This window comes from Felis catus, chromosome F2 (assembly GCF_018350175.1).
Source record: "Felis catus isolate Fca126 chromosome F2, F.catus_Fca126_mat1.0, whole genome shotgun sequence".
Lineage (NCBI taxonomy): Eukaryota > Metazoa > Chordata > Mammalia > Carnivora > Felidae > Felis > Felis catus.
Window position 1 is genome coordinate 59117182 of NC_058385.1, and position 72089 is coordinate 59189270.

General features: G+C 35.5%; 1 long non-coding RNA gene and 1 pseudogene across 1 annotated transcript; one reads left to right on the top strand and one right to left on the bottom strand.

The window, feature by feature from the left end:
* The first annotated feature begins 1809 nt into the window (after window positions 1-1809).
* LOC123383185 lies at window positions 1810-3127 on the top strand (annotated as a pseudogene).
* Window positions 3128-22006: 18879 nt separating this feature from the next.
* On the bottom strand, window positions 22007-49943 carry LOC123383234. Its single transcript, XR_006592778.1, has 2 exons — window positions 43083-49943; window positions 22007-26709 (listed from the first exon to the last, which is right to left on the bottom strand). It is a non-coding gene; the product is annotated as an uncharacterized LOC123383234 (long non-coding RNA).
* Window positions 49944-72089: the final 22146 nt, after the last annotated feature.

Here is a 72089-nt window from a genome sequence, read left to right on the forward strand (position 1 = left end):
CCGATTGCTTTAGAAGGTCGGTCCCTGTTCACACTCATTTCCCTTGAGTTTATTCATCTAAAAGAACTGCTTACTTATTTTGTGATGTTGTTAGTCCTCCTCTGCCCTCCATTCACCCTGGGGGCAGAGTAGTCAACAGTTAGAGCTGTGACTCCCAAACCTATTTTTTGTTATTTGAACAAGCCTAATATCACACACAGTTGATTTAGCTTCTTTTCTCCTTTTCCAATGCACAATTACTCATTTTCTGAAAGGCAGGTAGAAGGTTCCTTCTAGGCTTGGCTTTTCTTTTCTTTTTTGCTTTTTTTTCTTGCAGGTGATACTATTTATGCACCTCAAACTATAGAGTGTCTAGGATTAACTTTATTCTTCAGGTACTGACTCAAGTCTTGGAGTCGTCCGAGTGCATAAGTAAAAGGAGGGCCAGGGAGAGATTAACGGGACAAAACAAGTAATTTACCATTGGTATTTTGTTTAAATATAAAAGTATATTATGTATCCACATTTAGATTTGTTGGTGAATCCATGTTAGTTTATGTAACATTTAATAAAGGTAACAGAATTACAGTTTTTCAAAGGTCTCCATTTTTTATGAGAATCTTGGATTGTAATCTCAGTTTTGATGCCAACTGTTGTATGACAGTAGGTGAGTAGCTTAATCTTCTTAAGAAGCATTTCTTTATCTATCACATAGGGTTTTAGGTTTCCTATTCTGCGGTTTAAAATTTCTATGACACTATGGTTCCCTGGGAACTACAAGGAATGAAGTGGCATGCATAAGCAAGGAGAAACACCCTGCCAATCGTTTCAGTTTGTGTAGGCAAAGAAGAAATTCTCCCATCCCACATTAGTATACAGATGGGGTTGTAAAATCTGCTTTAATACATATTTTGACATGATGCTTGGGATGATATGAAGATTTAAAATAAGGTTCCTGCCATGATGTTGTCTGAAGATGTTGCTCTATGTTGTGTTTTTATCTAACATCTAAGGAAGGGGGGAAATTTAATTGAGTTCCCAAAGTACTCAGTGCAACTCAGTTATATTTATATGCAATCATAAATTCTAGCATTCAATAAAATGGTGCATATTACACAGTTCTAACGGTTCTTAGAGGCTTACATACATCTCTTGTTCTAATAAAATTTTGGTTGCTATTTCTGGGAGTAATTCCATGCTCCTAGAATTCCAATCAAATTTTGGTTTCCTCTTATTGATACTCAGTTTATTTCTAAGATATAGAGTTTTAACATTACCCTGTATGATACAATTTATACAATAATTTGTTGTAATATCATAGCCAAGACCACATTCATTAATTTGTGATTACTTAAAATACATTAACACTGGTGCAAAGATGCTTTTCACCTGCATAATTTCTAAGGAATACTATTTTTTAATTTGCACAAATTGTTTCGGACATTATGAGTTCCCAAAATAAGTAAGTTTATTACAATGTTTTGCTTACAGAAGCTATGTTTCAGAAAGTTGTGAGGAGTTTGATGACGTTTGGCTTGCTTGTTGCTCCATTTTTGGCTATTGTGTATATATATTTTTTAATTTTTTAATGCGTATTTATTTTTGAGAGAGAGACAGAGCATGAGTGAGGGAAGTGCAGGGAAAGAGGCAGACACAGAATCCGAAGCAGGCTCCAGGCTCTGAGCTGTCAGCACAGAGCCGGTCGCGGGGCTCAAACCTACCAACCGTGGGATCATGACCTGAGCCGAAGTCGGACGCCCAAGCGACTGAGCCACCCAGGCACCCCTATTGTGTATATTTTTAATAGGAAAGTAAAATCCACAGGTTAACAAGAAGCTGATGACTCTGAGGGCGACCCCACATTTTGCTACCACATCTATTTTGTGGACAACCAGCTGCAGCAATCATAGACCACACTCATTCTTTGCAATGCACTACTGTTTCACATTTTCCTACCTCCCCTGTGGTTGTTCCTTCTATCTTCCATGCCTTTTACATCAAGGTCAACTAGAAAACTGCTACCTTGAAGGTTAATCTTAAATCTAATTTTCTAAGTCAAATATTGAAACCATCTAAGTAGTTTGGAATATTACAATAAAATATGGGATTCTAAAGAATTAGAGGCAGAAATATCTGTAGGTGATATGGGAGATTAGCAGATTTTGCTGTAAAAAGCAAATTATGTTTTGGAGACGCTGCTGCCCAGCCATGGTCAACCCCATGGTGTTTTTCCACAACGCGGTGGATGGCGAGCCCTTTCTCCTACAAGCTGTTTGCAGACAAAGTTCCAAAGACAACAGAAAACTTTCGTGCTGTGAGTACTGGGGAGAAAGGATTTGGCTATCAAGGTTCCTGCTTTCACAGGATTATTCTGGGGTTTATGCACTAGAGTGACGACTTCACTTGCCATAATGGCACTGGCACCAAATCCATCTATGAGAAGAATTTTTGATGAGAATTTCATCCTGAAGCATATGGCTCCTGGCATCTTGTCCATGGCAAATGGTGGACCCACCACAAACAGCTCCCAGTTTTTCATCTGCACTGCCAAGACTAAGTGGCTGGATGGCAAGCATGTGGTCTTTGGCAAGGTGAAAGAGGGCAGGAATATTGTGGAAGCCAAGGAACGCTTTGGATCCAAGAGTGGCAAGAAGATAACCATTGCTGACTGTGGATAAGTCTGAAAAAATTGACTTGTCAATCTCAACTACCAGACCATTCCTTCTGTAGCTCAGGAAAACACCCCTCCACCCATTCTTCTGGAAATATCCTATAATCTTTGTGCTCTCCCTGCAGTTCTATGGGTTCCATATTTTCCTTATTTCCCTCCAAATCTAGCTGGATTGCAGAGCTAAGTTTCTGACGATGCAATAAAAATTGAAGAGAAAAAAGCAAATTATGCTAACCTTTATGAAAAAAAAAAGTACATGTCTACATTTCTATATATAGGCTACTAAAGAAAGCATTAGCAGTACTTGGATATAGGTAAAATGGAAACATTTCTTTTCATATACTTTTTTACTTGAATATTTTACTATATTCGTATATTCCTTTTCAATTAATAATGATTTAAAAATATCTTTCACACAGTTGTTTTTATTCCACTCCAGTAAAATTAATCATGACTTGCTTTTATCCTAAATTATTAGTCTCCAAATCCTTTGTGTCTAGTACTCTAATAAGAATTTTAAGGAACTTTATACCACTTGACATATTTTAAGAGGAACATCTAAAATTTCTCATTGAAAATGGAAATAGCTGCAAGGACTTCGTGAACTGCTTCTCTCCTTTTGATTACAAGATTCTCTTTCCATCTTTGGCTTTACATAGTGTGACTATAATGTATCTAGATGTGAATTCCTTTGAATTTTCCTTCTTGGAGTTTTTTTTTTAAGCTGCATGCATATGCAGATTAATATTTTTAATCAAATCCGGCAAGTTTGGGCTATTATATCTTCAAATATTCCTCCTGTTACTCTCTCCCCTCCCCTCTTTCTTATTCTTCTCCTTCTTTTTTCTTCTTCCAGAAGTCACTTTAGACATACATTTTTATGCTTGGTAGTGCCCTGCAGGTCTATAAACCTCCATTTTTATATATATTTTTTTCTGGTTTTAGATCCTCAAATAAGACCGTCTCAATTGACCTGTGTTTAAGTTTTAATGTGTATTTATTTATTTTTGAGAGAGAGAGAGAGAGTGTGCACAGGCAGGGAAGAACAGAGAGAAAGAGAGAGAGAGAGAGAGAGAGAGAGAGAGAATCTAAAGCAGGCTCCAGGCTCTGAGCTGTCAGCGCAGAGCCACAAACTGTGAGATCATGACCTGAGCCAAAGTTAGATGCTTAACCTACTGAGCCACCCAGGAGACCTCAAGTTTTAAATAATGTATCTTGGCAACAGCTCTGGAAATCAGAGACCTTCCCACCTGCCAGGATTTGTTGTTACTGCTCTTTGTTGTTGTTACTGCCACTATTTGTTTGCTCATTAGTGACTTTCTGTAATGAAACTAAGAAACTTTTTTTTTTTTTAGCCATTAGCTTCTTCATTGAGCACCAGATTTTCATCATGAGTCCCCACAGGAAGGTTTCAGATTCAACCAGACTCTGGTCCACAGTCTGAGGAGAGATACAGCGTGCTGAAGTATTCACGTGTACAGAAACAGGCACACAGGCTTCAAGAGCAGCAGTAGCTGACTATGGGAACCCTGGTCTTCCTTGAAGGAGTAAAGGTAGGAGTGTCGTTCCAGCCCCCCCGAGTCAGGGAGGCTCCATCCACAGGGTGAGGGCTTGGAGAGGTGGCCGTGACGTCTTCAGGGATGCTGCCCTGCTGCAGCAGCCAAAGATAGCATCCCATAGGCTTTGTAGAGCAAATCAAGAAGCTTCCTCTTCTCATCTTCCGGGAGGAAGCTGGACTTTGCCGCATTGATGTTCAGTCTCTTGAACTCCTCTTCAGTAAAGCCCATGTTCTGTTTGCTCATTAGTGACTTTTTTAGTGAACTAATTCTGTAAAGTCTAAATTCCCTGTCATACGTGGCCACTGAATTGCCTGCTTGATTATCTTGGTAATCTAATAATTTTACTGAAATATTCTTTTATTCTTTGAACTCTTTGAATCTCCCAACCTTTGCTGAAGGGCACTGAGCCTGTGTTTGTTTCAACTTTTAACATTCTGGTAGGGAGTCTACAGTTGCCCTAGGCAACTTATACAGAACCTCAAGATCAGCGAGAGGTAAGAGCATTAGGCCTTTTCAGATCTTTCCTGAAGATGTCTGCATGTCCTTCTAGGTTTCCAGATTTATATAAGAGCTTTCAAAGCCCTTCAAGACCATTCAATTCCTCCATTTTTTCTCTTAGGGTTTCTTTTTCAGGCTTTTGTTAACTCCCATTGATGATGCCACCTCAGGAAGCTGTGAACTTAAAACAATCGTTGCTGATTATTTTTTATAAATGCTCTGTAGGTAGAGCTGTTCATAAAGAGTAAGCTCTCAGATTGAATAGAAACAAACCCTAAAAACTGAACTTTTCTGGGAAATTTTCAGATAAGCCAAATAATGCCAATTTTCTAGGATGATGCTTTAGGTGAACCTCAGATTTGTCTGTCCTGCCTCCCCCAGTGGCTACCAGGCTCCTGGTTTTCCTAGTTTCTGTAGTTGCAAGAATGTTGGCTTCCAAAACTACCACAGAGATGTGGTGGGAGAGGAAATGATCAGGGCAAGGTAAAAGACAAGACTGGCTCTTACAGAGATTCCACTTTTTCTTTTTTAAAATAAATAATCATTGGATTTCTTAAGGCTTTCAGTTCATTTTAAGATTTCAGAAACAGTTGAACTTGCCCTTATGTGCAAGTGTTATATTTTTATAGGGGGCAGATATTGAGAGATCCTTATTCCACCATTCTAGAAGCTGCATCTCTAAATACTTTATAATTCAATTGAATGTGTGCTTCATTGGAAATGGTATATAATGATTTCTAGTAATGTGGCTGAGGTAGTACTTGTCCCTTAGACTGACTTTCTTGCTCATATTTATGCTGTTTGTGCCTCTTCCTCAACTATGTTCATGATTTCTTTGAAGGAATGGGCCATGCCTTATTTATTTTTTAATGCCACAAAACAGAGCATAGTAACTGTCCTGCAGGTGTTGAGTGAATGACTAAACAAATAGATGAAAATTTCACATTCCCTTTATTTTTGTCATACTGTATTTATAAACCCCCCTAAAAGTCCTCTCCAACATCATGTTGCATAATCTCTATTCAAGTTACACTGGTTTTCTTTTGTCTTCTTAAATGTATCTCTCCTCTCAAGACCTCCACAGATATTCTTCTTTTTTCCTTCCTTAAATATTTTGCCTTGATTAAACTCTATTCATAATTCAAAGTATAATTCAATTGCACTTCTTTGGAAACACTTATATCTCTATACCTATATAGATATATCTCTATATCTATCTATATTTCTCTATATATCTACCATCTAATGTGCTAATTTAAAAGTTTAATATTCACTTCATATCCTATATCCTTCAGTTATATGGATAATAGCTATATACTATTGATTCTTGTTTAGCATTTAATGTACATTAACATTTTATAAATAGTAATGTCTCATTACAATTTCTAGTAGGTTGTCGTTTATCCATTAATTTGTACCACTGAGAAAAGAGAATTTATGTGTCAAGGTTATAAGACGCTAAAAGACGGCATTTAATTATCCTATATTTGAATATGGAAGTTGAGAAAGAGCATGATATGGGACTAATGGACCAGCAAAAATGCAAAGTACCATTCAGCACTGAAGTAATTGGGCAGAACAGTGGAAAAGACTACGATAAAAAATTATTTCATTATTTTTAAAATTAAAGGGCAAGATAAGGTGGTCACTATCATAGGGTTATTAAGGTAAAACAAGCTGATCAGCACATTTCAAATGTAAAGTTGTCAGCTAATCATCCAATGATTACCAATTTCTGAAGAGTACAAAAGAAAGCAATTTATTCTCACTTTATCAATCAAATCACGCAATCAAATGTTTTACTGAAGGAAAAACCTTCTTAATTTATTTTTATCTTTCCTTCATATAATTTAACCATCATGCATTGGTAGGCAGACTATAAGAAGATGGTAATTTTTATTTCATCTGCATAAGCATCAGGAAAAAAATGACTTATCAAAATAATGTTAAATGTCAGAGTCTTTCAAGCTTGACTACTAACATAGTGGTTGTTAATGTGAACCACAGACCCAATTATATCCTCAAATCTCTCTTACAAAAAAATTTTACTAGTAGAACTGTTGCAAGCATGTTAGATCATAAACACCTAACTAACAAAAAGTCAGCCTGAAGAGTGCTTGGTCTAGAAATGAAAGGGAAAACATAATAGAGAGAAAATAGTTTTAAAAAATCACAAAAACAAAGCTAAAAACATGCTTAAAAAGAAATATCTGAAGTAGCGAGTAAAGAAAAAAAAGCTCACATAAGGGAAAGGTCAGATGATTTTACTTGGGGACCCATATTTCTTCAGTTTGCCTAAGACAAGGAAAGAAAAAAAGAGAATATTTAATGAACACTGATGAGTATGTAAGTGAAATACTTGTGCATAAAATTGATAAATACCAGATAGATGAACAGACAATGGATGGATAATAGATGCACAGATAGATAATTGGAATTTTGCTTCTGGACATGATTAGGTATCAGGGAGTAGTGATCCCCTGTAGCAAAAAGAAAAAAAAAGCAACTAAAGGGGCACATCTAGGTGGCTCAGCCTGTTAAACTTCTGACTCTTGATTTTGGCTCTGGTCATGATCTCACAGTTAATGAGATCAAGCCCTGCATCAGGCTCTGTGCTGACAGTAAGAGGATGCTTGGGATTCTCTCTCTCCTGCTCTCTGCCATTCTCTCTCTCTCTCTCTCTCTCTCTCTCTCTCAAAATAAAAATAAATAAATAAAAACTTAAAAAAATAATAAAATAAAAGATTTTTAAAAAGGAAGCAAAGAGGAACCGTTCACTTGCTCTAGCTTTCTCTCTGGATTCAATTTCTAGGAAGTGTAAGCAGGAAGGGGAAAACCAAACAAGGCATAATAGTTTTAATGAATCAAATAACTGAGGCAGATGGGAATTGCATGGTGGGGTATTGAGAAGAAGGAGTATGCAATAAAAGAAGTCTCAGGAATCCTTTCAAGTCTTTGCTGAAGACACGTAAGTATATGCATAGGGTGAACTCCACCAGTCTTAGCAGGAATGATCAGAGAACTAGGAACTAAATGATTTCCAGAGCAATCATAGTTCTGGAAACTGAATTTCAGTCAATCAGAGACCACGGTTTTCAAAGATCATGTGGGGCACTCATAGAGACCATAAAAAGGTCTTATGTTAGTGTACACATAACATCATATGGCTTAAAAACCAGCCTCCAAAGGATAAAATTAAACCAAAGTAACTTAACTACCTGCCAAAACCAGCTCCAGTTCTCTTTCAAGAAAGATAACAAAATCTAGACACACACAAAAACAAAATTCAAAATATCCAAGATCAAAGAAGCAAGAATGTGTAATGAACACCCAGGAGAAAAATTAGTCAATACACACACACAAACCCCAGAAATAACAGCTAGAGATTAAAATAGCTCTTATAACAATGTGCCACTACTTAAGGAAAAATATGGACATAACATGCAGAAAAATGGAAATATAAAATGAACCCTAAAATAACTTCTGGAGATGAAAAATACAGTATCTAAAAGGTAAAACTGACTACATGAGATTATAGGAGTTCAGTCACTGTAGGATAATAATCAATGAGCACCTTGGTAGAAACTAACTGAAAAGAAAGAAACGCACTGAACACAAATTGAATCACAAAGACTGATAAACAGTATCTAGTGGTCCAACATACATGTATCTAGGCCAGAAAGTAGTAAGTGATGAGGGAATGAGGACAAAAACATTTCTGAAAGAAAAAAAAAAGGTAGCTAATCCACTATGGGAAATAATATGCAGTTTCCTTAAAAAAATTAAAAACAGAACTGCATTATGATTACGTTTTCCACTTATGAGTATATATCCAAAGGAAATGGAAGTAGGATCTGGAAGAGATATCTGCACTCCATGTTAATTTCAGCATTACTGACAAGAGCCAAGATATGGAAACAACCTAAATGTCCATCAACAGATGAATGAGGTAAAGAAAACATTGTATATACATACAATATTTGTATGCCATGTGTGACAATGTGGATGAATGTGGAGCACATTATGCAAAGTGAAATAAGCTGGATACAAAAAGACAAATACTGCATGATCTCGGAGTATGATGATGGTAACTGTGGGCTGGGAGGAGGGGGAAATGAAGATATGTGGGTCAGTGGAAACATAATTTCAGTTATGCAAGATGAATAAGTTCCAGAGACCTAATATGCAACACTGTGACCATAGTTAACACTACTTAATGGTATATCTAAAATCTGCTAAGAGGGTGGATCTTAAGTGTTCCCATCACATACAGAAAAAGTAAAGCAAAGAGAAGGGAAGGGAGAGGAAGGGGAGGGAAAGGAAGATGGTAACTATCTGAGGTGAGAGATATGTTAATTAGCTTGATTGTGGTAACTATTTCGCAAAGTAAATCTACATCAGATCACCAAATTTCCAACTTAAATATATACAATTTTTAAGACTTTATTTTTTTAGCAGTTTTAAGTTCACAGCAAAATTGAGGGGAAGTTACCAAGAGTTCTCATATACTCCCTACACCCACACATGCATAGTCTCCATTATCAAGATTTCTCACTGGAGTGGTGGGTACATTTTTTAAAATTGAGGAACCTACACTGACATATAATCATCTAAAGACCATACTTTGCAATACAGTTCACTCTTGCTATTGTATACTCATGGGCTTGGACATGCCTTGTAACTATCAATAGAGTATCATACACAGTGTTTTCAGTGCCCCTAAGATCCTCTGTGTTCTGCCTATTCATCCCTTCTCCCTGTCCCAATCCCTAGCAACCAATGGTCTTTTTTTTTAGTATATTTGACGCACAATGTTACATCATTTTTATGTGTAAAACATAGTGATTAGACAAGTTATTATACATTATGCTCTATTCACCACAAGTGTAGGTATGTTCTATCTTGACACATCATTATTACAATATCATTGACTATATTTAATGGGCTGTGACTTTTATTCCCATGACTTATTCATTCCATAACTGGAAGCCTGTATCTCCACTCCCTTTTACCCATGTTGCCCAACCACTAATCTTTTTACTTTCTCCATAGTTTTACCTCTTCCAGAAGGGCATATGGTTGGAATTATACAACATACAGTATTTTAGTCTTTTCACAGTGGCTTCTTTCACTTAGTAATATGTATTTAAGGTTCCTCTAAGTCTTTTCATGGATGGATAGCCTATTTCTTTTTATTGTAGACCAACATTCCATTATCTGAATGTAGCAGTTGATTTATCCATTCACCTACTGAAAAAATTCTCGGGTGTTTCCAAGTTCCGGCAATTACAAATGAAGCTGCTATAGATATCCGTGTGCCGGCTTCTGTGTGGTCATAATTTCAGCTCTTTTGAGTAAATGCTAAGGAGTTTGATTGATATGGTAAGGAAATGTTGAATTTTGTAAGAAATCACCAACCTGTCTTTCAAAATGGCTATACATTTTGCATTTCCATCAGCAATGAATGCAAGTTCCCCTTACTCCACACTTTCATCAACATTTGATATTATTAGGGCTCCAGATGTGGGCCATTCCAATAGGCGGGTAGTGATATATCATTGTTATTTTTTTTAACGTTTATTTATTTTTGAGAGAGAGAGAGACAGAGTGTGAGCAAGGGAGGGGCAGAGAAAGAGAGGGAGACACAGAATCTGAAGCAGGCTCCAGGCTCTGAGCTGTCAGCACAGAGCCTGACGCAGGGCTTGAACCCACAAACAGAGATCATGACCTGAGGTGAAGTCAGACGCTTAACCCACTGAGCCACGGGGGGGGGGGGGGGCTCCTCTCATTGTTATTTTACTTTGCATTTCCCTGATGACCTATGATGTGAAACAAATGTGTATTTACCATTTGTTTTTCTTCTTTGGTAAAGTTTCAGTTAAGGTCTCTGGCCCGTTTTTAAATTGTGTCGTATGTTTCCTTACTGTTGAGTTTTAAGTGTTATTTGTATATTTTGGTTAACAGTCTTTTATCAGAGTTGCTCTTTGCAAACCTTATCTCCCATCAGGGGCTTGTCTTCTCATTCTCTTGACATTGTCTTTCACAGAGCAGAAGTTCCTAATTTTAATGATTTCCATCAATTCTTTCCTTCATGGACACTGCCTTTGGTGTTATATCTAAAAAGTTATCACCATACCCAAGGTCATCTAGATTTCCTTCTCTGAAATCTACAAGTTTTATGGTTTTGTGTTTTATGTTTAGGTCTGTGATCCATTCTGTGTTAACTTTTGTTAAAGATGTAAGGTCTGTGTCTAGATTTTCTTTTTGCAAGTAGATGTCTAGTTGTTCCAGCACTATTTGTTAAAAAGATAATCTTTGCTCCATTTTGTATTCCCTTTGCTCCTTTGTCAAATATCAATTTACTACATATATTTGGGTGCATTTCTAAACTCTCTGTTCTTCCAACAATACCATATTCTTTGATTACTGTGCCTTTCCACTTTTTAATTGCATCTAATTGTAATTCTTCCTGATTATTTTTTGTCCATTTCCATTATAATCCTAAATTGCTGATTCCGTTTGCATAATTTCTTCAAATGCCTGTTTAAAGATGTTTAATTCACTGTTAAGCATTGTGTGACACTCAGTTTTCTTTTGATCCTTAACTGTTTCTTTGTGGGGTGGTTTCATCAGCTGAAATGTTTTGATTTGAAATTTTTTATAGAATTGTGTGATTTAAGTTGATTGGTTTTTTCTCTTTGTAGAAGGTTGTTGACACTGGTTCTAGTTCAAGGACCCATTTCTTCTGTCAGTCCAGTGAAGTATGATAATTTTGTTGATTGGTGGAAAGGTGAGGGGTATTTGTTTCTTTCATTCCTGTAAGAATTTTAACTTTCCCCTCTTCTTTCTCCTTTACTTCACTGTCACTTAAATATACTTGCACCTCCCTATGTGTCTGATCTTCCCCAAGGCAGTGCTTCTCTGGGGTTCCCACCTGTATCTTGTACACCTGCAACCTCCTACTTTCTAGTGAGCGTTGTGAAGTATTGATTCCCAGACTTGCAGTCTGTTGGACCAAATGTTGGGTTGGGCTTTCTAGTGGTGATTTTGCCTATGTTTCATCTATGTTCTCCACCTTCTTCTTCTCTTTTCTCATATTCTGTTAAGTCCCCTCTCCCCTGACACATGGGCATCTTGGAAAGAGTTCCATTGGAATTTGGTGGTTGTAATAATCTCTGCCTCCACGGATTTTTACAAAAGGTAGGCCATGTGTGTTTATCTCCTGGGATGTGCTCATTCTTTCTCCTTCTCCTCTCTCCATCTCTGCCTCTATCTCTTTATATCTTTCTCTCAGAAGATGTAATGGCTGCCTCCATTATCCTCCAGACTCAGAAACTGTAGAAATGCGTTTTTTATTAAAAAATCCAACTTTAGTATAAAGCTTATGATTTTATTTCTAACATTTATTATTAACTTAAAAATAATTGAATAAGGCAGTATATACTTTAAACATTTATAATTACATATTTTTCAAATTTCCCCATAATTTACTTTATTAAATTGTCACAGGATTATATTTTACTAATAAGAGAACTGTAACTAGTCAGGGACTTGACTAAAGCCCAAGAATAGCAAAGATAGACTTAAACTGAGCCTTTTGAGAGTGAATTTATTTCTAATCCTGCTAGACAATAGCTCCCTGGGTCCAGACATCTAATTGAACAAAGTATTATTTTTTTTAGTGAATACTAATCTTTAAGATAACAAATTATTATTTTTTTAGTGAGTACTAATCTTTAAGATAACAAATTCTGACCTCATTAACAGGGGCATTCACCCTAGTTCACCTTGGTTATGAAACTGTTTTTATTTCACCAGATGTCTGAGCATTGCTCTTAAATTCTTTATGTGTGTAAACATAAATAACAGAAAATTCTTTTTATTAAGGTTTATTGAAAAAAACGCAAGTGGCCTCAAGGTCCTCTACAAATAAAATTTTATTGGATTTCAGTCAGTAACTATGATATTATGAAACATAAAATACCTACCATAACTTTGCAAACCAAGAGCTATAATGATTTGTTTACTTGAAACAAAAAAAAAAAACATTTAATTTGTCTCAAGTTCAAACTCACACGCCTGCCTGACTGTAATTTTTATTCCAAATATAACATTGAAAAGTAGCATCTCTTGTCACTTACTAGCCTTTGGGTCTCTGTTTTTATGTTTAATTTAATATCGACTTGTGACTTCTTTTCCTTTTATAGGTGATAAGAAATTAAAATAAAATAATGATTTGCTTTTACTGCCAGACAAGATGCTAGATGTCCTATTTGCCGTTCATAGTTTATAAGTAACAGCATGCCTTTAATAAAAAGTTTAATAAAAACACAAATAAAAACTAAAATGTCAAAATGCTTACCTTTTGCCATAAAACCATTAGTTCTTACCACATCAAATCAAAGAACACATCACTGATGTCTACATAATTCAAACAAATATTTTGACAAGTAGTAAACTCATGAAGGAAGCATTGTATGTTATAAAAATGAAGCATTTAGTGCTGCAGAGAGAAAGTTTCTTGTCAAAACAATGTTCATCATGCAGTTGTCCAAAGGAGTCCCATAGCTGGTGCTCACACTTTTATCTGCATTGCATGTGATTAGAAAACAAACAACAATGACAACAACAACAACAACAACAACAAACAGGGAAACCCAGGGGTGCCTGGGTGGCTCTGTTTTGGCTCAGGTCATTATCTAATGGTTGGTGAGTTCAAGCCCCGTGTTCAGCTCTGCACTGACAGGGCAGAGCCTGCTTGGGATTCTCTCTCTGTCTCTCTTTCTCTGTCTCTCTCTTTCTGCCCCTCCCACACTCTCGCTCACTGTCTCTTAAATAAATAAAAAATTAAAAATCTAAAAACGCTAATTTGATGCTAAAATTGTTTTCAATTAGATATGAAATCCACATATATGTGGTTTGGCATAACTCTGATGGAAAAAAAAAGAAAAATTACCTTTTTGTCATTTCTAGGACTCTGAGTAAATACCAAAAAAAAAAATCCATGGTCCAGCCATTATTTGAATATGAACAACTATTTGAACAATTGGTAAATTGAATATGTAAGTAGAATATTATTTCACAGAGTGACTAAATATAGCATGCTTAACTATTTTAATTGGTGGACCCAAGACCCTAGGGTTTCTTAGCTCATATTAAAAATCCATGTTTATTGTTCTGTCTCCCTGTTATGTCCCCCCAGTCAGCACCTCGGCTTCATGTTTTCTACCTTCAGCTCAGGAAAAGCTTTTAATATCATAATCAGCAAAAACAGCTATTTTTCCTCCTTACTTTTATTCTAATTTGAAAATGTCCTTCCCTATAAACTCATGTCTGTTAAACCTTAATAGTGAAATATTAAAGACAAATGAAAACACATTTTTCAATTCCTTGTAAATATTGCCTAATATTAGGACTTTGTTTATGAAAAGTATTTAAATGTGTTGCATTTCAGAAGTATGCTAGTAAGTGCTATATTAGAAAAATCTAGGGGCGTTTGGGTGACTCAGCCCATTAAGACCTGACTTTGGCTCAGGTCATAAACTCATGGTTCCAGAGTTCCAGCCCCACATCGGGCTCTGTGCTGACAGCTCAGAGCCTGGAGCCTGCTTCGAATTCTGTTGTCTCCCTCTCCCTGCCCTTCCCCCACTTGCACTGCATCCCTCTCTCAAAAATAAACATTAAAATTTTTTTTAAAAAAAGAAAAATCTAGGTATCCGCTTCATTTGATTGCTTGTAAGGTTACTGTGTGTATGTGTCTATTAATATCAGTGAACCAATTTTCCTATAATTCCACTGAAAGAATATCTTACACTATATACTAGCATTGCTAGAAAATATCTCCAAAAGGAATAAACCAGAAAATCATATGTGGCTTTACTAGATTATAATAATCATTTTGCCCTTCATTATATTCACCACTGTAGAAAGAGCCTAAATTCTCATTGTCACTTTGGGCTCCCAGGTTCACTCACTCATGCTTTTTCTTCTGTCTCAAAGATCTAACCCGAAACCAACAGCGTAGTATTTAAGAGTTCAGAATTTGAAAGCAGATGGCCAAGATTCAAATGTCTAGGTTACTTATCATTTCTGTATCTCACTTTCTTACATGTTAATTGGGAGGATAATAATAGTACCATGTCATAGAGTTGTGAGATGTAAATTACTTAACACATGTCATGTGGGTAGAATAGTGTCTGATGTACACGAAGTATGAAATTATTAGCTATAATTATGATCATGTTTTTAATTATGAAGATCAACCTCTTCTACATGATTTTGCCTTTTTTATTTCTAAGGGATTTCTATTTGGTTCTATTATCTACTGCTGCATAACAGAGTAGTAGATACTATTCATTTCTATATCCTCTCCAGCTATTACCCTATCTCGGGTCCCTATCTCTCTCTTCTTTTCACACCCAAATTTCTTTAAAAGATAGCTGAGGAACTCATCTGCCAACAATATCCTGTATACTTCAAAGCTACAGAGAACTATGATGCCCCTAACAGAGGAACAGGGGCAGGACCTGGGGCACACTGTTTAACTCTGAGCTGATACCCATTATATCCTTTTTATTACTTGACTCCTTTTCCTCTGCCTCTCTCATTAAGGTCACTTTATCTCACCATATAATCTTAGGTACTTTCTTCCTCTTACTCATCTACAATCCAAACTCTCAAGGAATCTTATCTACTCCCTTGCTTCACCACAAATTGATATTTCTATAATTTCCAAATCAAGAATCCATCTAAATTTTCCCAGGCTTCAAATCTCCACATGCTATTCAATACTTCCTCTATGTAACAGATGATTCAACATAAGACATCTAAAAATTCCAACTATTCAAGCACCCCATCACCAAATCTGATTCTTTTCCTACCTGATCTAACTCATTGCTTGCAACACCATGAATATATCTTTTCTTCCTTTCTAATTATTATAAAATAGCAGATATATAAAGAGCTATAAATAATAGCATAAAATATATAGTATACCACACCCAATTCAAGGAATAAACATGAAATTACTGAAGTCATCTGTACTATATTACCTTTGCTAAACCCAGAAATAACCATTAGCCTGGAATTAAAGATTTTTCTTTCTTGATGATAAACGTGTTAATGAACTCACTGATTCTTGATGTGTGGTTCAAAATAAATGGAGCTGAGTAGTGATTACATCATTTTAGTGGGTTTAAAATGGAGTTGAAGATACACCTCACATACTACATTGTATTTTATGCAGACTATTCATCTCTAGAACCCAGAGGGGGAAACTGCAGAATAACATAATCCTCATAAAGACTGTAGCAAGATAAATAAATAAATAAATAAATAAATAAATGAATAAAATGTCAGAGTTGAGCAATAGGCTGTTACAACATAGAAGAGAAGCAAGATCTAAAAAGATGAGGTGCTGGGCTTTTCTTGTTAACACAAGTTCTTTTCGTAGGTCTGCGTGTATTTTCTATGTCCTTGGTCACGTTACTCACTCATAAAAGCTGCATAATATGGAGAATAATACTTCATGTAAACTGGATAAAGCACTTTACAAAATACTGGCCACCCACCAACTTCACAGGAAGATCCTGAGGAATAATGAGATCATGTTTGCCAGGTTTTATGAGATCCATGGATGAAAACAGATATAAAAGTAAAAACTCCTGGAAGAAATTCTGCTGTGTTCTGAGTGACAGGTATAGTGTCTATGCAAGAAGAATATGTAGTTTTATGTGCTAGCTGAACTGAAAGACATTGTGTGAAGTCAGGTGTATAAAGTAGTGAAATAATACCAAGGAAATGAAGCCAACTGGAGGGCAGGGGGATCTTTCCCAGAAAGCTAAAGTAGGTATTATTAAATACTACTTTTTCTTCTTTTGCATCAATTCCTTATTGAGGAACTGAGGTGCATTATATTTGCTTTAAATTAGTATGCGTTAACAAGGAAGGATAGTGTCCTACTTTTCTGAATCATTCTTTGCGAGGGTTCTGACCAAATACCTATTTCTGGTGAAGAAAGGCTATTTTTCTCACAGTGTGATGGAGGACTAAAAATGGAATTTCAAAACTTCTATTGTTCATTCCAGTTTCCTGTTCATTGAGCCCATCTTTCCAAGTACATATGACAGGAAAAAGTTTCATAAAGTAAATCAAAATTTCTCAAGCTTTGTTCCATGAAGCATTAGATTGAGATGCTCCATGAAAAATAGTAAGACTCTAAGACCTAAATAAATGAGTTTAATGTTATTATTCCCATTGTTCACCACATGTTTTTTGTAACAAAATACGTAGTTAATATTTTACATATTAAAGTCTAAGAACTTGTTCTAGAACACACATTCAAAATTAATCAAAACTCCTTATAGGTGTGACAGTAATTCTGAGCATTTAAGGAGCAAGCTTCAACTGCTTTGAAAATTTAGAAAACTAGGCACAGCAACTTAAGAATGGAAAAACGTGATGGGTAAAATTAGATAGAACAAAATTATATGGAGAAAAAATTACAAATGCTTATATTTGGTGTATTGGAGTAGAGTGAAAGTGTACATTTTTTTGTAAATAATTGGTTTAATCTATACTATCGTGTGGGAGATTTTGATAATTTTCTTCTTTAACGTGTGCATTTGACAATGGGAAGAATAACCTGATGTTAGGTCTGAAAATAATGTAGAAATAATAACTTCATCCTGAATAACTTAAAATTTAACAAAAAGAGTAATACATCTTATTCTATGGGCACACAGACACATCCACACATACAAATATAAACACCTAGACTTGATATATAGCAATTCATTTTCTTTCCTAACTACAAAATTAACAAGTTTTTCTTTTTTTTTAACGTTTATTTAATTTTGAGACAGAGAGAGACAGAGCATGAACGGGGGAGGGGCAGAGAGAGAGGGAGACACAGAATCCGAAGCAGGCTCCAGGCTCTGAGCCATCAGCCCAGAGCCCGACGCAGGGCTCGAACTCAGGGACCGCGAGATCGTGACCTGAGCTGAAGTCGGACGCTTAACCGACTGCGCCACCTAGGCGCCTGAACAAGTTTTTCTTTAATAAGCACATAAGTCAACCATAACGTAAAATGTTAATAGTGTTTTGATTATGTTTGAGTAATTTTTTTCTTTCAAAAATATAACTGATGAAAAGATCAGCACTCAACATACAGCAAACTGGAAAATAAATTTGAAAATGTTTCATAAGTCACTTCTCAAATTTTAAAAGCCAGAAAAAAATAAAATTCAATAGTACTAGAGGAAAATGTATTTATTTGAAAATCAAAAGCATGACAAATAAAACTCTAGATAAATAAAATGTTGATGCTCAGTTCATAATATTGCAGGCAAAGTGTCTAAATTAGGAAGTTCATTATCCTTTTAGCATATACACCACATTATTAATATAGTATAGTATTCATTATTTTGGCTCCCAGAATGCTGAAAAAAGAGAAAGAATTGGTTCAGTAGTAAAAATTCAGTATCTGAACCCTCAACTCACTCAGTTTGCACCACATCCGTAAGTCTGAAGTTTCCTGTTAGATACTGGTGCTACGTTTTCTGTCTTATAACGCCATTGTGAGATTTAAAGCATCAAAAGCTCTAGTCTTAGTGTTAGAAGATCCAGGTGTTAGTTATACCCCTGGAAACTCAAAGCTTCATTTTATTTTTCTATAATGCAGAGATAAAGACACCCCTTCAAACACTTATGGAGAACTAAAAAGGAAACATGGGGATTTAGCACTCTTAACTGTGAAGATCAAATCCAAATGTATATTGCACTTCTATTACTAACCTCAATTTTAAACCAAGTTTTACATGAAATCTTGATATTAAAAACAGGTCAAAATGGAACTAGTTATGGCAGAGCTACATTTCTGCTTCAAATTCTTCCAATCCTCAGATTCCTCCACCAGGAAGTTTCGTAAGACACTGAGATTCCCCCATCCCCAAAACAGCGTGAAAACAAGCTTTCCGTAACAAGTATTATTTATTTTTTATTCAAGTATAATTATAATCCAGTGTTTTATTAGTTTCAGGTGTACAATATAATGATTCAGCAATTCTATACATTGCTTAGAGCTCATCTGAATAAGTATACTTTTGGGGCACCTGGGTGGCTCAGTCTGTTAAGCGTTTGACTTTGGTTCAAGTCATGATCTCATGGGTTGTGAGTTCAAGCCCCTTATCAGGCTCTCTGCTATCAGCACAGAGCCCACTTCAGATCCTCTGTCCTCCTCTATCTGTCCCTTCCCAGCTTATGCTCTTCCTCTCTCTCTCTCTCAAAAATAAATATTAAAAATAAATCAGAGAATAAGTATAGTCTTACCCCCCTTTATTTCACTCCTCTTCCCACCTACCTCCTCTCTGCTAACCACCATTTGGTTCTCTATATTTAAGAGTACATTTTGTTGGTTTGTCTCTTTTTTTCTTTGTGCATTTGTTTCTCCAGATCTGGGCACACGCCACCATATCATCCTGCCTTTCCACTCTCACCAAGTTACGGTTGAGTTGTGAAGAGGTGTTACTTTAGGAATAAACAAGAACTAGAAGATTTCATAAAAACTAAAATAGATCATTTGATCAATAATGATTTGGAAAGGCACAAAAGCTTGATATACACATTTCTATTATGTTCATTTAAATAGTTATCTTTCTTTTCACTTAAGAGTTGAGTTAAATATCACTCCTGCATGTGAACATTACCTTCCATTTGTTTTTTTGTTCATCAACTCTCCCTCTGATTCATGGAAAGAAACATGACATCTTCAGTTGGGCAGAAATTCTTTCATTCAAAGACCATTATTCTGCATTGAAACAATGGAGCAAACCTGATTATTCTGATCTTTAATCCTCAATTTAAGGCCAGTACCTCTGGAGGCATGTGTGGGACTGCAGACTCCATTCTACCAGTGATCTTTGACACCTACACTTTTGCAAATCAACACTCCAATTTGCAGTTTTGAGGCTGATGAAGTATATAAACTCCTTAATTAATGAGAACCGTACACTTCACATCCCTGTTTTTCTTTTGATATTATAACTTTGCAGACGATTGCCAATCTCTTATATCATTTATTCCTTGTAGTAACAAATAAAATCTTCAATATTAGTCACTATCAAAGACCTTAGAAGACAGGGTTAACCAGTGGGTTTGTGGGACTCAATGTTGCTTGCAATAAAAAAATAAGTCCATCTTTTTTTTCTACCCTAATTTATATACCATATTTTTATTTCCATTTATGATATGATGTCTTGATGCATCCAGATCTTCTTCCAAGAGCCATCACACTAATACTTAGATGGATCTCAGGAAGCATTTAACTCACATGTTTTATAGGGGCACCATGATCTTGGAGCAAAGGTGTGCATCTCTGGTGAATTTGTGTTCTTTTTGGCCTACACTTCCAGTACCAAATTGTCTATCCATTAGAATTATCTTTGGCTCCATATATTAGATAACCAAATTATACTGCCTTAACCATATATGGCTTTATTTTCTTTCATAAACAATACAGACTGGTGCAACTACCAGAGGATATGATCAAGGAATCTTTCTCTTAATTCCACTTTCATTAATGTCTGTGTTTTGTCCAGCTCCTCACAGGAAGGATTTTTTATTTGGAGATAGCAGCTAATTCTTATGGGAAAAATGGTACAGCAGTATTATCTCCCATTAAAGCTTTAGTTTGGGATTAACATACCAAGATGATTGTTTTCTCAATTGGTTTCCAGAATTTTTTTTTTTAAATATGATTCCAATGTTTAGAATTGACCGAAAGTGAAGTTGCACAATATTTGGAAGGTGAAAGTGAAACAGTATCCATTAAGTTCTGAAGGTTGCTATTGGTTAAATGTTGAGAGACAGACAAAGGTGGTGCCATTTTGTTCTTGCTGTCCCCAAGCCTGGTATTTTTATCTCCTCAGCTGCTAGCCAGGACAACCAACAGCAAATGCAAACCACCATCAGATGTTTCACTGCAAATTTACAGAGTAAGGCAAAAAAAGCAAACAATTTTCCATGGCCTTTGCCCTAGCCCTATATCTCAGCTGTACTGCAGCACCTGCATGTGCATAGCTTTCAGATTTCCATGTAAGATCTGATTTATTCATCATAACATGGTTAATGAATAACCTATCTTAGATAATTCTTCTTTTCAAACATTTACTTTCCTAATCTAATACTGACCTAGAGAAATAAAATATATTATAAAAGAATTCCATAAAAATTGTACCTCAACAAATTAGATAACCTACATAGAATTCACAAATTCCTTAAAATCATCAAATTACCAAAACTGACTCAAGAAGAAATAAAAAATCTAAACGGACCTATAACAAATAAAGACATTGAATCAGTAATTAAAAAAAATACCATGGGGCACCTGGGTGACTCAGTCGGTTAAGCCTCTGACTTTGGCTTAGGTCATGATCTCACGGTTTGTGGGTTCGAGCCCCGTTGGGCTCTGTGCTGACACCTCAGAACCTGGAGACTGCTTCAGAACCTGGGTCTCCCTCTCTCTGACCCTCCCCTGCTTGCACTCTCTCTCTCTCAAAAATAAATAAACATTTTAAAAAATCTTTTTTAAATCATGACAAAGAAAAGTCCAAGACCAATAAGTTCATTGGTGAATTCTTTCAAACATTTAAAGGATTAGTAGAAATCTTCATAGATTTCTTAGTAGAAAACTCTTCCCAAAAAGTAGAAGAGGAGGTAGCACACCTTAACTCATTCTGAGGTCCCATTTACCCTGACACTAAAGTCAGACAAAGACAGTGCAAAAAAACTACACACCGTATTCCTTATGAATATAAATCCAACAATAGTCAACAATATGCCATCAAACTGAACCCAACAGCATATTAAAAGAAAAAGAAGATCTAAAATAAATAACACATATAAAGTGATTAACTTATTTAACAGAGTATAAGCATTTAATAATTGCCAGTAGTCATTATTATCATTATTCAATGTTTCTATTGAAGTCATTGTTATAATTTTTATATTCTATAGCACTGAGCCCACAGCCCAGCACATATGGTTTTCTGTTGAGTTGGTATTGCTTATTTAAAGGCAAATGTATCTATCTTTGTGTGTGCCCAATACTGAAACAAAATCTATGGAATGATGGCATTGTTTACTAGACTATCCACTCCTGTAATAGAAGAATCTTTTTTATGTTTTTTAATTCCTTCAAACTAAAAATTGTTTGTGCATAATTATTGCTAATGCACGGTTGATGATATACAATACATGGTTATTTGAACAAATTAATGAACACACAGGTAAAAAATTTGGCTAAATTAGACTCCTTTATTCTTTAAAGTCAAAATAAGGCCTAGGTGTTAATAAATACTGATTTTTTCTTCAAACTGTCAATAGTTTAATTAATAACATGTTATGATACCAGGAAGCCTCTTGAATGTGAGTTTACGAAGATCATTGGCCATGTTTTTTTCCTTGCATTTTCACACATTGCCAGTGACAGCCTGACAAGCACAGATGCTAAATAAATGGGAATACAAGAATGACAGTAATTCAGCAAGTCAGTGACACACGATGAGCCGATCTTTTGATAATGTTTTTCTGAGTTATCTTTTTAAGCTCAAAGAAAATGCTACTAAATTGCATTTAAAAAAAATCCAAGCAAACCATTGGATGAAAAACATAAATTTACATCAAAGCTCGTTAATCACCTTATATTATGAAACATTAAACCAAACAGAATGTTCAATAAAGGCAATGCCAAAGTTGACTGAATATTCTTTACTTGCTGAAAGAAAATCTTGCTTGAAACCAAAACAAACAAAACAAAACAAAACAAAATAAAAGCCAAAAATCAAAAAACACCCCAGTTTTCATTTTAATGCCTTTACAAAGATTAAAGACTTTAAAAATATGATCATTACTTGAGGTAGAGAGCTTACTTGAATACTTCACAATAAACGCTTTTATCATTTAGGGTTGTTTCCTTAGCACATTGACTAAATGCTCTTATATATACTTCACACATTCTTTCTTAAATTTTTGAAGTCTTTATTTTAGTTTCAGTTAGTTAACATACAGTGTTATATTAGTTTCAAGTTACTTTACACCTTCTTTACATACAAAGAGAGGAGCTGTGGATATCACCTGTTTTTAACTATTTCTTTAAAACAATGCATTTACAAAATGTAGCTAAAACTTCTGTGAAAAAGCTTTGTTCTTGCATAAAATGCAAAAAAAAAGTACTATGTTGTTTTTACCAATACCAAGACCCCTTTATAATAGCATGGACTTTTTGAGAACTATGATAAATGAAAGGAAGTTATTTATATCAGTTCTTCTTTCTCAGTTAGAGAGAACTTATATATACTATTTTGTCTTGCAGAATAACATGGTAACTAATTAATGAATGTCTCCAATGGAGCTCCATAATGAATGGCCAGAAAATGGTTAATGTAGGAAAAAATAAGTCACCCCGCTCTGTTATTGCTTGATCTTTTCCTTAATTCAGGAATATATCTTAAGAGAAAATCCTTCCAAATTTCTCTGTAGAGTGATATAACTCTAATACACTAGACACATTAGGGAATATTTCCTCCATGTTTGTAAAATCTCTTTCACAGATATCTGTAATATGGACACAACAGAGCAGGTCCTGAGAACTTCACTTTGCTGAAATAAAACTTTATTTCATTGATAGTTTTAAAATTTAAGGAATTTGTTTACTAAGTGAATTTTTATGCATAAAATCAACTTTCTATGCATTTTCAAAACATTAATAATCACATAAGTTTCTGAGATTCACTGATAACTTCCCCTACAGCATATCACTGAAACTCATATTTAAGTAGAAATCTATTAATTTTCACACCCTGAGACCAAGAATTATGCCTCTAAAAAGAATATATTTCTCTTTGGTAAGTATCATTGTGTTGTCTACCCTTCCTCAGGGTATATCTTCTCTTTTTATAGTATTTTTTGCTGTTGTCTATTTGGATTTGAGTAGTATAATGTCAAACACATATCACCAACTATTATTTAAATCTCCTTAAATTTGAATAAAGTATAACTGCTTATAAAACGACATTTCTGACTCCTTAACCTTATACATTAGACTTTATATGAGGAAAGCCCTTTTTCCATCCATAGCACATGCTTCAATTGGTAAGCATTTTAGAAAAAAGCAAAATAACCAATTCTACAAACTCAGTGCTTTAATTTAATTTGGAATATGGCTAATCAGGAAGATAAATTGAAGCATGCTGCATACAGAGCTCATCAAAATTCACATTGTTGGAAAAATTACTTTTCATTTGAAGATTAAATTTGTCTTTCTTAGGTTCAATTTTCAACAATTAGTTTGGCAATTTAGAGGTTAATGAGAAATTTGGTTGGAAAAATTCTACATGTTAGAAACTAATTTGCTAATTAATTATCATATGGAAAATGCTAAATGTCTATTTGAGATTATTATGAGACATTTTATCCTATCTCCAGTGTAATTTTTTTCTTTGTTGAAGTGTAAGTGACAAATATAATTGTAAGCTATTGAAAGTGTACAATGTGATAATTTGATAGATGTAAACATCGTGAAAGGATTCCCCATAAGGAGTTAACTAACACATCCATAACCTCCATAGTTAGCTTTTTATGTGTATGAGAGCCTTTAAGCTCTACTCTCAGCAAATTTCAATTATATAATACAGTGCTATCAACTATAGTCACTATGTTATACATTCGATACTCAGACCATATTCATCTTATAACTAAAAGTTCGTATCCTTTTACTAAATTCCCACTATTTTCCCTCACTCCAGCCTCTGGCAAACACTTTACCACTCTCTGATTCTATGAATTCAACTTTTTTTTTAATTCCACATATAAGCGATACCATGAAGTATTTGTTATTCTCTGGTTCATTTCATTTAGCATAATGCCTTCCAGGTTCACCAATGTTTCACACGTGACAGGATTTCCTTCTTTTTAAAGGCTGAATAGTATTCCATTGTGTATATAGATATACCACATTTTCTTTGTCCTTCATGTGTCAAAGGACACTTAGGTTGTTTCATTTCAGGCATTAATTCATCAAGAGGTTATAACATTTGTAAATATTTATGTCCCCAACACCTAAAAATATGAAGCAATTATTAACAGATCTGAGGGGAGAGACAGACAAATACAATAATAGCAGGGGACTTTATTTTGGTTTTATATTCTTCAGCTCTGTTTAGGACATTTGTGTATTTTCTTCTCTTGTTGAAATTCTCATTTCGTTCATACATACATTGCTCTCCTGGCCTTGGTGAGCATCTTTATAACCTTTATTTTGAACCCTCTATCAGGTAATCACTTATCTCTGTTTCATTAAGATCTGTTTCTGGAATAAGTCAGAGAAAGAAAAATACCATATGATTTCACTCATATGTGGAATTTAAGAAACAAAACAAATTGAGCAGAGGGAAAAAAGAGAGAGAAAGAGAGAGGCAAACAAAAAAACAGATTCTTAACTACAGAGAACAAACTGATGGTTACCAGACAGGAGGGAATGGGGGGAAGGGCTTAATAGGTGATGGGGATTAAGGAGTACACTCATTATGATGGGCATCTGGTATTGTGTGAAATGTTGAATGACTATATTTCACACTTGAAATTAATATTACAGGATATGCTAATTAACTTGAACTTAAATAAAAAATAAAAAAAGATTTGTTTCTGGATATTTATCTCGTCCTCTTATTTGGAACATATTCTTCATTTTCCTTGACGCTCTGTGTCGCTTTCTACACATTAGATAAAACAGCCAGCTCTCCCAGCCCTCACAGAGCAGTCTTGTGTAGGAGATGAACTCATCAATCAGCCTGTACAGAGCTCTGTTTTCTCTCAAACGTTTGTGTTGCGAGCCACCATTTTTGTACTTGGTGCCTCTCAGGAGTTTGGGATATGCCCAGACTCATCAGTGTCCCAAAGAGGAGGATCACTGTCTCTCCCAGATGGGATAAATATGGTAGGAAAATATATAGTTATGTCCTTTCCAAAGAAAAAGCAGGAAATAAACTTTTTTGCTCCCTCTGTGCTGGGCCCAGGTGTACAGCTGTGGAGTGGTGGGGTGGAAATGGGGAAGGGACACCTGTGGCCATTTAGAACTGGTCCTCTGTTTGCTATGGTCCTGTGAGACTTGCTAATGCCAGCCCCTTTGGCTACTGGAGCCGGAAGATCTGGGGGCATGCAGTTCAGGTGGCAGTAGCAGAAGCTGGAGCACCAGATGTGTGTACTAGCTCCTTCCAGGGAAATAACCGGTGACTTCGTTTTATTACTGGAGTAAGCTGGGGAGAGAGGACCAGAGAGCTATCTGCTGGCTCCCCTGGTCTTTGAGGAGTATCACAGCCAGCTCCCAGTTTTTGCTAAATTAGAAGTCTAGCCCTCTGGCAACAGTTTGTAAAGCATTCAGATAAACTCCTTTCAGGGAAAGCCTGGGCGTTGGGTGGTTTTGCCTGCTGCCTCTGCACTGAGCCCTGGGGAGATAGCTGTGATGTGTTAGCACACTCATTAAGAGTTGCTTTTGTTGTATATAGTCTTATGTGTCCAGCCCCCCCTTGACCCTGACATGAGTCTTTTTGGCTTTTAGAGCTAGGTATTTGGGAACCTGTCCCTTAGGGGAGAGACTTACAAGCTGGGGGTCTAGATGTGAGTCCAAGTTCTTCACTCCTCAGGGAGTAGTTGGAAATTGGGAGTTCCCTCAGGATTCCATATCACTGTATTGTGGGTGGAGTTTACCGTGAGAGTTTGTCTCAGTCTTTCCTACCTGGTTCAAAGTGGGTATTTCCTCGTTCATTTGATGTTTATGAGTGGTTCAGCTAGTTTCCCCTTTCAGAGGGAATTTCTCCACATGTAGCTGTACATTCAGCGTGTCTATGGAAGGAAGGGAGCTCAGGAGTTTCCTTATGTCACCATCTTGGTCAACTTTTTTCCTGTGTAATTTTTAAAAAATGTTCTTCTAATTTGGAGAGTTTCATCCTTAGTGAGGGAGAAGACATACAGATTAAGCAATATATTAACAGTCTTATCTAAAATTGGGTGCTTATTCTACAACTTTTATTAATAAGATTTCTCCAGGGGCGCCTGGGTGGCTCGGTCAGTTAAGCGTCCGACTTCGGCTTGGGTCATGATCTCACAGTCTGTGAGTTTGAGCCCCACGTCGGGCTCTGTGCTGACAGCTCAGAGCCTGGAGTCTGTTTCAGATTCTGTGTCTCCCTCTCTCTCTGCCCCTCCCCTGTTCACGCTCTATCTCTCTCTTAAAAATAAATAAACGTTAAAAAAATTTTTTTAAATAAAAAAAAATTTCTGTAGTATAGTATGAATTTAATAAATCTTAGCTGGTATTGTTATTAACATTCTTACTGTTATTGGAGTTGTTATTGCCAAAGATCAAATAGCTAATAAATGATAAAGCTGCAATTAAAGTCCAAACAATCTAGGAGATTAAAATTAAGGGTCAAAATTGTAAGTAATATCCCAGTAGTAAGCATGTACAATATGAAAAATAAAACAAAACAGGTTTTTGTAGAAATTTTCTCTCACAAAATGTCTATATTGTGAGAAAATAAATTTAAAACTGGTATAGATTTAGATAATGAAGAACTCTGAACAATAATCTAAGACTGTGGGATTTGGGACTATTTTTTCCATGAGTAAAGGAACCATTAAAGATATTTTTAACAGAGGAATGGCTTACACACATTAGTATGTTTCATCTGGGATTGATGTTAATGATGGGTAGGAAACTTCTGAAAAATGAAATACAGAAGACCAATTAGAATGGTATTGAAATAAGCCTATAAGACTTGATGCATTCACCTTCCAGTGTGGCTACGTTCCTACTGGGTATAAACCTCTCACAGATAATTATACAATCTGAGGAAATAAATGAGGCTTAAAGCAATTGGAACATGATCAAAAGCAGACAGATTCTAGAGGGGAGTCTAAATTTGGAAAAAGGGAATGACACTGAGTGAGCAACCATTTTTATGGCTGTTAGTCTAGGGGAAAGACAAGTCAGCATCAGTCGGGGAAACTAAAATAAAACTGAAGATTTTTCTGAACTGAAAAAACAGAAAGACTTCAGAACAACCTCAGCCACCAGAAATTAATTCAAAGACAGACAAAACCAAATGTGAGTAAGTAATAGAGCAACTGAAGTCTCACACATAGTTTAATAGGCATGTTAATTGCACAACCACTGTTAAAAAAAATTAGTAGCTTCTTACATTCCTAAACATATATCTAACCTATAATGTAGCAGCTCCAGGGTGCCTGGGTGGCTCAGACAGTTGTGCGTCCAACTCTTGATTTTGCCTCAGGTCATGATCCCAGGGTCATGAGACTGAGCCCCCAGTTGGGCTCCACACGGCCACACTGTGCATGGAGCCTGCCTGACTCTTTTTCTCTCTCCATCTATCTGCTCCTCCCTCCCCCTCTTGCGTGCTGTCTCTTTCTTAAAAAAAATTTTTTTGGAGGGGGAGCGCCTGGGTGGCTCAGTTGATTGAGTGCCCGACTTTGGCTCAGGTCATGATCTCCAGGTTAGTGGGTTGGAGCCCCATGTCGGGCTCTGTGCTGACAGCTCAGAGCCTGGAGCCTGTTTCAGATTCTGTGTCTCCCTCTCTCTCTGCCCCTCCCTCTCATACTCTCTCTCTCTCTCAAAATTAAACATTAAAAAAATTAAAAATGAAATAAAAATTAAAAAGAATTTGTTAATTAAAAAATAAAAATAAATAAATTGCTCATACCTTTAAAAAATGTAGCAGTTCCATCTCACAGTATATATGCAGGAAAAATGAAAACATATTCCTACATATAAGAAACTTCAGAGGCTCTCATTCATACTAGCCCCAAACTGGAAATATCCTGGTGTCCAACAATAGAAGAATGGATAAACAAACTGTCATTTTTCATAAGGTGAATCAGGAATACAAACAACACCATGGATGAATCGCAAAAGAATCTTGCTGAGTGAAAGGCATCTTACATAAAGTACATAGAAAATAATCCCTAAGGCAAAACTAATATTCTGGGGAAAAAAATTAGAACTGTGGTTGACTCTGAAAGACAAGAGTCAGAACGGACTGGGAAGAAGCATGAAGGCACTTTCTGGGATGATGTTCATGTTCAGGATCTTGATAGCAGTTTGGATTGCACAGAATTTGTGCTTCACTCTTAAGATTTCTGGAAATCTGTGTGTGTGTGTGTGTGTGTGTGTGTGTGTGTGTGTGTATGTATATGTATATATATAATCAAAAGTAATATATAATATATATTTCTATATCTGTATATATATATTTATATGGCATCGTTATTTGTATAACACAGTATCTGTGCCTGTATATATAGAACATCAAAGTAAAACTGGAAATCAAATATATATATATACACATATAATGTTATGTCATTATATATCATTATATATATATGTATTACATCAAAAGTAAAACTAGAAAGCAGATATAAACTCTAAATATGCATGCTGGAATATAAAGAACAGATACTGCACTGATATTTGCAGTTTACTTTGAAATAATATGGATTGATGAATGGATTGAAGGATGGATAGATATATAGATATGTGATAAGCAACTATAGCAAAATGTTAGTGACATAAATTAGGTGTCAGCCATGGGGGTTTTCACTGTGAAATTATTTCAATTTGCTTTTTTTTTTTTTTTGGTTTTTGTAATTAAAATATCCATAGTAAAAAACTGATGAGCGGTATAAGAGGGTAACATTGCTAATAAATAAAATTAATTACAATGTATTGAAATTTGCTACTTTACAAATGCTGTTTACCATGCCATCTCTTCCTCTGTTATCTCACTTATTAAAACAATGTGCAGCAGTATTTATGATACCTATATTATAGATGAAAAAACCGGGACTTACACCTGGGCATATAGTTAGTAAAACCAAGAACTCTGATAGGAATCTGTGTCTATAAACCACAAAGCTTGCATCTTTAAATAAAACCCCTACACTAGAATTAAAGATTAAGAATTTGTGAAAGATAGTGAGATATAGTATTAGATAATACTATAATATGTCTGCAATTTATAGTTCATGAACTTGTAACGAGTTCAAATTTACTCAATCATAATGTCAATAACAAAAATAGACATAAAGGTTATAAAAGCTTATGTGGGTAGATAAAGTAGGAAGAGAAAATTACAAATTCAATTAAGACCATATTGAGTAATTGATGTAATTTTGATATCCAAGCAAAGATGTCTATCAATAATAAGAAGTTTTCATAATGGAACTAAGAAACACAGTAAGACTTCAAAATACATATTATAAATCACTTACATAGAATTAGCTGTTAGAAGACATATATAAATGGAAAGATCTTCTGTGTTTGTAGATTGGAAGAATTAATATTGTTTAAATGTCCATATTACCCCCCAAAATCTACAGATTCAATACAATGTTTATCAAAATTTCAACAGCATTTTTCACAACATAGAGTAAACAATCCTAAAATTTGTATGGAACCACAGAAGGTCCCCAAGAGCCAAAGCAATGGTGAGAAAGAAGAACAAAGTAGTGGCATCATGCTCCCTGATTTCAGACTATATTAAAAAGTTATAGTAATCATAAAACTCCTAAGAGAAAACATGCACACTAAACTCCTTGATAACAGTCTTGACTTGATTTCTTGGATCTGACTCCCAAGGCAAGGGCAACAAAAACACAAATAAACAGATGGAACTACATCAAACTAAAAAGCTCTGTACAGAATGGAAATCATCAACAAAATGAAAAGGCAACCTGATGAATGGGAGAAGATATTTATAAATCATATTATCCTATAAGGGGTTAACACCCAAAATATATGAAGAACTTATACAACCCAACTCCAAAAAAACCAAACAATTGGATTAAAAAATGGGCCAAGGACCTGAGTAACTTCCAAAGACATAAGATAGCCAACAGACAGACAAAAATGTGCTCAATATACCTAATCATCAGGGAAATGCAAATCAAAACCACCATGAGATATCACCTTACACCAGTTAGAATGGCTGAAGACAAAATGACAAGAAATAATAAGTGTCAAAGAGGACAGATGGAAAGAAACCCTTGTGCACTGTTGGTGGGAATGTAAATTGGTGCAGCCACTATGGAAAACAGGACAGAGTTTCCTCAAAAAATTAAAAATAGAACTTACCACGTGATCTAAGAATGCCACTTCTGGGCATTTATTGGAAGAAAACAAAACATTAATTCAAAAAGATATATGTTCTCCTACATTCATTGCAGCACTGTTTACAATAGCCAAGATATGAAAGCAGTCTAAGTGTCCATTAATGGATGAATGGATAAAGAAGACGTGACACATATATACAGTGAAATACTACTCAGTCATAAGAAAGAATGAAATCTTGTTATTTGCAACAGCATGGAAAGACCTTGAGGGTGTTGTGCTGAGTAAAAGGAACCAGACAGGAAAAGACAAATATGATTTTTCATTTAAATGTGATATCTAAAAACCAAAACAAATGAACAAACAAAGCAAAATAAAATTCATAGGTGCAGAGAACAGATTGACAGTTGCCAGAAGGGAGTGGGGTTGAGGGAAAGGAAAATAGGTGAAGAGGATCAAGAGGGACAAACTTCCAGTCATAAAAGGATTAAGTCATGGGGATGTAATATATAGCATAGTGACTATAGTCGATGATATTGTATTATATAGGTTTGTAAATTAGAAGAGTAAATCTTAGAACTTATCATAAGAAAAACTTTTTGCAACACTGTATGGTGAAAATTGTGATTATTTCTCAATGTATACAAACATCAAATCAATATGTTATACACTTAAAACTAATATAATATTACATATCAGTTATATGCCAATAAAAAAGAAGTAGCTGTTGACTATTGAAAGTCAGTGAGATTGATTATTAGAGGAAATTACTTCAGTGTGAAAGAAATGAAGAGAAGAAAATATAAGGCAAAGAAAGGCCTGAAAAAGAAGGTAGAAGAAAAAAAATCAGAGGAAGAGAAGCCATGTGTGGGTCAGTACTCCCTTTACAAGAAATGTAACTCTATATTGGAGCACAGTGAAGTGATGAATTTGTATCAGGCAGAACATAACACTTCCAAGATGTTCTGAAATGTTCCAAAATGTCTGAAATATTTCCAAGATGTTCTGGAACGTTCTGAAATGTATGATTTAATCTCAGAAACAATAGCAAATGATCATCTCAAGAATCAGTTATGTCTATTTTATAAGGTACTATCTTAGAAAGTAAGAATATAAAGGTGAATATCAATGGATTCCTGAACTAGAATATATTATACTCGAGGAGGGATGAGGAATAAGGAATTAAATATCAATAATATGTTGGATCATGTACCAAGAGAAAACTATGGGAGTTAGTAAGCATATTCCCTTCTTGAAAGCAAAATCACATCCTTTCCTATGTAATCTCTGGCACAGACTTTCTGCAATGTGGTTCTTCACTGTATAGTTGTTAAGTTTAATTAGATTAATGTAATTCAGAGCCTAGTGGCATCAATAACATAATTTTGAGATTAAAATTACAGTGTTCAGGTTTCTGACTAAACTCCAGAAATGGAGGTAAAATCTGCATGATGTCTATTTGGTTCATTCTGAAATTTGAGGTCCTATTGTTGACACAATGTCTACCATTAGCAATAAAGTACTGGGTTTGCCAGGGCTCCTTGCTTTCTGTACACCATTTTGCAGAATTCAGTGCCAGAAACAGTATTCTATAACCACTTTCAATTCAATTCTACTTCATCAATGAAATTTTTTGAGTCTCAAGGCAAAGCTTTATACTGTACAGTCTAACAAATGACCTCAATTTTCTTCAAGTTTATTGCCAACGTGTAACCACTGACTCAGCATAACTATTCATCATCCTTTCTTATGATGAGTGAGTTTTCTGAATGCAGTTATCAGCATATGGCAGATTCTATATGACTGCTTCAAGGACTTTTGTAGAGGCTTGCATATGATTGAGAATTCATGAGCTGCTCCACACTCGTGTCTCCTCTCTGGATGTGCACATTTAGCAAATGATGCAGTGAGCTTTCAAGGGCTGGGCTGGAATTACTTACTGCTCCACAGTTTTCATTTTACCAGAAGCTTAAATGTCAAAAGGAATGTTCTCCACCATATAATCAAATGGCATCAAGGTGAAACACTTTTCTGATAATGAGAATATTTAATTTTTCAAGGGAAAGATCGTTTCTCCCCTATTAAAACTAATTGGAAAATTTACATCTGTTATTCCTTTAGCAACTAGAAGCTTCACAGTTTATGTCTTTTTAGGGACATTATACTCTTGGATTTTAAATGTATGGCCAATTTCCCATATTTCTTTTCTTTTTTTCACTTTAAAGTTCCTAAAAGCACAGAAGATAATAAAATATTTTTGGTATCACTAAAAGCAACTAAGAAAGAATGCCTATCTTGGTAGAGAAGTGGCATATTAATAATGTCAAATGAGACAGGTACTTAAACTTTTTAATAATACTTGCTCATTCAGTATATAGTTTTTATATAACATCAGAATAACAATTATTATTTCCTGTTACGGCATTTCATGTCTACTGTCATCACACTAAAATCCATTTTTCAGGGATGCCTGGGTGGCTCCATCAGTTAAGCGTCTGACTCCAGCTCAGGTCATGATCTTATGGTTCGTGGGTTCAAGACTCACCTTGGGCTCTGTGCTGACAGCCCAGAGCCTGGAGCCTGCTTCAGATTCTGTGTCTCCCTCTCTCTCTGCCCCTCCCCCTTCACACTCTGTCTCTCTTTCTCTCAAAAATAAACAAACATTAAAAAAATAAAATAAAATCCAGTTTTTGTCTATATGCAAAAATCACACACACACACACACACACACACACACACACACACACACACAGTTGACCTGTGAACTGCGTGGGTCCACTTATATATATATTTTTATAGTACAGTATTGTAAATGTACTTTCCTTTATGATTTTCTTAATAACATTTTCTTTTTACTAGCTTATTATAAAAATACGATATAAATATACAATATATACAAAATGTGTTAATCAACTGTTTATGTTACTAGTAAGGCTTCCAGTCAATAGTAGGCTATTAGTAATTAAGTTTGGGGAGTTTGGGAGTGAAATAGTATACACTATTTTTCACTGACTAGGGAGTTGGCACTCTAACCCTCACATTGTTCAAAGGTCAACAGTGCATATATTTATGTATGTATATACATATAGACACAGACAGAAACATAAAATTAGTTTCATATAGCTATATTTTATAGTCAAGTTTCATTACAGGGAATATATTTCTACCCTTTACCCTTTTGCAGTACAGGGAGAATATGAGTTAATTTGGAAAGAAATTTCTAGTCTCAATAACAAGAAACTTTCATATGCATGGGAAGCTTTTTGCACTACATGAGAGTTAGATCTGTGCTTCCTAGAGCTTGAAAGGAAATTGGTCCCTAAATGTATTGCTAGTTAAAATTTCAGGGTTTTTGTTGCAACCAGGGCATAAACTTTTCAAATAACAGTAGGGTTTATAACCCTTAGTGTGAAACTTTAACAGGTCTGTGCCTAATGAATTTCTGGGAGACCAAATACAGGAAGCGGTTTGGGAGATTCAGTAGATAATGGCTGCCTTTGCAACCAGACACTAAACCAGGTTACCAGCACCTGGTGGTCTCATAATACTGATTTTTTTTTTTTTGTGGTTGGTAAAGCATTTCTATAGTCATTCAAAATTTTTTGTTTTGTCTCATTTTACAAAGAATTATTTTTGATGAATAAAAATGTCAATGAACCAGCCATATGCTTTAAAAGCTATATCTATCTATATTCAAATACATATATACACAAATATGTGGGCATATCCATGAAACATCCTTAAGAAGAAAACAAAACTCTAACATTAGTGAATCCCTCACACAAAGAAAACATGGGAGCTTGGAGACATTTTTAGGAAGATTTAAATTTCACTGTGTATCTTAATTTGACTTCCAAATTCTGTATGCTGTGTATTTATAAAACAAATACAGTTTTACTATAAGTGTATCTAATCTTTTCCCTTTGTCTGATCTTGTATGTACTTTTTTTCTAAAAAACAATAAAGGAATTTGAAGCAAGTTTTCCTTTTAAATTTTATCGGAATCAGAATCATTTGTTCACTTTCTTGGTACTTTAGTTTATGTCAAATTCAACCACCTAATACTAAAGATAATGCTTTAGTTTACTCTGAGTACTTTACATTCTAAAACTCTAAGAACTTTCATGCCTATAACCCCACATTTTGGCCCCTTTACAGAATGTGACCCAGATACTGCCTATAAAACAATATGAAAATCTGAGAATAATGAAAATTACAAGCATGTTTTAATTGTATAATTGACTATAAGATAGAAAATTACTTTTTTTTTCCTAATGGTACCTATGCAAAATGAAGCAAAGTGAAAATGTAACCACTTAGAAAGTTTTAGTCAAGATGCACGTATAGCAAATATTAATATGTCCAAGTCAGTGAATCCTGTCTATCGCTGCACATTTTTCAAGAAAAAAAAAATAGTTGTAGAACTAATAGGAAACTGAAGAATCAAGAGGAGGAGGCAGTTCTGTGGTTATGAATGGTTTAGGTAAAAAACTGCTCCCCATTTTATATTACTTCCATCTTCCATCCTTTGTCCAAAAAGCTAGGTTTGTTCTTTTTTTTTTTTTTTTTTTTTTTTTGGATCTCTTTATTTTTGTCTTCATTTGCCATTCCAACTGCATCCCATTAATGTCTTTGTCATATGCCTTTAAATATTCGTGTAGTACCTTGGCAGTGATGGGGTTAAGCTCAAAAATCAGGCTCTCCCTGTTCTTCCTGTTCTTTTAATTCTTGTATTCTTCTTGGGCATAGGATGATCATACATGTCATTAGAACAGCCACTGATCTTAGACTCACATGTAAGTTTCCTCCTAAATAACCCCGCGTGATCCTTGAAGGTGCATAAAATACAAGACACATCTGATTGTGTGCTTCCCAAAATGGATCGGTTAGAGCTATTCCCCAGTTGGGGCACTCATCCCATGGGGGGACCACTCCCTTGGGATTGCGTCATGGATAAAGGTCATGAGAAAGTGTCCAGGATTATGTAGGAATTTCACACTTTTGTTTTTTCATGTCTCTCATTTGCCTTTACCCATGGGCTATTTGGCATTCTGGGTCCTGCTCTCAGATTAAAGGTACTTCTAGCTTAGATGAATGATGCCTAATATGATATAAAATAGCTGCCCCTTTTACAACAAAGGCCAGGACCTTCACCCTATCCATTAATACTAGATCTAGAGGCTTACAAGGGGTATTAATGATTGTCAAATATATCGACTCTCTCAAAATTGAGAGAGACAGCACCAATGTTTGCATCATTCAGTTCATCCACCAGCACCTACTGTAGCCTAGGAAGCAGTCAGGAAGGAAGGGGAGTGGACATCCCTATCCTTCAGAGTGGTCTAGAAGAGTGATGCCTCCTGCTACTCTGAACCCCAGGAACCTTTGGCGATATTCCTGATGGGATGCCGTTTGGAAGCCAAGGGGGGATTTTGGTAATGGACTCTTAGTTAATGTACTTTCCTCATTTTGTAGGATTTAACTATGGGATCAACTTCCTCAATATCAAAGGATTCCCTTTTAGGCTGTCTTTTAACATGTTTGAGTCAATTTGGATTTAAAGAAAAAGTGCCAAACCCTACTTCCCTCCCCAAATAATAAACATTCTACTATCTAGTTATCAACTGTTAATAGAAGATAGAAACCCAATCCCCAGGGTACATAGCTCTCTCTTAAGCTCTTCTGCTCTCAGATCTTGAGAGTGTACTTTTTGCTTTAATAAATTTTCCCACGTCGGTTACTTGTCTGCTGTGCTGCATGTCTGTCCTTGAATTCCTTCTCCTTACAAGAACAAGAACTTTCAGCAATTCTTTTGGGTCTGGTGTGGGTCAAGTTCCCAGGAACCAGGGTCTCCCCAGTTCATCTGGCAACATCTTTTTGGCAACCACAAAAGGATAAAGTAAGAGCGGACTGAGCAACTCTTCATCAGTGGGTCTCCAACTCGTGTCTTCCTTGTGTGGGATAGTTGCTTAGTTCACTGTTCTCTTTCTTATCTACCTGGGAAAAGGCCTAAAAAGAAAGCAAAAACCACTGGTTCACCAGATTAAATGCAATCTTAGTGCAGGGAGACTTCTGTCTCCCAATGAAACTCAGGGAAGGATGGGCAGGGGCTCTCTCTTTAGGAGGTACACTAGGCCTAAGAGGTCAGCAGGCTGGGGACACTCACCTGCACCAGGGATGATAGTTTGATGGTTCCAGGGAGATATCCCTGGGGCACAAACTATCCAAGGTGATGCTCTTGGGGTTCAGCAGGGACACCTCTAGGCCAGGAAACTGTCAATGTCCATCTTTCTTCTAAATCCTGGATCCCATCTGACACTCGTTGGGATGCATCCTGAGAAACTGGAACTGGTTTGACCCTGACACTTTGTATGCTTCCTTCCCAAGTCTGCTTCTTTTGTCACACTGTTGGCTTCAATGTCAACCAGAGGAGGAGGAAGTATGACCAAAAAATCCCATATAATCATGTCTTCATGGCCCTGTAACAAAATTTTGATCTGTCCATACTCCTTTAGGGGCCTGAGAACACCCATCTCTTCACCCTCTACTCCTCAATTCACCACCGGCTCAGCTGCCTTAGACCCTTCTACTTCTGTTACTCCACCATTTTACCTGTGTTCTGTCCTGTTCTCTGTGTGTCCTCCCTTTGTCTCTCTTGCAAACAGGGTGCTGCCAAGATCTTATATATGCCTCCCTCTGTTTTTCCTGAAACACTCTTCTCTTCGTTTCTTCTTTTGTGTGTCAGATCTGAAATACATCTTGAGAGGACTGGATGAATATTGTCTGACTCTTGTATGGGGGTGGGGGGAGGGGTGTTGGTTGTTTCCTGGGTTAAGGGCTATGATAATTTGAGCCAAGTGTCTGGTTAGTCTGCCTCTGGATGGAGAATTTCAGGAATATTCCCAAGCAGCTGATGAAACTCCTTTTGTTTCAAGGAGGTTCCCCATCTTCTCTGGCCCAATATGGGCTGCCTATTTTCACCTTTTTGGGAGGGGAAAAAAACATGCCTCTGTTGATCTGTCTGGGTTTACGAGCTTTAGGACCGAGAGTCCTATTTCTTCTGTCTGTGCTTTTGTCTGCCTCCAGCCTTGCTGGTGGCACCTCACAACTTCTGCCTCCCCCTCCCCCTCCTCCTGTTTGTGCACCACACTGGGCCCAGTTTACATTACTGGCTCCTGTACCATTTTCGGTGCCTCTGGCACCATTGGGTCCTTCTCCCCCAACTCTCACTATCAAGGAGCAAAAAGCATCCCAAGCTATTAGGCAACCTCCTTATGAGGTTCAAACCAAAGCACCTCCTAAATCAGCATGAAGGGGCCCAAGGGTTCCCTTGGACTTAAACCACCTGCTTCATATTGTCCCACAGGTGCCCCAAGTAAAATTCACAGTGGGGAACAAACTGATTGACTTTTCATGGACATGAGTGCAACATATTCTGTATTAAAGCTAATTTCAATTTGTTAGTTTAACTACGATAGACATGTCTTTAGAGTTATCAGTATTAAATATAAAACTTTTTACCAAGGTTTACTAAAAGTTAAATAAGCTCATGTTATCTTTGATGCAACTTTTCAGCAAAAGATGGCTTAAGATGTTGGTTAATTTCTTGTCTCATAAGAGTTTTCATGGGTAATTGTTCAGAACAAGTAGCTTGAATGAATAAAAATGTTTATACACAAAACTTATAAATAGCTTTCAAACTCTTTGGTAACTTAGAACTTTAAAATTTTGCTAAGTTAAATAACAAATTGGGTTGAACTCATTGTTTATCCAAGTCTTTTGCAAATAATATAAAGTACTAAAGCACTGATGATTGAACATAGATTTGTGCTTTAGCTTTTTATCATGGAGAAATTGAGGATACTTCCATCTGTCGGTAAACATACCGTCTGCTTTACTGAAAGTTTGTACTATGGGAAGATATTGTTTTTAGAAATTATGCAATGTGTTCATAAATTTGCCAGTCTAAAGATAGTTCAAAATTGATTACTACTTAATTTTCACTGGAGACTAAGGTTGCTAAGTTAAAATTCGGGCATATCTAATTAAGACCGATGGAAATGATAGGGAAAACAACTCTGTATGTAGAAAGTAAGCAATGTGTAAAGAAGGTATGAGAAATTAAAATACATTTTGCTGAGGGAAAATGAAAGTAATTGTGTCCTAAAATGAGACTGGTTATTTAGAGAGAAAAGGCTTTGGACAAAACCTAAATGAAAAAGAAAGTTGTAGAAGGTTTGTGAAGGGAAATCTTTAGAAAAGAATTTTATATGTGGTCAGGACTAACATTAAAATAACTGGATATTAAAAGTGCACTGGTATAAGACTGAAATTCTACTTTTCTGCTAAAAAAATCTGCTCTTCATACAAAGTTATACACAAAGTTTTTTTTTCTTCTTAACCTACCCAGAAAACCGAAGCTTTTATGTTTTATCTATGAGTAGAAATTCAAAGAATTTGAAGAAACTTTTTAATGTGATACTCTCTGCCTGCTGCCTTGCCTTTGATTACTAAGTATATAACTATCAGCCTCACACACAAAAAAAGTGCAGCTCTTTCTGCCCATGGGTCCTGTCCCAGTACTACTTAAATAAACTTACTAAATTGCACTCTAAAAAAAAAATTCTGTTGCCCCATTATGACAATAATTTATTAATCTATTTTTGTACCTTTAAAAAATTATTTCCAAATAGGTCATGAGAAAAGTTGATATTTTGCTGTATTGTAAATGGTGCTTTATTTTATATTTTATTTTCTAAGTGTGCATTCATAGTATTGAAAAAAACTTCATTATGTTCTTCAAATTGGCCTTTCCAGCAAAATTGCCTAAATTCACTATTAGTTTAACTAGTTTAAATAGATTGTGTGTTGTGTGTTCTGTTTGACATTCCATATTATTAATTGTATCATCTCCAGTTAAGAATTTTATTACTTCCCTTCCAATCTTTAGGCTTCTTTTTTTGTTATATTATTTTGACCTCAACATCCATAATAAGATTGTATAGTAGCAGTGAAGATACTGAAAAAATGCTTTTTTCCTCCAAATTAAAGGGAACATAGGTAAACTTTCTAAGTATGATGTTCAATGTAAGTTTTTGGTAGCTAGTTTACCAAGTTGAAAAGTTGCTTGCTATTCCTAGTTTTCATTTTCTTAGACAAATAAGTAAGGAATATTTTCAGATTCTTTTTCTTCTTCTTTTGAGATATAATCAAATTCCTTATATGTCAACTATTATAATGAATTCCACTGTTGTAGTTTTTAATGTTATTATTGGGAAATAGATCAGACATACAAATGAATGCATATACTATGTATTTTAAAGTTTAAAAAAAATAATAAAACAAAGGTCCTGCTTCTAGTAATGGCAGAGTAACTTCTATTTGACAATCTCTCCTGCAGATAAAAATTCTGAACTCTGGACCAGATATACAATAACAACTGTCATTGAAGAGCAAACAAAAGAGAACAGAAACTGGAAGGTATTTGACCCTTAAAAGAAGGGAACAGTAAGAGAGATCCATGTTTATATGTCTTTTCAATGAGTGCAATCTCCATTCTACTCAATGCAAGACAGCTAGAATTTAAACAGAAATTACTGTCTTTTTTGCTCGAGAGTTATAGTAGGAAGTTTGGGGGTGCAGGAAACTCACAGAGGGAACCCCGAAAGAAAATAACCATAGGGGTGAAGCCCTGAAACCTGCATGTAAATGCCATCAAATCTATGTCTCCTGAATGCATTTTTAAGGGAAATTTCAAGGAACTCAATGATAAGCAACAGCTGGTAAGCTAAAAGAACTTAGAGCTTTCAGCTATGGCCAACCAACCAGATTTCTCAAAGAACAGACAAAAAAATAATAACATGAAACACAATTCTAGTGATTTGTGAGACAATATAAAGCAGTCTAACATTCATGTGAAAAAGAGAAGTAGAGTGAGGCACAATATATGTTTAAATAAGTGATGACAGAAACTTCCCATATTTGACAAAAATCATAAATTTTTATAGATCCAAGAATAAAAAGAAAAAAAAAAACACACCGAGGCACAAGATTCATGTTGCTGATAACCAAAGATACATTGAAAATCTTGAGAGTTACCAGAGAAAATGGTACAATATATATAGGGCAACAATAACAAAATAATATGCAATAATGAGTTAACTTCTTATTAGAAGTAATAGAAGACAAAAGACAGTGGAATAACATCATTAAAGTTCTGAAATTAAAAAGAAATAAAAGCTTTTAATCCCAATTATGTAACAAAAAATATAGTTCAAAAATACACAAAAAATTAAGATCAAGAAAAAAGGAATTTCTTATCAGCAAACTGGAACTCAAAAAATGTTCAAGTCATTCAGGATGAAGAGAAATGACATCAGAAAGAGATGCAGATTTACAGAAAAGAAGGAACATCAGAAATGATACATGTATGAATGAATGCAAAATGTTACACATATATTTTTTAATTTTTTTTAATGTTTACTTATTTTTGAGAGAGAGAGAGAGAGACAGAGACAGAGACAGAGCACAAGTGGGGGAGAGGCAGAGAAAGGAGGAGACACAGAATCCGAAGCAGGCTCCAGGCTCCGAGCTGTCAGCACAGAGCCCGACGCAGGGCTCGAACTCACAGACTGTGAGATCATGACCTGAGCCGAAGTCAGATGCTCAACCGACTGAGCCACCCAGGCACCCCTGTTACCCATATATTTTTTAATTTTGTTTAGAATTTCACTTAAAACACAACTTGTAACACAATAATACATAGTTTATTATGACTGCAGATATAATATAGGAAGCAATGACAGCACACAGGATGGATATAAATAGAAACTACCCAAATGTTCTTCAGTAGACAGATAAAAAAAATGTGTTATACACACACAGTGGAATATTATTCAGCCTTTAAAAAGAAGTAAATTCTTCCATTTGTGATATCATAGATGAAACTGGAATACATTATGCGAAATGAAATAATTCCATCACAGAAAGAAAAATACTGCATGATTACATTTATGTGAGCTATCTAGAATGGCCAAATTCACAGAAGCTGAGAATTCAGTGGTGATTGCTAGGGGATGGGGAGGGGGAAATCAGAAATTGTTGTTCAGTGGGTATAAGGTTACAGTTATACATGATGCATAAATTCTAGATATCTTCTATAAAATGAATGATGGCCTATCGCTAACACTACAGTGTTGTGTACTTGAAAATGTGCTAAGAGGTAGATGTCATGTTAAGTGTTATGCCCACCAAACAAACAAACAAATAGGACAGGGTGCCATTTTGATTTTGGCTCAGGTCATGATCTCAGGGTTCCAGGCGTGGTTTGGAGCCCCCATGTCAGCCTCGCCCCCACCCCCTTCCCCCCCCAATCAGGGCCCACATCAGGCCCACATAGGGCTCCACACTGACAGTATGGAGCCTGTTTAGGATTCTCTCCCTCTCTTTCTGTCCCTCCCCTGCTGTCATACATGCACACCCTTTCTCTCAAAATAAATAAATAAACATAAAAAAATAATAAAAAGGACATATGAAATCTTTTGGAGATGATAGATATGTTTCTTTCCTTGATGGTGGTTATAGCATTACCAGTGGATGTATATTGCAACTCACCAAAGTGTATACATTAAATATGTGCAATTTTTATATATCAACTGTACCTTAATAAAGCTGAAAAAAATGAAACAGTATTACTGCAAAGTTGTAATGTTTTATATTGAGTCCTCTATTTTTAACTCTAAATAACTGTGGAAAACCAAAGACATATACTGTTATCATAATAGCAAAAATTAATATAATGCAAAAGGCAGAGATCATTATTGGATGTGAAATTTAGAACCAATGCTTTCTGAAAGAGGCAAACTTTATGTATTAAAACACAGATCTCTTAAAAGTAAAGAGATGAAAATATATATACTGTGCAAGCAGTAAGCATAAAAAAGCTGAAGGGGCTTCATTTTTCCATGCATATGTTCTCTTTTGACTTCTTGCTTTTCTCCCTTCCTGCCCTCTACCCTTCTTGCCATTCTTCCTTCCTTCTGCACTGATTCAGAGCAAAATTACTAGTTAAGCCATGTGTGGTTTGAGGCTATGCACCTATGTCGAGGCCAACGGTCAGTAACCCAGCATGGAGTTTCAAAGCTCTGCAGGGTAAAGAGGGTCTCTGTCCAGGAGCAGAAAACACTGACCGGGAACATACCGGAGCAGGCTGAGTAGGACATCCACATGAGTGGTGGTAAAAGTCCCAGAGCAGGTTTCTGATTCCAAGCAAAGTAAGAATGTTTTCCAAGTGCTGGTGATGGATGATAACAATAACATGACTTACTAGACTTCAGTGTTACCTAAAAGCAAATAAATTCCTATATGAATGGGACACAGAAAAGAGGAGCACATAACCCTTGTAGTTATGAAAAATTAGAGGGAGAAATTTCCAGAAGCTAAAGAACTACAGAGTGATGGCAAAGGATAAAATAATTGTGCCAAGATGGAGGGTTCTGATAAAATTTTCCCCAAATTTACAGTTTTTCAAGATCCTGGGAATCCCTCCAATAATGGGAGTTTTTATACTGTGTAAGGTTTTTAAACCTTTTAAAGAGAGAAAGCTTTCTCTTTATTCCTAAAGCCCAATATTTCATGTGTTTAAGATATATATATTTGTCTAGTTTTAGGACATTTCAGTCATATTTGGCAGCTGGGGAAAATACCTTACATAACTATATGCATAAGGTTCACTTTTTATTTATCAGCACATCCATCTGTTATCCACACAAAGAGTCAATATACATTTATGAAGTACTTTATTAAATCACCACGATAAGCAACAAAGAATAAAAACATGTACATTATTTTCTCTTGACATATCATTCTTGAGAATATAGCATATCAATGATAAATACCATTTTGTTTGATTCTAAATCTGTATCCAATGCTGCCCTATGATATAAGGACCTTTAAAAAACATTAAAATACAATTTGGTTACTATCATTTGGTTATCCACTGCTTTTGTTGTTACCATTCTTGGTCCTTTTATAGCATACAATTGCCTACATTTGGTGTCAATACTTTCCCTCCTCCCACTCTCCGACTCAAATCAGGCAACCAGCTCTATCAATCTATTGAAAGACCTTTGTCAAGGTTGCCAATAGACTACCAGATTGTCACATCTTGATCAATTTTTAGCTCCCATCTCACTTAACAACCATTGACAACATTGGACACTCCCCTCATGATTCCTGGACATTATTCTTTCTTGGTTGTCCCTCTATTTCTTTGTTAGTGTTTTTGTTTGTTTTGTTTTGTAGATCCTTCTTGTCCTCATGTCCTCTATAAATGGGCACAAACTTCAGATGCCTTCTCTTCCTAGATAATCTCATTCAGCCTCATGAAATTAAATAACATCTAAAATCATGATTCACAAATTTATTATTTCTAGCCTAGACATCTCACATAAACTTCTAACTTTTATAGCTAATTGCCTACTCAACTTCACTATTTGATATCTATCTAGTGCCTAAAACTAACTCTTGGTGAGTAGTAGCTTGATACTATTGAATTCCTAAGATAGGCCTGAAGTTCAAGTCTTCACTATGGGACTTTGTGGAATAAATCACGGCACTTGCTCTCAAAAGATAACGGAGATCAAAGAAGGGAGCAAGATATGTGAGAATAGATAGTAGTAAAATGCTATAGGGATTCAGAGTAGACAGAGGTTAATTTTGGGTGGAGAGGTTGGTCAGTTTTCATAGTAGTAATGGATTTGAACTTAACCTTGAAGGAATGTTAAGTATTTTATAGTGAAAAATAGGGGAGAATCACCCCCACCAGGCGGGTAAACAGGATGAGTAAAGGCAAGAGGAATTTGGCATTTGGCATGTTTGAGAAATATTGAATGATTCAAAGTGATTAAACCATGAGACCAGTCCATGAGACCAGTCATAGCTGGTAAGGTAGATTAGAAGTTAAATTCTGAAAGTCTACTGTGAAATACTGGCCAAGAAGAAATAAAGAAACTGTTTTTCAGATAGGTGAGAGCAATTGAATAGGCAATCCCCCTTTAAGACAATGTTATATGCTTGCTGTTTTTCAATCCTGATACCCTCAGATGATACCTGTGTTTATGTAGGCTATTCCCCCTTCAATTGCAAATTCCTATTTTGCACTCACTTGCTACTCCTTTACTCCTGATAACTCCACCTCTGTCTTGCCTCTCACTTTTATGTTTGTTATAAAATTAGTCCACTTTGACCATTGTTTTTCAGTTCTCTTTCACTATTACCCCTAAATTCAGCAAGAACTATCTATAACACTACGCAAAAAACGTTGAAACCCCCTTTGTACACTGTTCCAGAAACATAATGTATTTTACAAAACAGATATAGATATTTTATAGTTTCCATGGGTGAATTATTAATTTCTTAAATCTATCACAAGTAAATGTAATTCCCCTTCATACCTGTCAACTCTGAGAGCTAGAATACAAAAAGTGTACTACTGTTGGAAGAGATTGTTGATTTCCTTTAAAATTAACCACCTCAACTAACCATATATTCCAAAAGTTTGGAGAGAATTCAAATTCCTGATCCAAAGGTAAAAATAGTCCCAATAAACTTGGTCTTTTATTCCAATCAGATCTTCACCTCTCCAGTGTGTTGGCTGCTTCATCTCATAGGATTCAAATATTTTGAGTCTCCCAGGAACAGAGAGCTTCAATGGTAACATATTAAGGAGACACAGATATTTCTTAAAATTGAAGATTTAATTTTGCCAAAGGATACATACTGGTTTCAATATTAATCTTTCTAGATTACAAAGTTTAAAAATACAGATGTCTATTGCACTGACACTATCTTCAAAGTAAAAGTTTATCAGCTTATGTAATAAAGAGCTGGCTTTACTTAAGGAAATGTTTACACAGTTTGAGTCACTGTCTGGAAGAGCAACGGAGGCACTCACACACTGAAAGAAGAGTCACACACGCAAACAAAAGAAATACGAACCAATGTGAAAAAAGACAATGATATAAATTGACTGAAGGAATATAGAAGAGAGTGGCAACCAATTTAAACAGGAGAGACTGAAGATTTTGCAGAGTAGTTAATTTGAACTGGGTCTTAAAGCCTTTGTGTGGGGGTTGGGGAGATAGAAGAAATAAGTAAGGTAAAACAGGAATATGTGGGAAAATGTGGCACATTTAGGGAAAATATATAATTAAGAATTTATCATACAGGGTGTGTTAGGAGGAGTCTAGGCAGGGATGTGCTGAACTTGGATCAACAAGTACAAGCATTGAATGTCATAAGAAAGAATTTCAACCTCATCCCAAAAGCAATAAAAAACCACTATAAGCTTTAATGCAACGAAGAAAAATAACTAGATTTGTGACATAGAGTGTTGCTTCTTATGGCAGAGACATGTGTATTAGTGGAGGTGGAAAAATCTGTAAAGATGATAAGTCCAGGCAGAGCATCAATGCAGGAGCTCAAGTATGGTGTTATGATAATGTGTAATAAGTCAATAACCGGACTTAAGTCAAATTCAAGAGAATTTAAAAGAAAGATCCAAATAGTATATGATGGCAAACAAACAAAAACTGGATGCAGTTTGTGAATAATTGCTGAATAAGCTAATTGGTCAAAAAATAAAATGGACAGAGGGCAAATATCAATTATTTCAAATAAGCAAATTTAGGAGGCACCTGGGTGGCTCAGTCGGTTAAGCATCCGACTTTGCCTCAGGTCATGATCTCGCGGTTTGAGAGTTCGAGCCCCGTGTTGGGCTCTGTGGTGACAGCTCAGAGCCTGGAGTCTGCTTCCGATTCTGTGTCTCCCTCTCTCTCTGCCCCTCCTCTTTTCATGCTCTGTCTCTCAATAATAAATAAACATTAAAAAAATTTTTAAAAAAAGCAAATTTGGTACATGATGGTGTCACTGGTGATACAAGGTCAAGTAAAAGGATCTGTATTAATGTATGTGGCACAAAGTAGGAGAAAAGAGGAAGAGAATGGAGAAATCCCGAGTTGAGCTATTTTGGAGATATGTTTGGTCAAGTTCCATAATTGTGGGAGTTAATTTATAAATAGCAGGCTGAATTTTGCTTAATGTCAGTAAAATTTATCATAGTGTTTAAATCTATCGTTGTCATTTTTAGACACAGCCTACTTTGAGCATATATATAGAATTTATAAATTAAATAAATAATCAAAGAAATAATAAGGTTATGTCAGTATTTGAATTCTACTGCAGCACATAATTCTCTGACATGGTCAAAATCTTTGTTTAGGTTCAGTTTTGTCCTCTATAACGTAGGAAAACAATTCTTAACATGGGTCACTGAAAGGAATAAAGAACGTTACATGTAAAACTCTTAGCCAGTATGTCTAGCACAAAATGAGTACTCATTAGATAATATTTATTACTCTTAATAGAAAAGACCTTGAAAGATTTCTTAGTAAATTCTTACTGATATTTCCTGGAACTTAGCTAAATCAGAGTGGGAGGGTAAATTTTTTTCTATTGAAGGAATTAGAAAAAACAAACAATATTTTACAAGTGTTTCTTTGGGCAATGGACTTCATTATATTCTAAATTATAACCTTCTCTATCACCAAATAATACTCTTTCAGTGAACACTCAATAAATCACAGCTCACTCTCTTAAAAATGTGAATTCCAAATTTAGTTTTTTCTTGTTTCTTAATCTTTTCCATAGTATTATTTTACACACATATATGCCTCATTATTTCTACTATTCCTCAGAGATTCATTCCCTAGGATCATGGTCTTTGTTCTCTTGCCTTCTCCTTCTCTTTTAACAAGATTCTGTAAACCTTTATAGCTGTAGCTTATCCACACTTCCTTTCACACAATCCTTGCCAATTGGCTCCAAAAGTGTTTTTCTATGGCGCACTCAGAGACCAGGTTTTGCTGTGTCTCAAAATTTGAAAACCTCCCTGTGAAATGTATCTTAAGTTTTAGGTGGTCAAGAATATATTTTCATATTTAAATGGAATTCCGAAAATTTAAATTAAACTTGGTCATCACAGAAGAAAAAAAGGTGATTACGTCAAGTTCATCTGCTTCTTAGAAACCATTATTATTTGAAAATAATCTGTTTCCTTTGCAGTGTTCTCAACCCTGTCTGACTCAATGACTCCTTTAAAAACCATACTATAATGCCAAATCTATTATTCTAAAATTAAATTAAAAGATAATATATGCTACACATATACATAATTTTATAACAATAGTAATGTCCTCTGTAATATAATGGGGGCTAAAAGAAAAATAATGTATAATTAAATTAAATGAACTTTAATATATAAATGCTCTGGTATCACCACACCGGAAAACAAAATAAAGTGGCCACATATTTGCACATACTCATTTTATGAAAAATAGTATTAGAAGTAATGCCAATAAAAAAAGATTTATATTAGAATAAAAACTGTTGTTTTAATAAGTTAATAAAGGACCAGACTTTCTTATGTATGGTAACAGAAAGAGGAAAAATAGCTTCATTTAAAGTAGAAATGTTATAGCAAGTTGAGAACTTTCCAAGTAGAGAAACCAAGAAATATAATGTCATCCTAAATGACCTTATTGATAAGGAGAGTGTCTTCATGATTCCATACGTTATGGCATAGCGTGTGTTATGTAAACAAGTCTTCTATCCTGAATTCTCACTACCTGTCAAGCATATATTCAGATTCTAGAACTTGAAAAAATGAAAGGAAAATATTGATGAAGGGTAACAGAAGATGAGCTGGAAAGGAAAAGTAAGCTAAGAAGGTATAGAAAGTGAGTTCCTCTGAACACATTTCAGAAGACTAAAATAAATAGGCAACCCCAACTAGGTGAACATTTCAATACGTAATGTTCACAATGTGTATTTTTAATGTTATAATTTTTAAGTGTATTGCAATTTTACCATTATTACATTTCTTATGTCTCTTATTTAATACTATTTTGCTCAAATTTATTAAAATTGTGGTTTATGGGACTCAGTGGGTAACTATATGAATGACTAAGAAGACATTCAGAGCTATGTTAAAATTGGGAGAATTTTTCATTTTGTGACACCATCCCACTAATTTCAGTGGTGTTCCTCCAATAACTGTAGCAACCCAAATGCTTTTGCAGATTTCAAAAATGCTTTCTAGAAGAGGGGTAGTATCACCCATATTGAGAACACAACTATATCTTCAGCTCCTTTCTGAGATTTATAACATGGAAACTTTTTTAGAAGAATAGAGACAATGTGGATGAGTCTATTATAAAGAGGCAATAAGGCATATGGTTTCCTTAAATCAGACAAGTAAGGTTCAAACCCCAAATTTCCAAGTAAAAGTCTATGATATTGGACACGTTAATTATCCTCACTGATGCTCTGTTCTTGGGTAACCAACCATCCTGGTTTGCTTGAGATTTTCCTGGTTTTAAAACTGAAAGACCCATGTCACAGGAAACCCTTAAGTCAAAGGCAAACCAAGCTGGATAGCTGGTTACCCTAATTTCCCCTATTGGCAAAATAGAATATCGTCATTAGATTTTTATGAAGTTGAGTCATAAATGAGAAAATATTTGAACACTACTTAAAACAAAGTCTAGCACATACAAAGAAAATTGCAGATACTATTATTATCATTATCATTATTTGATCCTAAATAGGCAATCGAGTAAAATAACTGGGAAAGTGAATATATGCTTTAATTTCAAAGCTAAAATCTCAATTTACATTTTCTGTATATTGAGCACCTTAACATCTAGGCTAAACGATAAAATCTACAAAAGAACAATAGTAAGTGATAATTAATTAGTATTCTTATATGTAGGGGAGACTCTTTTAACAAGTTTGACTATTTCATTTTACTTTCATAATTTTCTTATTTTTCTCATTAAAACAAACAGACTTGGTGATGTTAATATTTGCCAAAGATCACACAGTTATAAAACTGAAATAGGACACAAAACTTGACATTGTTTGGACTCTCAATTCTTTGCTTTTTAAGCAACCTGCTCAATGGTCTCTTTTAAAATTTTTAATGTTTATTTATTTTTGATGGAGATAGAGGGGGGAGAGGCAGAGAGAGGGGGAGATACAGAATCTGAAGCAGGCTCAAGGCTCTGAGTTGTCATCACAGAGGCCAACACAGGGTTCGAACTCGCAAACCGAGATATCATGATCATGACCTGACCTGAAGTCAGACACTTAACCAACTGGGCCACCCATGCACCCCTCAAAGGCCTCTTTTAATGAAGGGAAAGGAAATTACAAATCGTTGAAATGAAGACCAAATTTCTCAGACTATGGTACTAAAATGTTCAGCTTCCTCATTGTCATAAATTATACATTTATATTCCCTGTCAAATGTACCTTGCTAGTGAGCTTGAAAGAAGAGAAAGCAGAATCATCACACAGGATGGGAAAGGATTCTCAGATTCAATGATTATTTGAAATCCCAGCATTTCAGGTTATATTCCACCAGTAGCAGAGCCTGTGACAATCAGTTGAGAGTGTTTAGCTTATTTAAGTGTAATCCCAAGCGACACCAAGAAAGAAAAAATGTGAGAAAGGAAGAGGACAGCCAATAAAGAATGCACTATCAAGCCCAATATCACGAGGCAACTGGAAGCTTATCCTGCCAGGGAGCTCAAGGAGCCAGTGTAGAACATGTGACAGAGTTGTCCAGCGAAAGGTGACGGAGCTGGAGCATCAATCCACCAACCATCTCCAGTCACAAGCAGAAGGGAGCTGCCAGTAGACATTTACTCTCTACTATTTTTCTTCGGCCACCAGAGAGAGCCCTCAGACAGTTGAAAATAGGTCAGGATGCACTAAAATATACAACCCAAGGAGATCTGGCCAGGCAACAACAGTGTCTGCTACACTATGGCAGTCTACTTATCTTTTCTCAATGCTACTTCTATTTGGACACATTCAAATACATTCTATTATCTACTCTGCCAGATATACTAAAGGATTTTAATTTTCTATGCCCTTGTTGAAGCTGTCCAGTCTTTGCTAAATCCCTCCATTTCTCTAGTTGGAAAAAGCATACTCTAAAAAGCTTGTCTTAAATATAACCACTTCCATCCTCCTCTCTGGCTTCTCTGAGAAAAAAAAGAAAAAAAAACCTAATTTTTCACTTACGTTCTCTTCATATTATTCATGTCTTCTTTTTATATATATATAAACAAATTAGTATTTATGTATGTTTCTAAATCACTCAGAAGCTACTTGCCAATTTTGATCTATTTGAGAAGTTTCAAAGTACTATTTTGACACATAATATATATATGGTTACTTATGCCTATACTACCCAGTACTTACCATGTGTTAAATAAAAGTCAAATTGGAACAAACATAATCATCTTAACCATTGAAATCTCAAATAATGGCCAAGTATTTTGAATACTAATGTAGATTTCTGTTCAATAAATGGTTAGTATAATATTGCCCATCGTTTAAAAATATTTACATGAGATTAATCTCAGAATAGGTTTTCCTGATTCCTAATTGTATATTTTAAAAAATTACTCATAGAATATATCTGAAAATTAATCCTCAGGTTAATTTTTCTGTATATTTTCACCTTTGTCTAGGTTGATTTACAAATATCACCATCTAGACAGACAGTTTTTGGAATTTTCCTTTGAAATTCTTCAGAATAAATATTTTTCAAAGCCTAAGGACACATAGGGACAGACGTTTAATATTCTAAGGTTATTTTTCCGTAATTTTCAACAGATTTTTGTACAGAATATCAAACTTGTATTATGAAAGTGTTTCTCAAGCCAACGCAATTCACTACTGATTTTCTTCAAATCTCAAGTCTTGATCAAAGGCAAAGGACACCACAATGATTTCCCCTTCATTAAGCAAATAATTTTCTGTAAATAAACGACTAGATTAATTTTAAAGCTACTGTTAGCTTACCTTAATGTAAGTAAGCTGTCTTTCACACTGAAATTTCTTGGTGTTTCAGAATTTATATCCAGAGGTACAATTGTAAAGGACAGGTTTATGTTTTTCTTCTAAGTATACCAAAGAGAAACAGAAACTTGGATGAGGAAGGACATGAAACATCATGTTTTGGTATAATATAATCACCATATAAATGATTTTTATTTAAAATAAAAAATTATTGGAAAGCTTTCCTAACCATTTCCACTAGATCTTTGTATCACCCTATTATGAGACTGTATAAAAATGTTAATCTATATACATTAAGATGCTTCTGACTTCAGCATGATGCATTTCATAATTTGACTTTATATTATGCATTATAATAATAAATTTGATTTCATATTTAAAAGATTAAATAAAATAAATTGTAGAATGTACAGCCAGAAAGATCTTAGTTCACTCCAACATTTTCATTTTACAAATAAAGAAGATGATGCCCTGAGAAGAGAAATTCTCATAATATTGAAGGCTAAAAGAAAAGAAATCCTCATCCTTCTGGTCTCCTAATCACATTTATTTCAATAGGCAACCTCCCCCTGCTCTTTTCTTAAGTTAAGCCAATTAAGAAATCAGTCACAGGAGATGATAAGGGGCAGTCAAAATGGTTCAATGGATGTAATCTATCAATCCAATAACCACACTCTTTTTTCATGGGGAAGTATGAATAAGGAGCAGGAAGTGTTACTAGAATTATTGCCCTAGTGCAGTGGTTCTCAAACTTAGACTCAGGAATCTTTTAGACTCTTAAAACTACCAGGTACTCCAAACAGCTTTGATTTAACTAACTTTAAATCCATTGATAGAATATAGGAAATTTAAACTGAGAAATAATTTAATTAATTGTTTAAAATAATAACAAACCTATTACATGTTAAAGTATGCTTTTTATGAAAAATACCTATATTGCAAAAAAAAATACTTTTATATTTTCCCATATCTCTTTACTGTCTTCTGTAGTAGATGACTAGATTCTTATCATGAGAGAATGAGCATGGAAAAAGAAAAATAACAACTTCATATTTTGAAAATAGTTTTGATCTCCTAGATCCTATAGAAAGGTCTCAAATCTTCATGGGTCCTAGACTGCACTTTGAGAGCCAGTGCATTAGTGGAAATCTCTGCAAATAGAAATTGGAAGCTCCAGGAATGCAAACGTTCATTAACCACATGCAACACAACTACAGAAGCAGCTTGAGCTCTGGACTAAAAAGAATAAGATCCAAAAACTCAATGACTTTTTATGAATCCCATAACCTTCCTGAAGTTGTTTGGTCAGACTTGTGATAAAGTTAATATATCAAAGGTTTATTTTAAAATACAAATGATGTGATATCAAAATGCTATAAGTTTCTTAAAAATATTTTTTCATAATCACTCACATTTTCATCCTATCATTTACTCACACAGAATCTTGTACTTTTACTGCAAAAAGTCTTATAGGTTTGTCTTTGGAAACCAATTCTTGTTATTTCTACATCTATTTCAGGTACAAAAAATTGTTACTTCCACTCCTTCCATAATATCCTTGATATTATAAGCAATGACAATAATAAATGAAATGCTAATATAACAAGACAGTCTTTTCTTGCACTAAGTAAATGTTTCTTTCCATGTTCGCGGTATATTTTCAATAAATATCAAGTAGACAATAATATTAAAGAACAGAACATCATTGGTATTTTCTTTCAACTGAGGCTGTTAGCCTCATTTTCTTTTTCCTTGGAAGTTGCAGGAATATTTCATAGTTAGGAAGGATGCCCTGAGAACTCTTCCTGCCTTGAAAGTCAAAGGATTGGAAGTAAGACTAAATCAGACCACATATGTAAGTAAACTAATTTCCATCTACTTCATTAATCAAAGAGAAGTTTCCAAAGGACCAAATGATCTCTGGCTTAAAATATTATCCTGAGAGCAAACAGTCTGGGGACTGAAAACGGATTCATGAACTGGTGGGAAAAAAGTAGGCCAATAATAATAACCACTTAAATAATTTCAGGAGAGTCCAGAAACAAGATTTCAGAAAACTGAAATGGGAATGAAAAGGCACGATAAAAGTGCCAAATGCAAATGATGGTGCCAGAACCTATGGCAGTGTGATAAGCAGGCTCAGAGCTGTAGGCTTTCCCTGGATTAGGGGACATCTGAGTATGTTCATGAGATAAGTAAAGGTAAAGACTGAAGGAAAAAAAAATAAAAGAGTACTTAATGGGCATATATTGTAAAAGATCTATAACACAGACAACAATGTTAGCCTTGGGAACATGGAACATGATTCCACCCTCTAATATTGAAAGAAAGAAGGAAATAAGTCACTCCTTTAAACAAAATTTATGTAGTGCCTACCTATAGATGTCACTGTATCTTGACTGTCAGTGATCACAACAGCCAAAACTCCTTTCTCTTGGGGCTTACGTTCTAGTTGGCAAAAACCACCATTAAATTATTCAAAGTTATCATTCAATCAAAGGGAAAGAAAGAAAGAAAGAAAGAAAGAAAGAAAGAAAGAAAGAAAAAGAAAGGAAGGAAGGAAGGAAGGAAGGAAGGAAGGAAGGAAGGAAGGAAGAAAGAAAAAAAGAGGGAAAGAGGGAGGGAGGAACTGGTGGGGGAGTGAGGAGGAAGAAGGAAAGAAAGAAAAAAAAAAGCTGGGACATCTGGGTGGCTCTGTTAGTTAAGCGATTAAGTGCAGACTCTTGGTTTTGACTCAGGTCAAGATTTCATGGTTAGTGAGATCGAGCCCCATGTTGGGCTCCATGCCGTCAGCGTCCTTGGAATTCTCTCTCCCTCCCTCTTTCTCTGCCCCTCCCCTGCTCATGCTCTCTCTTTCTCTCTCTCCCTCTCTCTCTCTCTCTCTCTCAAAATAAATAAACTTTAAAAAATTATTTAAAAAAAGAAAGAAAGAAAAGCAGGTAGAGAAAAGAGAAAGAGAGAAAAGGAGGGAGGAGAAGAGGGAGATAAAAAGAAATGGTAAATGTTATGGAAGATATTGTATGGAATGGTGATCTAATTTTAAATAGGGAAGAGGTGCCCTTTGAACAAGGAATCTGAACAGACCTGAATGAAGACAAGTGTTAGCCATGTAAAAATCTGAGGTAAAAGAATTCCAGGCAGAGAAATGACCAGTGCAAAGGCCCTAAGGTGGGAGCATAACTAATGTGTTAAAGCAAAAGCAAGGCAGTGAGACAGCCTAGAATGAGAAAGGGGAAGGGTAGTGGAGGGTGAAGTCAAAGTGATGATGAGGGTCTGGTTCATGGAGGATGTGATTGTCCATTTTAATATTTTTGGTTTTCATCTTGAGTGAAATGAGTAACTGTTGGAGAGTTCTGAACAGATTAGTTACACGAAAGGATTGCTTTATCTGCTGTGTGGAGAAGAGATTGTAGGGGTCAATGATAGAGTCAGAGAGACCATTAGGAGGCTGTTATAATAATGCAGGTGAGAGAAGATTGTGGCTGGAACCCAGATGGTAGCCATGGAGATGATCAGAAGTGGTGAGATTCTGGATATTTTCTCATTCTACCCTCACAGAATTTGCTGAAAGTTTTGATGTGAGGTGTGAAAGAAATAGAGGAGTCAGGAATGATTCATGAGCCTGAGGAAATTTATAAAGAGAGGGAAGAAAAAAATGGAATGAGTTGAAGTCATATGGACTTATACTTAACAGTAACATATCTTTGAGGTCATATTCTAAGACAGAGTGTTAAGCAGTTCTGAGACAGTAAAATGTTTGAAACAGCTGCTGAGCAAAATCATATCGAAGTGGGATGAAAATTTTCCCACACTTTCTGAACTCTTTCAACCTACTCACCACTTTAGGGAGCACAGGGACATGGATGAGTCCCTTGACTGAAACCTCAGAATGACTATTCACACTACAACTCTGGGTGAGCTGGACCCAGTATATCTAATCCTTGAATACCTCCTGCCATTCACTACTCCATGACACTCATAGAGGCTACTTCTCTTCATTGACATAAACTAAACTCCATCCCTGGATGTCTGGCTTTTGCCTTCTGCCCCAACTAGTTTTCTCACGGAGGATAATTTTTTTTTTGAGTGATAGTAATCCCTTTCCAGAAATCCTTAAAAAATCTAGGGAACAAAATGTTTGAGAAAACCCACTGACTCATAGTTAAAATAATTGACATAGTTAAAACAAAAATTATTGGTCAAGTATGTTGTTATTATTACGTGTGCAATATAAAATGTAAATTTATTGTTAGACTGTGTTGTACAAGATTTTTCGTCTCCCAGAGTGATAGATACGAATATAAACAGCTATTATATACGACCTTGATGCGGAATTTGGTTGTAGTTACTACTATTCATGTGGCTAAGTCATCTTACTTCTACTATGGGATGTAAGGCTCAGCGTTCCAAACTGTAAGAGGAACAAAGCAGACATGTTAATAAAAAAGAACAAGTTTCTCTCTCCCAGAGCCCACTCATCACTCAGCATGTGTGACATCTCTTAATTTTCAAATCTGTAGACTGTGGGAAGAGTAGGAAAGAAAACACATTATATATTTAATTAAAATTTAATACAAAAAGATAAAAATATTGGCTCTTACAATTTCTGGACTAATTTCCAAACACATGAATCTCCTGTACTAATTATTGATCTCAGAATTAAAACAAATCTTCAGTAATACCTTAAAACCTGGGTATTTTCATTGCTTAATCAGAAATTAATACACAGACTTATAAAATTATGAATTTAGTTCTAAAAGGATCTTTGGAGATTCCACTTCTTGATTTTGATTATGTGGTTTATTCATGTGTTCATTTAATTAAAAAAAATTTTTGAGCATCTATTGTATACCATTCATTGTGTGAGACACATTGAATAAGTAGTGAAAACAAAAGAGACAAGACTCTCCCCAGGAGAGTTTTAGGACCAGTAGAAGAGGCAATTAATTAGAACCGTTACAAGACATGAAACTATAGAATACATAAGTTTCAGATTAACCAAAAAAGGGCCTGAGTCGTAAAGGAACGTGTTTAAGAGGAGACATTTAAACTGAAGTCTAAAGAATGTTTAAGAATTAACCAGCTGAAGGTGTGAAACAAAGCCCAGTACATGTTAGAGTCTAGATAGGAGACTCTGAAAATCAGATAATTGTGACTCTAACAGCAGTTCCACAATGTGTACCTTTCAAAATGGCAAAGATTAGCAGATACTTATCCTCCTTCAGAATCTGGAATGGCATTGTGATACATTGGCTCTGAACTCTCCTCCATTTTTTTTCTAGGTTTATTTTGTTTTACCTTGATGTTAAAGCCCTAGAGCCACCCAGGTGCCCCTGTATGTTTTTTGTTTTTGTTTTTGTTTTGTTTTTTAATGGTGAGCTTATCTGGAGAGTGTGTTGTTCAGGGTGTGTGCTGGGATAATCTGAAGAAATTTTGAGGGTCTGTGTTGTAAATACTAGTCAGCAGTATTCAGTCCATTTGTGTTTATCGTTAATGGGAAACTAATGGATTTCACTGTTTTTGTGTCTATTTTCATGTCAATGTTTTAGATAATAAACATTTTACTCCTATGTCCATGAATGATCCAAATTTGATATGACAAAATAGTCACAGGTGACTCTAGTTCTATTCCAGATCTCAATAAATATAACACTTTCAGGGGCATATTTTAAAATTCCTACTTCATGAATAGGACATTACTTGGGCTTTATCTGTACTACTGAAGCTCATTTGCAGTTCCCTGCATCAACCAGGCTTCAGCCCTCAATTTCTCTCCCCAGGGATCTTGAACCCCCAAACTCTAATGTCTATTTTAACTTTTTAAATTCCATTCTCTATTTAGCTTCAGCAATCTTCCAGCACCATCTTTGAGTTAACTTTTCATTTCTAGTATTTGATAATTTATCATTCTTGCTTTTGAGCTTAGATATGCACTCTAAATTATTTTAATGCATAGCTTTCTAATATAGAATTCTAAGTGTTTAGATCTTGGTGTGAGGTAAACTCTCCCAATCAACACAGTCAATCAACACAATCCTCCATATCAACATGTCAACATGATCAAGTCTGGAGACAGGAAATCCTGTTTGGAGTATTACTCAAATTCATTTTATATATATATATATATATATATATATATATATATATATATATATATAGACATACATATATAAATTCATTACTCAAATTCAATATATATATATATATATATATATATATATATATATATATGGTGTATATATATACTATATTCTATAATATATAGTAATGCCAACGAATTAAAAGAAAAATTATCAGGTTATTCATTGGATTTTGAGTTTGAGAAAGAAGAGAAATTGGTCATGATTATGTTAATACTCCTGCAAATGGGATGACTGAGATGTCATTAACTAAAATAGGAAACATATGAGAAGGCTTAGGCTGGGAAAATTAGATTATAAGTTTCATTCTGGATACATTGATCTTGTTATCCCTTGAGACATCTATTCATAAACAGTTTGATATATGGTCTAATGCCTAGGAAGAGATTTGAACCGGATATCTTAAAAACTGGTAACAATCTGCATCTCATTTATAATTCAAATAAATTGAATGCGTTGAATCACCCAGCAGCATATGTAGATTGCAAAAAGAACAGATTTAAGATAGAGTCCTGCATTATAGTGACATTTAAAATATGGCACAGAACTGGAAAAGAAAACTAAAAAAGATCATTCTTACCAGTAGGAAGAAATGCAGAAAAAGATTATGACTAGACGCCCAAGGAATAAAATTTTCATAATGGAGGAAATATCAAAAAACAGTATAAAAACTTGCAGCTAAGCAAAATAAGGAGCAAAAGCCTCCTCTGTATATAGATACAACCAATGGTGAACTTGATTAGAAAAGTTTCAGGCAGGGGCGCCTGGGGGACTCAGTTGGTTAAACATCAGACTCTTGATTTTTTTTTTTGTTTTAGTGTTAATATGATTTTATTTATTTTTTTAAATATATGAAATTTATTGTCAAATTGGTTTCCATACAACACCCAGTGCTCACCCCAACAGGTGCCCTCCTCAATACCCAGCACCCACCCCCATCAGCCCTCAGTTTGTTCTCAGTTTTTAAGAGTCAGACTCTTGATTTTGACTCAGGCCATGATCTCATGGTCCAGGAGATCGAGCCCTGCATTGGACTCTGTGTTGACAGCATGACACCTGCTTGGGATTCTCTCTCTCTCTCATTTTCTCTCTGCCCCTCCCCTGCTCACACATGTGCTCTATTTCTCAAAATAAATAAATAAACACTAAAAAAAAAAGTTTCAGTCAATCCCTAAGCAGTGAACTGCAAATTGCAATGGGATGAGGAAACAGAAATTTGAATTTGTGTAATATGAAAATGGAAATTTTTATTGTGAATAAAATTTTAATTTGTTAAACAATTAAAAATTAAGAGGACTTAATAAATGTTGATATATCGTAAGACTGAACATTGTAAGAGTTAATTCTCCTCAAACTGATCTATATATTTAATGAAATCAGAATAAAATTCTTACTAAGTTTTGTATTCTATGTAGAAATTTAGGAAACTCAATGTACAATTTCTAGAGAGATGCAAAGGAGCTGGAAGGGTCACAATGAACTTGAAAAGGCTGGATAACTTACACTATTAGACACCTAGCTTAATAAAACAGTAAGAAGTAAGACAGTGTATATTGGCACAAGATTGTGTCATCAAACAATGGAGAAAAAAATAGAATTCCAAAACATACTCATATTTTTATTTATAACAAAGGTGATGAAGTGGCATAGAAAGGAAGGGATGAACTTTTCAATAAATGGTGGTGGGTCAATTGAATATCCATATGGAAAAAGAAAAAACAAATTGCCCTTACTTCATAGCATTCATAGAAAATCAATTCCAGATGTATTGTAGATCTAAACATGAAATGTAAAACAATAAAGCCTTTAGTAAACACTTAGAAGAATATTTTCATGACCTTGAAATACTCAGAATTTCTTAACTAGTACTCAAAATACATTAATCATGAGAGAAATTGATCAATTGGACTGGCATGGGACCCAACCCTGTATTTAATTTGCTAAAATAAGTGCCCCCTGTCCTGAAGAAATATTATATGGTATCCCATGTATGTGGATCAACTGCTTCAAATCACCTTGAATCGTAGTGCTGGCTGTGGACATGCAAGCAGAAAGGCAAATCCACACTCAAAATCCATGTCTGTGTCTATGACAATGAACTGCTGACTCTTCCAAGATGGAAGGACTTGCAACCAACTAGCCAGGTGCTCCCTCAAGGAATAGTGACATATTTGTAATTCAGTGCTAGTCTCTGTTCCTGCAAGGTTCGTTATTTGGTAGCAGTGGTAACTAGGTCAGCCTTGGAAAGTGAAAGCCCATGTCATGGAACCTATGCATAGCTACCATCTCTGCCATCATGGCTAATTTCATTGTGTACCCCTTGTTCCAGCATTGGAGTAGTTGATGGCAAAGACTGGCTGGTCAACTGGCATTTTGGGGGGGGTCTATATCATATTTAGTGCTTGTTCCATGGTTTGTGCCTTCTGGGTGGCATATGTATGCTATACAGATTCTTCATTCTTTGTTCCCATTCTCCTATGTCCATTTATATGCCTTTACCCCACACTTCCTTTTTCTCCATTTAAAAATTTTTAATTTTATTTTCTTCCAGGTTTCTGACTAGCTCTCAATACCATTTAGCACTGCCCATGAGTCTATATATATTCCAATCTTTGGACACTTTTTCCACACAAATAGGATGGCAAGGGCATGACCTGAAGTTCTTCCTCGAGGGAGAATTATTCTTCACTAATCTCTTTCATGGCCACTCCTGAATGAGGCTGTGCTTTAGTTACTATCAAAGTTACTATCAATTTTCAAACGAATCTTCTGTCAACTAACCTTGTTTATTTTTGCTCCCTCCTCTTTTAGTTAGTTACAAGAAACTCCACACAAGCTATGGTATAAGTGGAGGGAGGGACACTGGTGCAGACCTGGGATTCTTGGATATCTGCTCATGTTGCTTGCTTGGGCCCTCTGTTCCTGCTTGTGCTTGATCCCAGATAAACAACTTCCATTTTACAATGACTTATTTCTTGCCCCTCAACTTTATGGAATGATGATTCTGACAGGATTCACTTCCTGATCACCATTAAGTGATGGCAGGGAACAGAGGGCAGGAGCCGACTTGTCCCTAATTAGGAACCGTTGTTCTAGAGCAGCAATGATAACCAGCAATAGCTATTTGGTCCATTTTTTCTTATTGTTATGCTTTTCCTGCAATACCTGAGTCCTCTTCTTCCACCAGTCACATTCGCCCAGTTCACCACAGGTGAACATTTCAATAATTTGGCCATGGCTTTGTACCTGGGCTTGTCTGTGTTCCACCTATCACCAGTAAGGAAGTCTTCATGGCCAATCAAACAGTAGTGATCCAGTGCTGAAACCCCATTTTATCTCCTGTTTTCTTGGTACCAACTGTCACTGGTTGGGATATCTGGAAACAGACACTGAGACAAGATGTTTATTAGGGATCAGTATCTGTTAAGGGGAGGGGAAAGAAGCATGATTGGGAAGAGGGCCTAAACTGTGATGCAGGTCTGACATAACCTCAGCAAACCATGGGGGAGTGGGATATGGAGTGAGTCTTGCCCTTCAGAGTGTCCATTATTGGAAACAAATGGCCAGGCTTTTATACTCTGACCCTCAGCAGATGGAAGCTTCTTCAGAGAATATGTGAGCTCCCTAAAAAGTGGATCCCTGCAACCAAGGCAGACCCTGAAGATACTGAGAGCTGGAGGCTGTCTGCTGACCATACTTCCAGCAGCTGGTCAGCACGTCCTTCCTTGAAGAATATCTAGGTGGCACATCTCCACATTAAGTATATACATTTTTTTTTTTCACAAAATGGAAAGCTAGCTATACAGGAGTACAAATGAATAAGCAATTGTTATATGAAACCACATGAATCTTGTAAGTATAACACTGAGTGAAGGAGACCAGACCTTTCTGCAAAAAGGAAGACTATATACAGAATGAGTCTAAATATGTGCATTTCAAAAGTGGCAAAACCAACAGACATCGTTGAATGTCAATATAGTATTTATCTTCAAATGGTGAAATCCTAGGGATTATATGAGATCTTCCGGTGCACTGTTTATCTTCTATTTCTTTATCTGGGGGTGCAGATTACCACAACTAAATTCTCTTAATGATTGCACGTTTTTCTCAGCACATATAATACTTAAAAACTTTAAGAGAGTGTTAAAATATGGCTATTAAGTAGATGATAGAAATAGTATAGTAATTATGAATTCCTGTACTTAAAAGTCTTATTAGTTTACACTTCAGTGTTATAAAATTTCATAATGAAAATCACGGCACATCATTTAAGACTCAGTCATAAATTACATAGACCACAAACAATGGCTTAAATAAATGAAAACTTTATTTCTATCTCCTGCAAAAAGTTAGAGGCAAAAAGTTCAGAGGTGCCATATTAGCTCTGCTCCCCAGAGTCATAAGGGATGCAGCTCATTCTAGGTGATTATTTTCCATTCCTAAGGTAGGGACTTGTCCTCGGGCACATGGTAATGGATAAAATTGTAATAATAATATCCTATTTTAGGCACTAAGACTGAGGAAGAAATAAAGAGAAGGAAATAGGATATGAGTCAAATGTGATTTAAAGAAAGTTCTAAGAAACTGCCACAAGACTACAACCATACCTTAGAGATATTGTGGGTTTAGCTCCAGACGACTGCAATAAAGCAAATATCACAATAAAGGGAGCCAAATGAGTTTTTTCGGTTCCCCAATCCATATAAAAGTTATATTTACATTATACTCTAGTCTATTAAGTGTGAAATAGCCTTACGTCTAAAAACCAATATACATTACTTAATTATAAATACTTTATTGCTTAAAAAATAGTAAACACCATCTGAGTTTTCACCGAGTTGTACATAATCTTTTTGCTGGTGGAGGGTCTTGCCTCGATGTGGATGGCTACTGACTGAATTGGTGGCGGTTGGTGAAGGCTGGGGAGGCTGTGGCAATTTCTTAAAATAAGACCACAATGAAGTTTGCCACACGGATTGACATTTCCTTTCACAAAAGACTTCTCTGTAGCATGAGATGCTGTCTTATAGCATTTTACACACAGTAAAACCTCTTTTAAAATTGGAGTCAATCATCTCAAACTCTGCTGCTGCTTCATTAACCAAGTTTATGTAATATTCTATATCCTCTGTTGTCATTTCAACCGTCTTCACAGAACCTTCACCAGGAGTAGATCCCACCTCCGAAACCACTTTCTTTGCTCAACCATAAAAGCAACATGAGATTTTTTTTTCCACAAGATTGCAGCAACTCAGTTCCATCTTCAGGCTCCACTTGAAGTTCACCTTCTCTTGCTCTTTCTACCACATCTGCAGTTTATTCCTCCATTGAAGTCTTAAACCCCCTGAAGTCATCCATGAGGATTGGAATCAACGTTTTCTAAATTTTGGAAAATCAAAATATCACGTTGATATTTTGGCCTCTTCCCACATGAATCACAAATGTTTTTAATGGCACCTAGAATGGTGAATCCTTTCCTGAATGTTTTCAATGTACTTTGCCCAAATCTATCAAAGGAATCACTATCTATGGCACTTACAGTCTTATGAAATATATTTCTTAAATAATAAGACTTAAAAGTTGAAATTACTCTTTGATTCTTCGGCCACAGAATGGATATTGTTAGCAGGCATGAAAACAACATTAATCTCACTGCACATCTGCCTCAGAGTTCTTGGGGGACCAGATGCATTGTACATGACTGGTAATGTTTTGGGAGGAATCTTTTTTCTGAGCAGCAGTTCTCAATGGTGGGCTTCTAATACTTAGTAAGCCATGTTGCAAACTGAGTGCTGTCATTAGTGTTTGTTGTTCCATTTCTACAGCACAGGCAGAGTAGATTTCACATAGTTCTTAAGAGCCCTTAGATTTTCAACATGGTAAATGAGCACTGGCTTTAATTTAAAGTCATCAGCTGCATTAGCCCCTACCAGGAATCAGCTTATCCTTTGAAGCTTTGAAGCCAGGCATTGACTTCTCCTTTCTAGCTAGGAAAGTTCTAGATGGTGTCTTCGTCCAACAGAAAGCTGTTTTGTCTATATTGAAAGTCTGTTTGGTGTCGCCACCTTCATTAATTATCTCAGCGAGATCTTCTGGACAACTAGCTGCAGCTTCTACATCAGCACTTGCTGCTTCACCCTGCACTTTCATGTTATGGAAGCGGCTTCTTTCCTTAAACTTAATGAACTAACCTCTGTTCACTGGGGTAGCACTTTTAACTTCCTTCAAGTACTCTTCCTTTTCATTCACAACTCAGCTAACTTTTTGGTGTAAGGGCTCTCTAGCTTTCTGCTGCAAATGGCTTTTGACATGCCTTCTTCACTAAGCTTAATCATTTCTAGTTTTTGATTTAAAGTGAAAGATGTGTGATTCTTAGAAACCATCGTAGGGTCATTAACTAATTTCAATGTTGTTGGGTCTCAGGGAATAGGGAGACCTGAGACGAGAAGGAGAGATGGTGGAATGGCTGGTTGGTGTAGCAGTCAGGACGCATACATTCATCAGTTAAGTCTGCTGTCCTAAATGGGTGTGGTTCTTGGCACCCCAAAACAATTACAATAGTAATATCAAAGATCACTGACCACAGGTCACCCTAACAGATATAATAATAAGGAAAAAGTCTGAAATATTGCGCGAATTACCAAATTGTGATACAGAGACCCAAAGTGAGCAGATGCTGTTGGAAAAATGGGGCCAATACACTTGGTCAACGCAGGGTTGCCATAAACCTTCAACTTGTAAAACAACAACAACAACAACAACTCCACAATAACCGCAAAGCTCAATAAAACAAGGTATGCCTGTATTTCTATTCATGCCTTTGGTCCCAAATTAGTCGCATGTCAATCACTTGGAACAAAGAGGTTTGGGAAATAAAAGATTTACTTTGAACAGTTATGTGCCCATTGAAAAACTGAGAGTTCTTTCACTCTGGAAGAAGGAGAAAACAGCTGTTTTTGTTCAGCCATCAATCTCTACAGCACAGGAGAAACTAACAATTTTTATGTTCCTGCTTTAAAAATAACAGTAGTGAGCTTTAAAATGTCACATTCACCCCAAAGAACTTTAGGAAAGAGTTAGCATGAATTATTCTAACATCACTTGGGAAAAAATGATCACCTGAGTGAAAGTGAGGTAATACAACATATAACTATGACCAAGGACTATGTCACTAATAGACTGTTATTAATTTTTAAAAGTACATTCTGTCACCAGCTGATTGCAAACATTTCTGAGGAGTGCCAAAGTTTCAGGAAACACAAAGTAATAGGTAGAGGAAAGTAGATGTTCTCACAGATATTACATTTCATTAGTTTAATCATATTGGAGAGTGCCCAAGAAAGTATACTTCCTTTATAATTTGTTAAGGTGAAAAAGTCATGTTCACCGAAAATTGCTCCTGATTTAACTCATCCTGAGATAAATATTCTGAAAAGCAGGGAAATATTTTACATTTCTCAGTTGAATTATAGCCACATGCATCGCACACATATAAGAAATGTAAATGTGGTGTAATGAAATGTATTTTTGAAATATGTAAGAAATTATTTTTCCATTTCTATAAAATTATACTTGAGTATCCTCCGCAATCGCCTGTCCTTCTCTACCTAGAATTTTATCTCCATTTCTTTAGAACTATATTTCTTGAAAATGATGACTTTCAACACTATTTCCACATCCTTACCTATCATTTGCTATTTCTGATTTTACAATCTGGTATCTTACGTACCAGTGTAGCACATCAGCTCTCACAAGTTCACCAGTTAATAATCAAATCTATCTGGTATTTTTCCAGCCTTTATTTTACAGATTAACTGTAGAATGTTTGATACTATTGGCCACTCCTTCTGCTCATTTATTCTTAAAATCCTGATCTTCCCCCTAAAAACATCTCATACAATCTTCTCCTTTTCACTTAATGGTGACTCCAAAATTTTGGTTACTCAAACTAAAATCCTTGGGAGTCATCTTAGATTGTCAGTTTCTCTTACACTCTTACTTCTAAGCCATGCAGAATTCCCCCTGGTTCCACCTTACATTTCATTCTCTCCACTGTAACCACTCTAGTCCATGGACAATACCTCTCACCTGACTGATTGCAAAGGCCTCCAAGTTGGTCTCCCTTCTTCTTCCTTTATTCTGTTACATAACTTAGCACTCAAAAAGTCTTCCAAAACATCGATCATACAACATCTCTCCTCAAAACCCTGAATTGGCTTCCAATTTCATGTGAATATAAGCGAAAGTCTGTACAATGGTCTACAAAGCCCTGCAACGTCTGCCCCCTATTCCTGTTGCCTCTCTAAGCTTATAGCCAAACACCTTTGCGCTTTTTTAGTGGCCAGCAAGCCTTCCTGCTACTATTAAAATATTGTGTTAGATTAATGTATTAGAAAACCTATTTTGATTGCCAGAAGGGAAACTTACTGACCAACCAAAGATCAGAAAATGCTAGCATGCTAGTGGTCTCCAGAGCAACCAGAACAAATATTTAATGTTACCAGTACCCTTTCTCTCAACATGCCTTCTTTTTTTTCACATTGGCTTCATTTTCTCCGGCTGCCTTTCTCCACAGGTGGGAAATATGGCCTCCTGGCAGATGCTACACTCAGACCTTCCCAAGTTGAGCTCTCATGTGAAAAATTCGAGGAAGACCTTTGACTAGTGTTATGGACTTCATATTTATATCTCCCCAAAATTCATATGTTAAAACAGCATTCCCGGTGTGATGGTATTTGGATATGGGTCCTTTGGGAGATAATTAGGTCATGAAGGTGGATATCACATGATGGGATTGATTAGTGCCCTTATCGGATACAGGAGACAGCCTGCTTTTTCTCCATGTGTCCATCATGTGAGGATACAAGAAGATGGCAAACCAGGAAGAGAATTCTCACCAAAAACAAATCTGCTGGCATCTTGACTGCTGGCACCACAGTTTCCAGAACTGGAAGAAGTAAGTTTTTTGCTTAAGTCACCCAGTCTATGGTAATTTGAGCTCTCCAAACAGACCGAACAACTAGGTTGGCTTGAAACATAGAAAGAGACTGAACTCAGGAAACAAATTCTTCTATTCAAATCCCATCTCTGTTACTTATTAACCATGTGACTTTGGAAAGTTATTTAATTTTTCTGGACCTTATAGTTCCCAGTAGTAAAGTGTGGATAATAATAGTGCCTATCCAAAACAAATGTCATGAGATAAATGAATCTAAGTAAAGTGCTTAGAAATGCTATCAATCAACTGTGCAAGATTTTCCATGTCTATAGAATTGTATTTTTTAAATGAGAGAGGAGTATTTCCCAAAATTAAAAGGAGTTTCTATGCTCCAAAATTAAGAGTACAAGTTAGAGAAAAAACATCGACAGCTCTGAGAAAAATGTTCAACATTATATATTTATAATTTATCACCATTGATGTCCTGAGATCTCACATAATCATGGTTTGGCACAAATTATAAATTGTGATTTTTTTAAATTTTTAAAGATTAACAGAAGAAAGAACTGATTTTCTCTATTGATAGTAATAATATTTGTTGCAAAATCTTGACTTTATATGGGAACCATCTGAAAACACTAAAGGCTAAATATATGTCTGTGCAAAGGAAAACATTACTCAAGTGAGCACATTAACAGATGTCAGTAGTGTCTTGGAAAGCCTAAATCCATGGAGCTAGATCACTTAACAAACGACTGCTCAAATACTTAAATTATGCCAGCATAGCACAAAAGAAAGGGATTGGTGATTCTTTCATTGTCAGAATTTATAGTTAGCTGATTGGAATGATTCAGGAGCTCCTGTTTTGCCAGCAGTACAAGTATATTGTACTATGCTAAAAAAAGGTACAATAGTAGGAATAACGTTGGGGCTTGTGAAGCTCTGCCATTTGCCAAAAATTTATCATTCTCATTTTAGAATTCAAATGTGTACTGCTTTTACATTGTGTCTATTATGTAATAGTGTGTTAAAATCTAAGATTAGTTTAATTTGTTTCTCCTTGTGATTCCAACATAAAATGCTTATCAACAAGGCTCTCTACATGGTTATAATCTGAAGTAGCCAGATACCAGCAAGATATTTAATCCAAATACTGTACATGGAATTGTGGTTTCAGAGTATCCACCAAAACATGGGATTCGATATTATGTATGAAAAGAATATAAAGATTTCAGATTATTATAAAGTTCATAAAGGTCATTGTGGCTTTACTAGACCCCCTTAAATTGAATATAGAAAATCAACACAGGAAAAATGAGTTGATTGAAAACATGTACATGTATTTTCAGATGTGACAAAAAGGAATTCTGAATATTTTCAGCAATATTATTCTGTTTGTGTTTGTGTGTGCACAGTACATGTAGGAATGTGCTTTCACACCTGCATAAATATATATTAAAAATCTCAGAGATGTTGATGGCTTCCACTAAATTAGCCACAAATATCAGGGTGTCAATTCCTTGTGACTGACTCTACATATTTTCAAGATGGCTGTAATGACATATCCACTCTGTGGAATAGAATAGGTTTTAGTATGAAAATTAAAAGTTTAATAACAATAATAATAATAATTTTGTATTCATTTTTCACTGGATATTTTCAATATGTCTCATTCAAACAATAACAAATATTTACTAGATTATTATTTCTATATCTGTAGTAACTTGACTCATTATCTCCTCTGTTGGACAGTAAGATCCACAAGAATGAAAAGTCAATGTTGATTTTGTCCCCTTTTTACCATAGATTCATAGAGCACAGCCTCTGATTCAATAAATATCTGCTAAGTGAATAACCCTCCATGATACTGTCAATTAATTAATGATTCCAAAATAAAAGTAGCCTTCTCATGGACCCATGGTTATAAATAATCAATCTGGGATTAAAAGTCAGATAAAACTGAATACAGAATTAATGTTGTTTTTTTCCCCTACATAAACCCAAATGTGTATGGTGTTAAAATATATAAAAATCTAAAAGTTTTACCACTTAAAGTGTGCAGTTCCATGTCATTTAATACATTCACAATGGTGAGAAATTATCACCACTATCTAGTCCCAGGATACTTCATCATGTGACAAGGAAACCCATTCCCATTAAGCAGTTACTCCCAATCCCATCCTCCCCCAAACCCCTGCTAGTAATCTGCTTGTTTTCTCGGTGAATTTTTCTATTCTGGCTTTTTTTCACTCAGCATACTTGCATTGTTGATCCAATTTTCAACATTTATCAGTGTTTCATTCATTTTAATGGCTGAAATAACATCACATTGCATGGATGTACCACATTTTATTTATCCATTTAGCAGTTGACGGATGTGGGTTATTTCCACCTTTTTTTAAAAAAAATTTTTAACGTTTATTTATTTTTGAGACAGAGAGAGACAGAGCATGAATGGGGGAGGGTCAGAGAGAGAGGGAGACACAGAATCTGAAAGGGGCTCCAGGCTCTGAGCAGTCAGCACAGAGCCCGACGCAGGGCTCGAACTCACAGACAGTGAGATCGTGACCTGAGCCAAAGTCGGATGCTTAACCAACTGAGCCACCCAGGCGCCCCTATTTCCACCTTTTAATTATTACGAATAGTGCTGTGACAGACACTCATGTACAAGTTTTTTTTTTTTTTGAACAATAGTTTTTAACTCTTTGGGGCATATACCAAGTAAAGAATTCCTCCTGAGTCCTGTGGTATTGATGTCTAATGTACTGTAAGTTCTAGTAATCTGCCGTACAACAGAGTATCTATATTTACTAGTAATGTATTGTGCACTTAAAAATATATGAAGACGATAGATATGCTAAGTGTTTTTTTTCAACAAACAAAACAAAAAATACACACACACACACAAAATCAAGGAAAGATGACAGATACGTTAATTATCTTGATTATGGTAATGGTCTTAAGGATGTATGTATATATCCAATGTCATTAAGATATATACATTAAATGTGTCCAATTTTGTATATAAATTATACTTCAATAAAGCATTAAACAACACTAGTGAGGATGTGTGTGGGGGGCACAGAAATGAAAATTTTCACAGATATGAGGAAAAGTATGCTTACAAACTAAGATAAGTAGGAGAAAAGGAACATGATTTTAAGAAAGAATATTAGATATTTTTCCAAAAAAGACTTACAGATGACCAGTAGGTATATGAAAAGATACCCAGCATCACTAACCATCAGGGAAATGCAAATTAAAGCTGGGAGATATCGCCTCACATTTGTTAGGATGACTATTATCAAAATGACAAGAGATAATAAGCGTCAGGGTGTGGAGAAATGAGAACTCTTTTACACTGAGTTTGGAATATAGATTGATATAGCCATTATGGAAAATAGGGTTTTCTCAAAAAAATTAAAAATAGAACAACCATAATATCCATCAGTCCCACTTCTGGTGTATATCAAAAAATATATAATTAATATCTTGAAGAAATATATTCACTTCCACATTCATTGCAGCCAATATTATTCACAATAGCCAAAAACATGCAGACAACCCAAGTGTCCAGCAGCTGAATGGATAAAGAAAATATGGTATATACATATATAATGGAAAATTATTCAGCCATATTAAAAAAAGTAAATCCTGCTATTTGCAACAACACAGATGAACCTGGAGGACATTATGCTAAATGAAATAAACCAAACACAGAAGGCAAAGTACTGTACATTCTCACTTACATATGGAATCTAAAGTCAAACTCACATAAGCAGAGAGTAGAATGGTAGCTGCTAGGGGCTGGGAAGTAGGGGGGTGAGGAAGTAGGCAGATGTCGGTCAAAAGGTACAAACTTTCAGTTATAAGATGCGTAAGATCTGAAGATCTAATGAACAGCATGGTGACTTAGTCAATAATACTTGTGTACTTGAAATTTGCTAAGAGAATAGATATTAAATGTTCTTAACCACACACAAAAAAATGTCAACTATGTGAGGTGATGGCTGTGTTATTAGTTTGATTATGGTAATCATTTTACAATGTATATGTATATCAAATCATCATATTATACACCTTAAATACATGCAATTTTATTTGACCATTGTACATCAATAAAATTGGAAAAATAGATAAATGCCTTGATTAATTAAAAAATATTAAAAGTGAATCCGACTAAATTCAGGGGTCAGGAAAAAAAATTATATAAGGAAGTGGGCTTGAACTAAAAAATAAGTGAAGTGAGGAGGTGGAAAGAAGAATTTTCTGAGCAGGGTCTCCAACCCGTGTAAAAGCCCTGTGCAAGGATCTGAGGAAGTAAAAGGAGGCCAGTACATCTCAAGTTCAGAGAAAAAATTGGGGTTGGTATGCGATGTGGATGGATATGCAGAGTCCAGGCATATCATGGAGAATATGCTTGAGACACAGCTTCATGTGAGATATTTACTCTTTATCCCATGAACGATGACAGTTTCTGAAAGGTATTAAGTGTGGAAGAGAGAGTAAAACCAACTTTGAGATTTTTAGAGATTATTCTGGTGATAACCTGTAAGACAGAATATAAGTAGATGAACATGGATGCAGTGAAATTAGTTAGAAATTTATTATATGACAAATTCTGAATTGTGTCTGTCTGTACTTGTACCATCACAGCAGTGATGTGGGAAAACAAAATATGCACTATTTGGTGATTACTTGTAAATAGGGGCTGAAGGGAAAATAAGGGAAACATCCAAGTAAAGATGCCGAATTGAGAGCTAATCTATTACAGTTCAGAAGAAAGGCATATAAAAAGTTGGAAGTCTTTAAAATACAGATGATGACTGAAATCAAAGGTTTGACTAAGTTTAACTATGGAGAGAACATGGACTAAGGAGAGCCTTAAACCGATTTTTGTTTTTACATTTCTTTCTGTCATCTTCAATTTCTTTTCATAAGTGCTCCACAGTTTTCAGAGTATAGATCTTTTACCTCTGTGGTTAGGTTTATTCCTAGGTATCTTATGGGTTTGGGTGCAACAAGCTTTTGCTTTTAATATTTAGTTACCAGTTAGAGGAAAATGAACTACCAACTAGAGGTTGACACAGAATTCCCAGACGATTAGGACTAAACCTACCAGAAAAGCACAGCATAATGAAAGCTTATGGGAGGAAAATAGACCAATTTTGAAATCAGTCCTTTGGATTTAGCAACA